Source organism: Squalius cephalus (genome assembly GCF_949319135.1).
Source record: "Squalius cephalus genome assembly, chromosome: 23".
Lineage (NCBI taxonomy): Eukaryota > Metazoa > Chordata > Actinopteri > Cypriniformes > Leuciscidae > Squalius > Squalius cephalus.
The window spans coordinates 20,026,121-20,087,558 of record NC_137144.1 but is presented as its reverse complement, the minus strand read 5'-3'; the positions used below and the strand labels follow the sequence as shown (position 1 = coordinate 20,087,558).

The 61,438-nt window shown below is 37.4% G+C and overlaps 1 protein-coding gene and 2 long non-coding RNA genes across 5 annotated transcripts; all 3 read right to left on the bottom strand.

Annotated features, from left to right (window-relative positions):
- Positions 1 to 3,563: 3,563 nt before the first annotated feature.
- septin15 (septin 15) lies at positions 3,564 to 38,259 on the bottom strand. Of its 3 annotated transcripts, none has more exons than XM_079859115.1 (13): positions 37,966 to 38,259; positions 33,777 to 33,873; positions 20,105 to 20,211; positions 15,636 to 15,736; positions 15,305 to 15,439; positions 12,809 to 12,926; positions 12,628 to 12,720; positions 11,644 to 11,740; positions 8,308 to 8,359; positions 8,035 to 8,160; positions 6,325 to 6,460; positions 6,092 to 6,237; positions 3,564 to 5,079 (listed from the first exon to the last, which is right to left on the bottom strand). In XM_079859115.1, exons 1-13 carry the CDS (start codon positions 38,002 to 38,004, stop codon positions 5,040 to 5,042), a joined length of 1,287 nt encoding a protein of 428 aa, XP_079715241.1. In that variant the 5' UTR covers positions 38,005 to 38,259; the 3' UTR covers positions 3,564 to 5,039. The 3 variants fall into 3 exon arrangements, with proteins under 3 accessions (XP_079715241.1, XP_079715240.1, XP_079715242.1); XM_079859114.1 differs by having other exon boundaries at positions 33,777 to 33,876; positions 37,966 to 38,255; XM_079859116.1 differs by lacking the exon at positions 37,966 to 38,259 and adding an exon at positions 34,230 to 34,418 and having other exon boundaries at positions 33,777 to 33,876.
- A 14,874-nt stretch (positions 38,260 to 53,133) lies between these two features.
- Positions 53,134 to 54,153, bottom strand: LOC307151572. The gene is made up of 3 exons (XR_013819905.1): positions 53,884 to 54,153; positions 53,619 to 53,742; positions 53,134 to 53,533 (listed from the first exon to the last, which is right to left on the bottom strand). It is a non-coding gene; the product is annotated as an uncharacterized lncRNA (long non-coding RNA).
- Positions 54,154 to 59,644: 5,491 nt separating this feature from the next.
- On the bottom strand, positions 59,645 to 60,512 carry LOC307151505. Its single transcript, XR_013819891.1, has 3 exons — positions 60,374 to 60,512; positions 60,070 to 60,190; positions 59,645 to 59,972 (listed from the first exon to the last, which is right to left on the bottom strand). It is a non-coding gene; the product is annotated as an uncharacterized lncRNA (long non-coding RNA).
- Positions 60,513 to 61,438: the final 926 nt, after the last annotated feature.

Sequence of the window (61,438 nt, the reverse complement as noted above, 5' to 3'; positions counted from 1 at the left end):
CGTGGTCCAGCGGGATTCCCATTCATGACATTTGTGCAGCGGCAGGCTGGGCCTCCCCCTCCACATTTGTTAGGTTTTATAACCTGGATGTTCCCGCCTTGCAGGCGAAAGTGTTATCAGTCTAAGTCTCGCGTATGCCAGCCCACTATCTGTGCGCGGGCTACGTTGTGTGATTTAGCTCTACTGGTTGAGCTGCACTATACAGGGAATTGTCAGTTCGGACCGGCCGTGCCGCTCCTAACCCCCTAGTGTGTGCTTATGTACGGCGCTAGCCCTCTGTGGGCCGCCCGGCTCTCTGCTATCACGTTCCCCGGGCTCTCCCTGGGACTCATTCAGTGGATGCTGGGCGCGCACGGCGTTGACAAGGGTGTTCCCGTAGCGTAGTAACTACGCAATACGAGAGAACCTCTCGTAAGAGAACGTTTCGGTTACTAACGTAACCTCTGTTCTCTCTAGAAGAGGGAACGAGTATTGCGTAGCCCGCCGTGCTCGCGCCACGAGCTCATTCGCTTCATGCGACAGAAACCAGAGAAGCCCTCCGAGCCCCGCTTTTATACGCTAAGCCACACCCCTTTTCGCGGGCTGTGACGCATTAAGCGCGCCAAGCACGCTCATTGGTCGTGACGTCACGCCAAGGGCTCAGCGGTAGGCTGCTGCAGTTGCCGCAGGGCAGCCAATGGGCACGCTAGTAAGCCTGCCCTAGGTCTGCAGGCTGCCGCACTGCGTTGACAAGATTATAAAAATTAAGGATAATTTTTGGCTTCAGTATCTCGAGAAAGAAAGGCTTTCCCGTAGCGTAGTAACTACGCAATACTCGTTCCCTCTTCTAGAGAGAACAGAGGTTACGTTAGTAACCGAAACGTTTTCTCACCAACAGCTCACGCTTCTCCAATCTCTGAAATATGCTGTTTCAGTTTTATAGACTTCCAAAATTCACACACCATAATTTTTTATGTTTCGTCACAGCAATTTAAACAAACATTTTCCCTTGGGTTTCAACATTTAGAGGCAACTTTTGTGTGAAGCCAGATGCGGCTAGGGAAAACAGAGAAATGTGAGGGTGGAATAGGCTAAGAACCTTTGGCCGATTCTAAAGATTTTATTGGTCATGTGAATCACAGCCTATTGCCTACACACCAAACAAACCTACCCGTCATTGTAACCTTAACCAATGAAATTAGCTGCAAGGCGGGATTTCCGCTTAACTGGTTTGCACCCAGTGGGATTTTTTTATTTTTTATAGAAATATTAAAAATACGGGAGAAGAAAATATTTCTCTACTTTAGGTAAAATTATTGACTACAGGGGGCTTTAAATGATAGAAAAATGTACAAAAAAATAAATAAAAATCCCCTCAGGGGTTATGATATTAAAATACATATTTTTATAACAGACGAGGCTTGGTTTTATTTGACTTCCTCTTCAATATTGCAAGATATTACTCATATATATATATAAGACTAAAACTGAACAGTAAAATCAGAATACTAAAACTGTTCTCATTTCACAGAAATCATACTGAATCCATGCTCAACAGTTGAAAATGTAAATGAATATCAAAATACACAGAGAATACCTGGGGCCTGTTTCAGAAAGGAGGTTAAGTGAAAACTCTGAGTATGTTAACCCTGAAATGAGGGAAACTCTGAGTTTTCTGTTTCAGAATGGGAGGTATGTTAAACCTGAGAAAGCAGAGTAAGTCAAGCCCGTTTCTGAAAGAGAGGTAACTTATACTCAGAGTCAGTTACCATGGTAACTTACTCTGTGAACCTAACCTGGTCGGGAGCAGGTTTTCTTCGGTAAACCCAGAGTTTCTATTGGTCTCCTCCCCTTTTTTTAAAGAGGAAGTAGTGTTTAAACACCTCATTCATTCTTTCAGTACATTTTTATTAATAAAATTAATCTTTTATTAATAAATAAAATATTGCTATTTTTACTGCAGTTTTTTTCTATTTTTTTTAATAAGATGAAGTCTATATAACTCCTTAACTGGCAACTGAAAATACAGTAGTAGATTAGAGTTACATAAACTGTGGCATTTACTGGAAATCACTGAACTGTGTTCATCTGTGCAACAGAAGTTGATGGACCCTCCTCCTGCTGTTCTTCCACACTCTGAGGGAGGGAGAGATAAGAATACCTGTTTATACTTAGATTTAAACTTAGATTATCCACATAAAAATGTGAAAAAATCTGAATATGTAGCTTGTTTGATGTGTACACACATAATATTAACCACTGTAGGCCTCTCTGTGGCAGCAGAAACTCTTTATCCCCATCGTCCTGTGAAGATGAGCATTTGGTCGAGTATAGCCTACACTTTATAACACTATTTGTCATAATGGTGTATTGAGTAGGCTACTTACAACTGCCTGGGGTTCTGTTGGGACAGGAGGCTCCAAAAGACAGATATTACCATCAGAATCTGTTGGGACCAACAAAAAAAGTAAACCCAAAAGTTTTACCCAAAGTAAAATAAATGGAAATATCAAAAATAGCCTATATAAAAAATAACACATGTAAACCTCTTACATTTTATGAAGGCCCTTAGATCTTTGGGACTGGCTCTGAAGTCCCTCCAGGAATTCCCTCAGCCAAAACTGCTGCTGCACTGCTAGACACTGGATGCTTTAGTTATTTAATATGTCAAATGTTTGTAAAGTCAGGTAGCCTACACCCATGATATGCTCAAGCCTTACTTGATTGAATTATGTTTTTATATTTAATTTTCAGCAGCTGCCATGTTCTTTTAATACCTGCAGGATTGCACCTACATGGAAATTAAAATTAGGTTTAATAACATACTGTTCTTCCAGTTTCACCTCAGATATTATAACAGTTGGGTAAGTTACTTGTATTACTAACTACAAATGACATCTTCAACAGTGTAATTAGATTAATGTAATAATGACAATCTTTAGAAAGTATTGGTTTACTTATTACTAAATCCCATGTCAACCTCAACCACTTGAACAGCACTTTTAATGCTTTCAAATAAACAATATACAATTGCATGAATTATTCTTGAATTGACCAAAGTGTGTAGAGGGAGAAGGTTACATTAAAAATATACCTTTTAAAAATGTATGTTAAATATTCAGAATTGTATAGTCTAATGCAATTACATCAGATTTTACTTTAAATTACAGAAGAATTAACAGTAATCCCTTTAATTAAATTACAGTATTAATGTTCTAATACTGTAAAATTACAGTAATAATGTTCGTACTGGTGAGAAATATGAAGACCTCTTTTTGTCTGGCGCTGTTGCCATGGTGACTCATAATATCTGCGCTCCATTGATAATGCCTTTTTATAGTTGTGGTGCAGGCGCTAAACTCAGAGTAGGTCAACTCAGGGTAAGTCAACTCAGTTGATTGAACTAACTCAATTCAGCTGTTCTGTAACCGAAAACTCAGAGTTTCCCATCTCAGGGTAAGTCAACTCAGATTTCAAGTTTTAACTCAGAGTTGGTTGAACCTCCTTTCTGAAACAGGCCCCTGGTGTCTCCACATTTTGTCATAACAAATAGTGATAAGATAAGAAAAGACAAGACAACCATCATCAGCATAACATCTCGAGTTTAATAATGTACAGTTAGGCAGAAAGAATAACAGACGAAGATAACAATTGGAGATTGAAAATCGTATACATGTACAAAAAATAATAAGAAAACAAACATGTCTAGAGCCATGTTCAGGTCTACTATTAAAAAAAGTGTAGAGTGGTTAAAGAAAAGAATTTTTCCTTTTTTCCAAAATACTGTTCAACTAAAAAACAAACATGTACTTCAGAGCGTCTGTGTGGCTTAGCGATCCACGACAGGAAGAACTGAGTGTTCGAACTTGCATAATGACAAACCTGCAAAATATATAGTAGTGTGTGAACACATGAGGCATACAGGGACTCTTTGCAATGGGTAGGTTGAGAGTTATGTGCACGTTGCGGTCTATACGCTGTTTGGCATGTGATAGAGCCAGCGTGCCGTCAATCTAAACTATCCAACGGAAACAAAGAGCGCTTAAATTCCCATCAACGTTTGGAATGTAAAGTGAGTTTATTATAAAGGGGTGTAAGTATGGCTAAAATAAGATATACTGAACTCATTTAGGTTAAAACTGACCACCAAGCCCTGATCCAGGACCAGCCCCAACAACTAAAAAGCCAAGTCCCAACTATTAAAATGAAACAAACTGGTCTCAGATCAGTTTAGGAATAGACTGAGGGACATCTGACATGATCACAATAAAAACAAAACATGAGCAGACAAATGCCGAAACAGTCTGCAATTTTAAGGCAGAACGTTCGAGCAACGTCCTAAAATATTATTGTAATTACTTTATATTCATCCATATCAAAACCGACTATTGTTTGTTATTAATGTTGGCAATCGTGCCATTTTGTATAACACCAACTATGGTAGGGACACAATTATCTATACGTACACAGCCAGCAAATGGTTTAAAAACATGGAAAACGGTTATCGTCATCATTTAGCTGTGCAATAATGTTTAAACAGGTTTGTCTATGACCCCAGAGAAACACACAACATCATGTGACGCACACCTGCAGGTCTCAAACACAAACACCATCAATTCATAGCTTTGCTTTTCAACACATACATGCTTAATTCTGTATTATCCCTTTGCACATGCTTCCATCCGTCTGTCTCACTCTCCATCACATCTTTACAAACCTACTGAGACCTTCTTAAGACTAAGGTGTGCGAATGATGACAGCAGAGTTGAAAATGTCTGAAAACAGCCTGTTCTGTTAGGAAATATTACAAACATAAAGTCTTGTTTGTAATAACCGTCATTTAACGTTTCAAGGGAATGTTGGTCAAGTAAGACATGCACTTGACAGACTGGGCATGTGGTGTGATGTGACAGTCAACCAGAAGATGGTGATAAACTCAATGGAGTGTGCAGTGATTGTGTACAGTAGCACTTGTGCACGTGTTTCTTATGGGGTCATAGAACATCAGAGCATCAAAAGAGATGCAAGGAGTTTCTGGTTTTAAGAGGAATGGAGCTTCTTTAAAAGATTTTCCCTTTTTTCTTGTTCTTTTCCATTGTCCTGAAAACAAAGAAAGACAGAAGAAATTAACCAACAGGAACCATTTCAAATATAAATTTAACAGGACAGAGTGAAATATTAACTATAGCTATTGTAACTTTATTGTAATTACTAATATTTTCCTATTTTAGTTGTTATAATTAATACTATTTTTTCCTTTTTCCTATTATCCCACTGCTTTTGTTTTGTGTATCGATGCTCTGGTAATAATATACACTGCCCTTCAAAACTCTAGAGGTAGTAAAGTTGTTTTTAAGAAATTGGAAACATTAAATTGATTAAAAAGTGACAGTAAAGACTTTAATAATGTTACAAAAAATTCTAAATCATCAAACATCCTGAATAAAATGTATTAAATCAACAATTGTTTCCAACATTTATGTTTCTTGAGCAGCAAATCAGCATATTAGAATGATCTCTGAGGGATCATGTGACACTGAAGACTGGAGTAATGATGCTGAAAATTCAGCTTTGATCACAGGAATAAATTACATTTTAAAATATATTCAAATAGAAAAAAGCTATTTTAAATTAAAATAATATTTCAAAATATATTACTGTTTTTATTGTATTTTTAATTAAATAAATGCAGCCTTGACATAAGCATTAAAAAATCTTAGCGACCCCAAATCTTAGTAGTGAATGTATAACAGTAATCAAGTATTTTGTATAAAGTATAAAGTGAGTTAAGAAAAGATATAAACCACAATATGCAGAATATCTTAGATTTGTCTTATACATTTTAAATAATACCTTTTGTTTAAAATGTATCAAATATAAATTTACTATAATTTTTTTTTAAATTAAAATAATGAAATTGTAAAAACAAAATTTCTTTTGGCAAATGTGACAGTCAGCCTGCTTGAATCTACTTCTATGCATGAGTGCAGTTTCTTATTAAAAACAATAACTGCATTATTTAGTGACTGAATAATGCAGAGTTACAGAAAGTCTTTTTTAAGAGAGAGAAAGCAGGGCACTGAGGAATTGAGATGAACAGAGAAAGTCTCACTTTGATGCATCAAGTTTCTGCTGCTCCAGGATGCGTTGCTGGGCCTCCCAGTTGACTTTTTCCTCCTCAAACTGGCGTCTCTTCTCATCAAGCTCTTTATATTGAGCTTCTAGATTCTTCTTCATCTGTTCGTGACGCCGTTCCAACTGCATCGAGGAAGCACAGGGATAAACTCAGTTAAGTGTTTGTGATACTCCATGTTAAATGTAACTAGAAACCGAACACATACACACCTCTGCCTCAGAGTCCTTCAGTTTTTGCTTCTTTTCTTTGACCTTCATCTCAAAGACTTGCTCCATCTCGGTCTCCATCTTCTTCATCTTCGTCACATGCTCCCTCCTCTCCTCCTCCATCTGGGCCAAGGGACTCCTACAAGAGTGACATTGCGACAAGGAACTTTCTTTAGATGTTCAGACTAGACGTGTTAACTTCGACATGAAACGGAAGTTGTGATAGTCTATAAATAAATAAAGCAATCGAGCTCAGAGTGGCAGTGCTGAAGCTTTGAGGCCACAGTGACAGCTTGTGGTGTGACCAAACAATACGCTAGAGGTTTGTGGACGTGACTTTATAGGTCAGCAGTTCAGCACTGCCACTCTGAGCTCGATTGCTATGTCTGAGGTAAAACACGCCCACCTCATTAGCATACAGAGCAATAAATGTATAAATAAATAAATGTGGAAATAAATAAATGTAGACATAAATACATATATACATAAATATATGAAGAAAATAAATAAAAGTGGAAATAAATAAATGCATAAATAAATGAAAAAAATAAATGAGAAAAAAATATAATTATACATAAATAAGGAAATAAAAGTATAAATAGTCATTTTATTTATTTATTTTTTTTTACATTTCTTCGCATATTTATTTATTTATTTTTAAGTCAGGTTTGGCATTCCATAGTTATTATCACATTTATTTATCTATTTATTAATTTATCTATTTATTTATTCATTTATTTATTACTTTATTCATTTTTAATTTCTGCAGGTTTGGTCCTCCATATATATCTAAGTTAAATGTTGGGCGGGACTTGATTTTGTCCATGGGGAATTGATTGGATCGTTGGATCATTGTGGTTGGCTACTGTTGTGATCTCATGTGAGTGACACGCCATCAGAGAAGAGTTACTTTGATTAAAGATAACAAGGTCACATGAATAAAAAACCTTATGTGGACAAATAAATCATTTATAATAAATACTGCAATATTGTATAAAAAAATAAGAATTGTCCATTTTTGATTTCATGGTGACTAAGAATTTGTAACCACTAGGCTACAGGTCTGAGATTACCATCAATGTCTTGAATTGCAAGAAATCCAGGATCTCAGTCACATACTCAATAGATAAGTTTCCATTTCCAAAGTTGAGAATGTAAATTACGCGCAAAATTGGAATATCGCAAAAACGTTTCCATCCCATGTGTTCAAGAGATCAAAATCCTCACTTCCTGGAAAATTGGTGCAAAATATCTGTAGTAAAATGAAAGTTGCTTAATCGGGGAATTTTTTCGTACATCATAAATTAGAGCATGCAGAAGAAACGCAATGAATGTTGTCATGCTATCTGTCATTCGGATGCCTGGTGTTCAGGAACGCAATCGAGAATTCTGTGAGGTTATTACACCCAACCATTTTGATGACAAACATTGGCTCAGGAGTTTCAGAATGACCAAACCAACATTTGAGATTCTGTGCAATAAAATTGTTCCACTGGCAATCACATCAGCATCGAGGGATTTATTCTGTAAATGTGTTTCCATTGTAGCTTATGCACATCATCGTAGTTTATGCGCATAGTATATTTGCATTTTATTAGAATTTACACATTTCCATCCAGCGATTTTTAATGAAATAACAAAAAAATAGGTGGATGGAAACAGCTTATGTTGTTTGGGACAAAAATTGAACTAAAAATAAAACTGTTCTCGTACTTTGTTAGCTGGCCCTTGTTCTTGGTGGCATCGACCCCGTTGCAGGTGACGGCTGCTAGTTTCTTGCTGCGGTAGTTTTCATAGTGAACATTATTGGTCACGTCCTTCAGGTCCTGCATGTGAGTCCTGGAACGGCAATGGACAGTTAGCTGATAGGCTAAAACTAATTAACAAAGAAATTTAACCTGCATTTTGTTAGAAACAGAAATGATCTGCATCCACAGTATTTTACTGTGGAAACCTGTCAGGACACAGTAAACGATCTCATCTCACCTGATGAGCATATTCCTCAGGACCGTGAAGTCACAGTGCTCACCGTTCTCCACTGAAACAAGACGAAACAGATGTTTTAGCCCAATAACATCATCAGAATGACTTCCAAACCCTTCTAAACTTTAGAATCCCTAAGAGATCATTTTTTAGATTTTACTTCAAATTTGAAAATACAAAGTTAAGCACTTAATATATATTTAAAAAAAAAAAGTAAGTAGGCTCAAATTGCATATTCATGTGCAGGACTACAACATATAATGTAGTAAAATTGTTAAGTGTAACAATAAAAGTGGACATGAAATGTATTATTTTTGTGGATGTACAGTATGCAGTTATGATGACCTATATTTTGATTAAAAACCCCAGTCAAAAACACATTTTTATAGGGATGCATGATATATCAATATCGTATCGGTTATAGGCCCTTTTTTTTAAATCAGTATCAGTCAATATTGGATATTTGATTGTGGATGCTCATTTCCAATATTTTTACATTTAGACAGTGTTTGCCATCTTTTAATCTTTAAAAACAATAATTTAATAACAGTGTTAAATGTAATATTTAATACATCTCAAAACTCATACTGTACAGTATAATTTTGTGATGCCTACATTCACTTGTAGCATTTATTTTAGTATTTAGGCAAAATAGTATAGAATTATATTACTAATCATTTATAATGAATTGACTACTCATATCAGCCAGAATTTTAATATCAGTGCATCCCTAATTATTAAAACATATAAAAACAGACATAATACAGTGACAAATTAAAACAGGATCAGAAACTGAGGTTGTTGATGGAACATCTGACAAATGAAAAATCAAAAAACAAGTCAGGTGGTTGTCTATTAAACGAAAACACAATTTAGTATTTAGATACCAAACTGAAAATGCTAAAAGGTTAAACAGTCACAAAAATAAACAAAAGGTTAGCAGTTCAGACCGCTGTTATGTGATCATACACGGGTATGTATGATCAAAAATCGCTGTCATCACATGGGATTCTGGAAAAGGACCAGAGACACTGGTTTCTGACAGATGGTTAAAGGATGAAACGTCTTCTGCATGTCTATAACAGTTATAGAGCCCTAAGATGCTTTACCAAGCGAGAACCTTACCTATACGGAGAACTCATTCTGATTGACTGCCCCACGTGTCAATCATCTGCTACAACCACCTACCTGTGAGAGAGCAGTTGGAGGGGCGGGACTAAAGTCTCTCCTGTAGGAACCCCCATTCAACCTGTGATTTATGGGCTACTAAGACTAAAAATGGTGTGTTGTGGGAAGGGTTACATGGCATAGCGATGACAAGCAGAGATACCAGCCAAATGGAGCTAGGGGGAGGGGCAGGAGGTGGAGTCATATGTCTAAAGGGATCATGGGATTTGTAATTTCTTTTTTGATGGGACAGCAACAGCAAACTCCTGATGCTGACAGGTATGGATGGGTGCCTCAAAAACACATCCCATTTATTGAATCATGTGTTAGAATAATGTTCATCAGAGGTTAGGATGGAAACATTAGCACTCAGTCAACCCGCATCAGAGTTCAGAGGCAAAAATGCTTATAAATGATGATGTCAAAAGTACTATAATAAAAAATGATATAACGGGGAAAAAAATTGACCCCAGACCCAAGGCGCATTTTGTACCCCTCAGTGTATTTAAATCCAAAATGGAAGTTGGAAATAAGTAATGGGAGGCATGCATGTCTGAATAAGGTCTTGTTTAAAAATAAGAGTAGGGCTGGATGATATCTCAAATATTTATGATGTATTCGCAATGATTTGGTTGGCAATATCAAATTAAGCAACAACATACATTTTCAGAGTTTTAATTTAGACAAGCTTTGTGTTCCCTCCTTGTCTATGATTCACAAAATATCTGCAAGTAAACTTTGCTTCTTATCACCACTGTCACATTAGCAATATAAAATAAACTTGCTAAAAAAAAATTCGGTAATTTTGTGGAGATATATATATATATAGTTAAAAAACTGAAATTTATAATATATAGGTTTTGATTAGTGCTGTCAAATCGATTAATCACATCATATATATATATATATATATATATATATATATGTGTGTGTGTGTATACAATATATATATACACACACACATACATACATACATATATACATATATATATATATATACATATACATATATATATATACATATATACATATACATATATATATATATATATATATATATATATACACTATATATATATATGTTAGATGTGATTAATCGATTTGACAGCACTAGTTATGTAACGTCAAATAAATGCTATTCTTTTGAATTCGAAGAATCCTTAAAAAATGAAATCACTAAAATATTAAGCACCACAACTGTTTTAAATATTGATAATAATAATAAATGTTTCTTGAGCCGTAAATCATTATATTAGATTGATTTCTGAAGAAGACTGGAGTAATGATGCTGAAAATGCAGCTTTGCATCACAGGAATAAATTATATATTTTTAAAATATTAATGTAGAAAACTGTTTTTTTTTATGTTATAATATTTAACAATATTACAGTTCTTCAGAATTTCAAACTATATTATTCAACAATATAATAATTTGAGTTTTTACTTTCATTTTCAAATTATAGTTTACTTTGATTTTTTTTTTTTTTTATAAATCAGAAAATTGCATCATCAAAAGGCTGTAATTGCTTTCTATATCGTCCAGCCCTACATAGAGAGTAATTAAGAACATATAAACATGTTAGAGAGCAGCGCTGCTCTATTTTCTATGGGGGCTGTAGCTTATAGGTTTCTCCATGACTATTTATAGAGCAAACATCTGACAACCAGCAAAGTTTCAGAGCAGCAAAAAGGTGGAAGAGGAAGGAGGGGGAGGCCTTAACAAAGAGAATATAAATGAAAAATGGTTTTCTTTACCAATAATGCCCTCTGTCAGTCATGGAAAAGAGCAGACAGAAAGAAAAAAAAAGAGAAAAGAAAGAATGACACGTAAACAACTGAGGAAAAAAGACACACTCACTCACCAACAACAACAATTCCAAATGAAAAAGTTTTGCAGGGAGGAGAGAGCTTTGTAAAGAAAGAAAGGCGGGGAAAGTAAAACCACAACAACAAGTCATTTGTGGGCCATGATGAAAAGAAGGGGTGACAGTCTTTCTCTCTGGAAAACCTTATACCTCGTCGTCATCCCTTTTCCAGAATCCCTCAGCTGGGAGGGAGATCATCCAGCAAGCTCATGCATTTGTTTTGTACGCACTGGAACACCCCTATTCCCTTAGAAATGGTGCAATCCTCATGACGAACACATATGGGTCATGCTGATGCAGGACGTACCTTCTGCCACACCCCAGGGGTACTGGCGACCTCTGACCTTCCTGCCATTCACTTCGATCACCACGTTGCTTCCGACCACGGCCAGAGGCATCTTCTCCTGTCGGTACAACGTAACATAATTACAGAGAGTCTGTATCGACCACACACTGGGAAAGTGAACGGATGCAGGGGGTCTGACGTAGGTTCGCATCGATCTTTAGATCCAGATCAGGCCGGATCAGACAACTAAATTAGTTCTGTAGTTCATCTCATCAATAATAACCTCAAGCTGACCTAGAGAAACAAACAACACTGTGGATGCTGTTTATAATGAAGACTTCAATGACGAAACCATTTACCTTTGTGAAATTCTAATTTCATAATTTAAGTAACATTGTGTATGTTAACATTCGTTAATGCTTCAAGATTCTCACTGAATGCGTTTCCATGACTTCTCCATAGTTAGACTTTTCCAGTTGTTCACGATTTTTATATAATTACATATCGTCACTGTCGGGCAGAAATCTCATATTTCCAAAACCACTAACATCAGGAAATGGAAAAAACACTTAATTAAACAACTGCGGCTGCATCCGAAAAAGAATACTTCCCTTCTCATTTAGTAGGGGAAAAACAGTACGCCAAAAGAGCAGTATGTCCGAAATAATTGTATCCGAAACATACCCGGATGACCAAGTACTTCCGCAGAAGGGCACATTTAATGGACACTTTACTATCCCATGAGGCCACGGGAGAGGATTTGTGAATGGCAATGAAGCGACGCAACAACAACATGGCGGTTGCAGTACATCCGAATTTCATTCATACTACCCATATTCATACAATATAGGACATACTTTTTTAACGATCATGAAGTAAGTTCAAATTCAAATGTAGTACCAACTTTATATATGCCCGGACGCTTGTATGTCATTATTATTAACGTTTTACCAAAATCAAGCTCAAAGTTAGTTAAAAGGCTTTTGACCTGGACTGACTCTTTACCTTTATCTTTCGGATCAGTTTACTGTCCTCATCATCCTCTGTGTCGGGAAACTCATAGATCTTGATTTTGTGCTCTTGGATCTCCTTCATAATCTTATGATGAGAGAATAGTAGCATACTTGAGAAAAATGGTGAAATGTAAATCATTAGCAGTAAAATGTGAAATCACACTAACACACACCTGTTTCTTGAAAAGCTGGCACTCTTCTGGCGTGAGAGTATCGGCCTTAGCGATGAGGGGAATGACATTGACTTTGTCATGCAGACGCTTCATGAACTCGATGTCAAGAGGCTTCAGTCTGAAAAAGATTCAGAATACAATTCAATTGCATCTAGATTTGTTTTATGAAGCTGCTTTGTGGTGCGAATACATTATTATTTAGATACTAAATAAATTATTGTATGCCATTGCCATATAATATACAATATACAAATATTTAAAGGGATAGTTCATTTTGAAATTAAATTTTGGTATGTTTTAGCTTACCTCAATGGCATCCAAGATGTAGGTGTCTTTGTTTCCGCAGTAGTTTCAATTTTGATATTTTTAGGTCAAACCGTTCTTGTCTGTCAGTCATATAATGCAGGTCTATGGTCACTATCTGAAAGAGCATGCACAGAGAAGTCCAAATTAAACAATTCCCCATCGTAAGTACACATTGATGGCCTAAGACATGAAACGAGCGGTTTGTGTGAGAAAACTAACAGTATTTATATCGTTTTTACCTCTTGTACACTTTCCGGCGCTTGCGCAGACTAAGCCAGAACGCGTGCACACGTCACACACCAGGAAGCGCGCGCGCCCTCAGATCACTTGGACGTGGTTGTGTAGAGGTAAAAACGATATAAATACTGTTCGTTTTCTCACACAAACCGCTCGTTTCGTGTCTTAGGCCATCAATGTGTACTTACGGTGTAGAATTGTTTAATTTGGACTCTGTGCATGCTCTTTCAGATAGTGACCATAGACCTGCATTATATGACTGACAGACAAGAACGGTTTGACCTAAAAATATCAAAATTGAAACTACTGCGGAAAAAAAGACACCTACATCTTGGATGCCCTTCAGGTAAGCTAAAACATACCAAAATTTAATTTCAAAGTGAACTATCCCTTTAATTTAAATTTTTTTTAAACTTTTTTAATGCTGATATCACTACAATACACTAAATGGTAAAATAAAATGAAACAAAATATATATGAATAAATAAATAAATAATTATTTGAATGAAATAAATAAATTGTGCCCATTACATTTTGTCTTCTAGGGGTATTGAATATAGAATAGAATTTTAAAGCATAGTATAGAGTAGTATATGATTTAATATAGCATAGCATAGGATATTGTATAGTGCATTATGGAAATCATTTTACAACCAAGTGTATGAATAATCCTGCAAAAGTCGTACAAGTAGAGAAACCACTACAACTTCATGAAACAATGGGGAAAAATATAAAACAATAAAAAGGTGCAGCTTTTTACATGGTTTTCCACAGTAACAGTAAGGTAAAGCAAAACATTAGATAAGTCTGCAAAGCTTCCACATAAACCAAATACATAAATGTCATTTTTGAAGTGATGCAATACAACTAAAAACAAGTCAGTGTCCAGAAACAGGCATGAATAAACAGATCAGAGCAGAAGGCCCACTGTCAGCACAGAGCCACCACACAGCACTGACCCTTTTCTCATCGTTTCCTTCCAAACCAGAAAAATTATGTCATGGAGGGAATGAGGGCCTTGCTCTGTCTCTCTTAGCATCACTTTCACTTGGGATTCCAGACAAAGAGGCTGTTCTTTACATGGAGCTGGGTTTGTGTGTGTTTGTGTGGTTTTGGGGCCAGCTGAGGGGCTGTTTATACATTTCAGGAATGTCGAGACTGAAGATGCAACACAAAGGTCACAGAGATATGAATGTTGCTTCATAGTGGCGTCTCTAAAAAGGGCACGCAAGAAAATGTGTGGGGCTGTTTGAACACATAGGACCGCGAGGTCACTGAATGTAAATAGAAAAGTAAACGGGGCTTTGTTTTTTCTATTCAGAGAGTGTAGATGATGAACTATACACTAAAGAATTATAGAGGATTTTCCCACATCAATGCCATTAAATCACACAACAATGGACAGATGAATTGAAAAAGATAAATAAAAAACATCCAAAAATGAATAAAAAATGAAATGTATGTTTCAAGGATCCTGCGATAAATATTCCCCAAAGCAAATAAAACATTCTTGCATCACAAAAAAATATGTCATATTTTATCACAAATCTTATTTCTGTCTTAACAAACGTTCCTTTCCTTAGTAAAACTAAGCTAAATAAGCTATTCATTTTCAAAAATAAACAAGGCGACGCCTATCATACGCCAGGCCGAGTTTAGTGGGCATTATGTAATGCTTTTGGATATGGGTGTGGGAAGTATGTATCTCCATCTGTGCTCACATGTCCTCTGTCTCTCCATTCCACTCGTTAATGCATTTAAATCAGTGCGCAGTCACATGTTCTGATGCCTTCATTGTACCACAGTTGTATAGTATTCATGTACAAAATTCCAACATCATCCCACTCCTGAGCAAAGTGCAAAATGTGTAAATCAGGACGTGTGTGTGTGGTGCTTCTATTTTAAGCTGGTTGATTCATGCCAGGCTTCATTTGTAGAAGGTGCAGTACCTACCCGTGACCAGAGGGGGCGATGAAGTACAAGCAGCAGTGCACCCTGTTGTCAGGCATCTGCCTCCTGTTGACACGGGATTCAGCATTCAGGAAGTCTTCAAACTTACTGTCGATGTAGTTGATGACTGGCTGCCAGCTGAAAAAAGGGGAGGAGGAGAGATGAAAGGCAAAGTCAGATGCAAGTTTGAGAAATCAGTGAATTATAATCTGTAATAAATAGGTTTAAAACCATCACATATAGCATTCTGCATATAAAATGATTTTGTCTTTTGACTATATGTCTCTGACAGGGTCTATCCAAGAGTCTGAAAGGCACTTGAAATTAAACTTACCAGTTGCTGTTGTCCACCGCATCTCCAAAGCCTGGTGTGTCGACGATGGTGAGCGTGAGCTGAACGCCCCCCTCCTTTATCAGCACTTTGGACTGTTCCACCTGAAAGAAGGCCCAGAATTGTTACAACAGGATATGTGACAAAGCCTGAGACAGCAGCCTTGCCTGTTTGCTCCAGATTCACGTTATTGATCAGACATGAATGCTAACTAACCCTTAACTACAAACATTCATGTGATTGGAGAGTACAGTTTTTGCATAAGAGTTGTACAAACCAAAAGTTTGCCCTACAAAGGTCATAGATGACTCTAGAACATAAACATTGATGAACAATATAGCCTTATAGCTCATACAAAAGAAGCTAATGACTAATATAGGCATTAACAAGGGATAAGCCATGATAGTCAACTAGTTGTCCAACAAATGGCTACATTGACTAGTTTATGAATCTTTAAATTCAATGCTGCTACAGACATACACATTCAAGTTTTAAAACAGGTCAAGCTAAAAATAGTCCAACTTTAAAACCAAAAGGAGTGAGTATTCAAAATCAACTAGTTGGTATCTTCCGATTAGTCAACTAGTAATTCAGGCAACCATGTGCATTAGTTGTGTTCTAGGGCAGGCCATGTGTGAGACACCGTGTTGAGATGAGACACTGAAATAGTCATCTCCGATGTCACTACGATTGAGCTTCATCTCCTGAAGTTATTTCAGCTGCTTTCAGTACAAACGCTTATTCTCACAGGCCTGGTTATTTTTGGCTGACCCTGTTTTTCTAAAACTGCACCCTCATTCACACATGCGCAACTTTCTCGCTAACAAAAAACAACCATAACCTCTCTTAGTTCTTCAAAAAGAGGAGACAGAGGGAGGGAGAAAAAGGAGAGACTTAAGGAGAAGAAAGTGTGAGAAAGAGAAAACGAGCGAAATGGAGGAGAGAAGCGGAGTAAACCTTAATAAAACTCTTCCATTCTCGCTCATGCTAGGATGTTTATGAGGCACGTCGGACCACTTCGGTTTGCAACAACATAGAGAAAGAAATAAATGAAAATGTAGAAACACAAAGCCACAAAAATGTCAAGACTTTCATTCGATGCAACCAGAGCGGCCCTTGTGTGGCTGCTATCACAAACACTGCAGATTGTTTTGGAATATAAATACTCTCACCGCTGTCTCCATGTCTTGCCTGAACTAACCACAGAGGACTAGACAGCCACACATCACAACATGGCCTTTGGCCAGGCTGACAAATTTATACCACGGGCATTCATGGTGGAACAGCTCAAGTGCATCACGCAAAGGCATCTCGCCACCCAGGAGAGTGCCAGAGTAGGTTAAATATCAAGAGGAAAGCATGGACATGAGAAACGTTAATATGTCAGAGAGATTTCATCTGTGAAAGCAATGATGTAGAGAATGTGAAGTCCAAGTAAGCCTATACTGCAAGTGACATGATGAAATCTAAAATCTCTCAAACTTAAGTTGTTTTAAAACAGAGAGGTGGTGCCTTGGGATGAATCTTCCATTGAATTCAAGTGGCAGCAAGCAAAGCCATTTTGGTTTTAGATCATCTATCCAAACGAGAATGGATTTGTTTAGATGTTGGGTGACAGATGCCACAGTTTCATTCAAACTGTAAGATGATGGGAAGGTTGTGTTTGGTCGGTTTCTGCACAGCGCTGAGAAAAGCAAATAACCCACATGAACACATACAGCACAAAGAGAACACAGGCTACTATGAGTGGAATGAAATCGACGTAGTTAATTCCCAAACTGCACACTAAATGTGTACTTGCGGTCTTGCAATATTAACGGTTCATGTGAAGTCTATGAGGCTATAGGATGTCCCATTTGTCATTTGAGGTTTCAGAAGGGTGCTCATGAGCCTTCACTAGGGATGCAACAATTATAGATTTTGTTGGTACGATTATAGTCTGAGGAATAATCATGGTTTCACGATTATCACGATCATTATGCATTCATTAATTTCACAACAATGAATAAAATCACATGAACACTCTTTAGTAGTAGAAATAGTACAGCACGAAATAATAATAAAGACAAGTTCATCTTTCACTTTGGAATTAAAGAAGGTTCTAAAAACATCCATGTCAGTATTATGGGAATAAACTGAACTGTTATTGTCACCAACTGTCATCCATACGTATTCATTTTAATAATCCTTTTAATAATTCATCTAATTTTACATGTGGGATGCAGCCTGAGAAAATCATGTCTATTATTTTGGTTTGTTTGTTTGAAGTTTTTTGAAGCAGGTTTTAACAACTAACACGGTCATTATAACGGTGTTTAAACGACACAACACATTCACTTCCACATATTTGACCATAAGAATATATCATATAATTCATGGTAGCCTATAGTTAACAAGTTTGTGAATATTTCGAATAAACAAGAAAATAACTAAAACACGATACGTGTGGCTGCATGACGCATCGGCATTTAAATAACACGTTCTAAAATAACGGTCGCCTTAAACTCACGCTGGGGGCTCAGCTATAATATAGACTGCCGACTTCAGGCATTTCTTTGGTGGAAATAAAGCTTCGTGGGTACAGTAGTAGCCTCTGTGTCTCTAATAAGCACGGCACTTTAAGCTGGTGTAACTTTGTTTTCGTTTTGCGCAAGTTACAACAGTTTAATTCCGTGTAACAGAAACACACGGTGTAGCAGAGCCTTTACGATTAATTAGCTGTGACGTTCTAAATTGCGGTTCCCTAGCCTTCACTGATGCTGTCTCCACAGCAGACTTCTACCCAACAGTCTATGTGGAATTACGTCACTGAAGTGTGGACTTGGAGAAGGACTTGAGGGATTTAGGAAGTCATTGGAGACAGGGTTTGACATAACGGCTGCAGGACACACGTGAATTTGACCACCCTAATTTGAGCAAAAAAAAAAGAAAAACGTCTGATACCAGTCAGATTTTATGTTTTTTGTTATTGCAGGGGTGCCCAATCCTGCTCCTGGAGGGCCAATGTCATGCAGAGTTTAGCTCTAACACACTTGCTGTGAAGTTTCTAGTAATCCTGAAGACCTTGATTAACTGGTTCAGGTGTGTTAATTAGGATTAGAAGTAAACTCGCCATATAGTGGCCCTCGGGAAGCAGAATTTGACATCCCTGTTTTATCGCAAAATAAGCATGGCAGACAAGTTCTTGAGATTTTGATTTTACCCATTCAAGTAGACTGGAGCTGTACTTGCATGATTGAGTAGCTTTTTTCAAGATTGCCACCAAGTAAATATACTTGCTTTAGAAAGGATTTGTCATGTCATCCAAACGCAACCAAGTTTCAAAACTACTTTGATCTGAATCGAAACCGTGAACTTAGTCTTGAGTGCAGCAAAGACACAGAGATTGTTTGTTCATCATAATAAAAGAGAAACAAGAGTGGCTGCACTTAAATAGCAGAAAGGGCTGGGACACCTCAGAACACGTCCCATTTCTAGGGTGGTGGGAAAGTCAATGCCGAGTGTTGGGTTTCGTGGGAAAATTCTTGACCTCCTACTGAACCCTACTAGCCTCCAGAGGAATCTAGACCCTTTCGTATTGCCCCTCCTATACTCTTTAAAAAACACTTCAATTGAGTCACTCCATCATATCACGAGCAGTGTATCCTCCCCCATTTCTGATGTTCCAGCCTCAGCATCTGTTCTCATCCTGTTTATCAAATCCATATAAGGTCAAAACTCTGCTGTCTCTTTCCTCTGGTGAGTCTGGGAGCATTTGCTCTGGCCTGGAACTCTCAAAAGGCAGCATCTGTTTGTGATTGCTTGAGCCTGATTGGTGCCCTGCACTCCAGCTGTCTGAACGCATTCAGGTGTTGGTTGACTAGGACTTAAAGAGGCAAAAAACAACATTGAGTGCATGAGTGTGATTAATGCGACAAGGCCCAAGGATCCATAGTCATGCAGGTAATCTAATGAACTGCATAAGAAGCTGAACTGGTCAGGTAGGTAGCACAGTTCCAGTCGAATGGCGAACTTTGATCATTAAAAAAAGGTTTACGATTCCTGGTCCAAGGTAAGGACAAGAAATCAGACCCTAGAAGCCTCCTTCATGGCTTCTCTACATCACATTTGGCTGCAAGGCAGTAGAGGTTAATGATGGCTGGAGATAAAGGGTCGAAGGTAGGGGAAGTAAGAGGGAGCAAGACTAATATAGAGTAGGAATGTCACGGTGAGAAAACTTTCAGAGCAGAGCATACGCTTTCAGTTTATAATTGTAGCGCCCGTTGTCCAACTGAACTATATGGTATTTATTTCTATAAAAAAGCAAAACGACAATGAGGGCAGTGCCATGGTGGGCAAGGAATGTAATCAGTGTATGGCCGAACACCGTGTAACACTGACTACTGCAGCAAGCCTAATATAGACAAAGGCAGAATTAAGCAAAGACCAGAGGATCAGTATCAGAAGTTAAAGGTCAGCTAAAGAGGCCATACCTGAACAGTCTTCTTGATCCTCTGAGATGGGCCAGGGTAGTCTTTGGAGTACAGGTCTGTCAGAAAGAGGGAATTGATGAGCGTGGATTTGCCCAGTCCAGACTCACCTAGAAAAGAGGCAAACAAAAATTTTAAGTTGCCATGCTCAACTGGTGCCATGAAATGCGCTAATATAAGCAAAAAGTGGGAGAGGGATGAAATGCCACATGCAAGAGACATCCATACTTAAAAACAGGAGGTGATGATTATGAGATTCTCCACAGATCCTCACAAGCTTTCTCACATTCATCCACCCACACAGAAACACACAATTAGTTTGTTGTTTTTGAGCCAACCAATGGCACATGTGGGACCCTGGCCAGAAATTCAATAGTTTCTTCTTGAGGACAGAAATCGAAAGACAGCGGATTTCATGGGTATATTGGGAAAATGTTGTGGACAAAAAGGAAGAGTGAGAGAGAGAGAAAGCTCTTTTATTCGGAAGGAATAAAACATTGCTTGCTCCATTCTTTCTAGACAATTCCACACTTCTCTTTACAACTGATGAGCAAGAGGCGGTGTCATTTTTGAACATCTCTTGAGTTGGGGGAAGGGAACACTCGGGCTCATCTGGCAGAGCAGACCACCAATGCATAACTGAAGTGTACACCATCTTCACCCACTCAAACACACATTCTCACTCAACATTTTTGACACAAGCTTGATCCTAGGCTTCAAGGGGGTGTTGAAATCTCCTTCTCTCAATAAACAATCTTCCCACAGACAGTCCTCAGCGCCTGAGCTTCCAATTCCTATCTTATTCATTTACCACATGGGAGAGCAAACAGGCCTGAAAATGCCAGTCTCATTGCTGATAATGTCACAAACATGGACTACACATTGCATTCACCTTCTGTAAGATGATTTATTTTTGACACAAAAATTTGACAATTCATACACTTTTTTTATGCTTCTACATAAATAACACTTTTGACAATTAGCTAATCACAGAAGCTTGATTGTATGCATTAAGAAATACTATTAATCATAATTTTGTTGTAAATTAATCGTATATTTGTTGTGTTTAAGCTTATGGTGTAATGCAATTTAGAAAATAACAAAATGCAGTTAAATTGGAAAATGAGACCCAGATGACCCAATGTCCTCATGATATCAGTTGATATCAGTGCCTAACCTTCAACCCTGACCCCCTCATTTGGACCCTCTCCCTCTTTTTGCCAAAGCAGGAGCAGTTCCCAGTGCGTCCTATGGAGCCGAAACATCTGCACAGACACACTTAAAGATTCTCTGTGCTATGCCAGAGATAACACACAGACACCAAACCCACCCTCTGTCTGTTAAGTAAATTTACTCCTCCATGCCCCAGGCTACGTGGACTTACCTAAACAAGACAAGAGTGACTGGACTGTGAGAGCATCTATATGTATGTGTTTGTGGGGGTGGGAGGACATCAGAGCCCAGTGGAAGAGAAGTAAAGGGGGAGGAGGAAAGACAGATAAAGAGAGACAGAGTGTTGTTTTATCGGTCTGCACTTACACTGGCATTTTAATGGAAGCCATGTACCAACACAAAAGAAAGACCAATGGGAAAAAGCATCCTCTCTTCTCATCTGCTAATATATGCAGTTAGATAAAGCCAAAAACAAAGACAAAAATATATTTTGAGACCATTTAGATCATAAAACAACTTTTCATAATAATAATAAGTTTTTTTTTAACTATTATTATTTTAATTATTGTAGTTTACTTTTGATTACATAACCACATAAAATGTGTGTGAAAACATACCAAAAATTTATTACAAATTGAATTGCTCTAACCATTTCCATGCTCTAACGGGTGAGAATGAGTAGATTAGCAAGCGTCTCCAGCTCCAGCTAGCTCTAAAGCCCTGTTTCTCCCTCTCTTTCCCTTTCACCCCCTCAGGGTAAAGCCAGAACCAATTAGCCTCATCCCCTCTTTTAATTAAATATCGGTCCACATGATCTCTGAAAATGAGACACTTCAGTCACACAGCAAGGATCCAGGTCTAGTTCACAGTTGGCTGACCTTTATCAGACCCATGGATGAATGGAGTGAACTCACCTCCCCTTCTCATTTTGGTCCCTCTATCATCTGACTTTTACTACTACAGCACATGTGCCTCTCCAGCAGGGACAAACAGAGACACTGGAAAAACCATTAAATGGAGGAAAAAGGTCTATAGTTGTGCTAATAGACTGGCACAACCACATGCGGATAAACAGACCCTATTTCCACTGGCTTTACATTGAACTAGACCCAGACAGGCTACCAGGGGAACAGACATTTCCGAATTAAAAGCGCATGCTAACATCACTTCCTGACCCAGTTTGACACGGTTAGCGCTTAGCTTAAAAAAGCGGGGCGAATGGTGTTCCAAAAGCATTTGAATAACTAGTGTTTTGTGCTAATAGCATGTCTAGCACCATCATAATGTTTCATTTTATTACAGATTTACATATCAAAAACATCATTAAACATCTTTTAGATAGTTTAGCTTGCAGTGCTAGTGGTGTCAAATTAGCATTACATGACAAACAGATTGCACCTTTTTAATGCAAAAAAATTACCTTTACATTTAAAAAGATTCACTCAAAAATAAAAAAGTTGTCATTTTCTACTCACCCTCATCTCATCTCATATCAAAAATGGCTTTCATCGATTGAAATAAAATATAATTAGATGAGAAATAACTAATATAACTAAAACTTAAATAGAAAAATTTAAAAAATAAAACTCATAAACAAAAGCAAATAAAATTACTAAAACTAAAATTAAAGGGACACTATGCAAGTCTGAGTGTTTTTTCTCTACGAGCTCCCCCTAGTGTCTGGTAGTATAATGCTTTCAAACACTCTGTCGTAAAAACGAACTGTTGTCCCTCCCCCCTTGCCACGAGCAACCCAGCTGATCAGCTGTCAACCTAGCTGAGCAGAGGAACCGGCTATTTCAAAACCAGTTATGTCTACCGAGGCAAGTAAAGCAATACTTTCTTTCCAACTGATGGCGATTTTTTTATTTATTGTGTTGTCATGCATACTAGTATTTTTACCGGGAACGAACGGTATGAACGAGGCGAACTACTGCTTTCGTGTTTGTTTGTTTGTTTGTTTTTGGGAGAGTGGGCATGAGCATAAAAAAATATATATATATCGGAGGCTAATATTTGTCTAAAGTTATATTAGCAAGGTCTATAAGTTCATCTGGTAGAATGATGGTTTACCTTTGCTTGTCTAAGAAAACATCAGAACGTTTTTTCTAGCTCGATCATGATATGTGCAACATTTTGCGCGTCTGATATTGCCTACTATCAGACGCGTTGACTTAGTGACATAAAATAAAAGTGTAAGTTACACAAATAAAACCGACAGAGGAACGGCCAAACAACTACAGAAATCAAACGTGTTTGCTATGACAATGCTAACATCAAAGTTATAGTATCTAGCGTACTAGTAAGCCCCTAACAGACAGCGATCATAATAAAAACCTTTACAGACAATAGCAAACATCCTGAGGTCACAATTACTTGAAATTTAAATATTAAACACAGTTTATTCCAAAGATACTTAACTTACAAGTGCAACAGCAGGATCAGCATCCGTTTTGCAGGCTTCTGTTTCTCTCAGTTCTCACCATTCTGAAAAAGCCGGTCCGATATATTTACTCGAGTCTGACTTCTTGCTCGGTCAGTCTCTTTTTTACAGGCTCAGCCTCAGCCATAACTCAATCTATCGTTGCCCTTTGCTTATAGCTAGCCCGCCGGTGCTTGAATAGGGGCGTGTACGTGTGCAGTCAGAGCCCGTCTACGGAGAGCCTTGGCACTTCCTATTAGCCCCATTGTATCGATCTTGGTTGCAGTTCCATTAGAATACCACTGGAGGTGATCGCGAGCGAGTGCAGACTGAATGGGAGTCTATGGGGCTAGACGGCTAAATGTGTCTCTTTCACCCGATTGCCGTTGAGAAATCTCAGATTTTATTGTAGGTTTTGCAAGTTCAACATGGGTTATAGGTCTAAAGTTGAATGAACGAGTACTTATTTCTTTTCGATTTCTTACAGGTTGAGTTGTTGTTGCCCAGAACACGCTAGCATTCTGCTAATGACGTCAGCATTCTGACGTCATTGACATTTTAAAAGACTTTTTAAAGCAAATAAGAGACTCTAAAAAATCTAACACCCAGCAATGTGTAATTTCTTTGCATCTCCTTTCGAATACAACATTCAAATTACTAGACAAAAAATGATATCCTGAGAAAAGTGGATTTTGAGGGTTTTTCGCCATAGACCTCCATTCATTCTGCACTCGCCTGCGAGCGCCCCCGCATGGACAGAGACGTGTTACTGCAGCCAGTCCAGAAACCGGAAGTAAGCAGAGAGTACCAATTCTCTTCCTATTAGACATTCCTATTAGACATTCTCTGGTGCAGTGCCGTCAAGCAATTCGTTACATCGCGCGATACTTCCTGACACCGACCCGCGTCCCAAAGTTGCAAGTGAGTTTTTTCCGCTCTCGGGCACCAGGGGGGTGCGAAACCACCACCATTCAACCCGAAATAAGTAATATAACCATTCCACTGACTCCGAAGCTGTTCAGTTAAGGTTAAAAAGTTACCTAGAGCACCTTTAAAGTTAAATTAAAATTATAATTAAATAAATAAGAAACATGACAAATAAAACAATTCCAATTATGAATAAATAATATAATAGTATATTAAAAAATACTAATGAACACAGTCAAAACTGTATTACTTTCTTCTGTGGAACATGAAATAAGGTATTTCGAGAAATGTGTTTTTTTGTTCATACAGTGGAAGTCAATGGGCTGCAATGTTGTTTGGATCCCATCGTTCTTCAAAATATCTTCTTTTGTGTTCAACAGAAAAAAGAAAGTCATACAGGTTTGGAGCAATATAATATAAGCTAATGATGACAGATTATTTATTTTAGGTTAACCTTTAAAAAGGACTTTTAAAAAATGTGTGATGATCCATCAATCAATCATAAACGGCCCTATTTTTTAAATGTATTTTCTACTTATTACTACTACCCTGAATGGATGGGTGGTTTGGAGGACTGGGACAAATGGACAAACTTTCTAGTAGATTCCACACATTCTTCTTGACTTTCATCTATTTACCTCTTCCTGTCATCATGCTATGGGCCAGAAAGCACCCCAGGGCCCATTACTGGGCTCAGATATCCTGACAATCCCCCACCTCCACCCCTTTTCCACTGCCCTGCCCCCATCTAATCCCAGCTATCCCTTTTCTTCCTCACTCTTTTTCCCCTCATAAAAGGGGCTCTAGTACCACTGCCATACAGTTGCTTAACTCTTTAACAAACAGATAGCTGACAGAGAGCGAAAGAGAGGCCCACTACCTCAACAGATAAACAGAGAACAATGGGCAAACTATGATAATTTAAACTAATTACAGCTTTGGAAAACACTCCGATCAAGTATTTACTACAGTTACTGATTTTAAAGGATGTGAGAATGCAAGTATGATAGTAAGTGTGTGTTTAACTGGTTTGCAGAGAGGGGCTCCTGTAGTGATAAGATCCATTGTTCGGCAACAAAGGTCAGAGTTCATCTCCGAACAGCCTGAGATAACAATCAGCAATGCTCTGTAAAAAACTCCCATGGACACACACACACACACACACACACACACAAACGTCACTTCAAATAGGAAAATCAATCTGTCCTACATAGAAAATAAGATCTATGAGGTGGCACGTGTGATGTTACACACTGCACGTGCGCAATCAACATACACACTCTATATCGTGTGTCAAACTCCTCTCCTGGAGGGCCAGCTCCAAAATATCTGCCTTGAAGTTCCCAGAAGACCTTGATTAGCTACTTCAAGTGTGTTTAATTAGGGTTGGAGCTAAACTCTGCAGGACAGTGGCCCTCTAGGAACTGAGTTTGAAACCTTTTTTTAATTATATGTCAGCAAAAACACACAACGCTAGACAGTTAGTGAATACATCTAGTTAACAATTATAACTAATATTTGGCTGAAATGTTGTAAGGATATGTAACAGAACAAAGGATTTAAACAGCATAAAAATAATATCAAAATGATATAGGTCCTGCCTGTTGTTGATTAATACCAGCGATAATGTTCTACAATGATGTACTGTACGTATAGTCATGTCGCAGGAAATTGAGTAATCACTGTCCCAATGTGTAGTGAACCAGGGTCCTTACCAGTGGATTCGTGTATAACCTGGGAACTATAGGGAGCTGATTAGCCGCTTTCCGACCGGAGGAACCTTTTCACAGTTCCTAGAACTATTGGCTAAAGTACCCGGATGTCGGCGTGTTCGCACCGCAGGAACTAGGAACGATTTTAGTTCTAGGAACTCCATTTGTAGGAACTAATTTAGGTCCTACTTCAGAGTAGGGTCTAAACCAGCACTATAGGAACTATCCAGACGCTGATTGACCGAACGCACGCGGGACACCAACACCCGCCATTTTTAAAACAGCTAGAATGTAAACACACAGATTATAGTCTATATTTACTCCATAAACTAACTATACAAACATGGAAAACAGTGATAGATGGGTCTCTAAACCTTTATGCTGAAGAGAAAACCCAACACAACTTTGAGGGGACCAAGCCAAACATGATTATGTTTATCTGCCCAGCTAGCAACACTGGACATCAACCACACGGCATAGGCTAATAACCTTTTTTTCATATACTGTCTACTTTCTATAACAGTTCTATCTAATAAGATATTAAACAGTACTGTTAGACAGATTGCTATCTAATGAACACAGAGAATGCGAGCATTGTTTGCTCTGGCGTTCTCAGCGCCGCCAAAATAAAGGTCTGTCGCGCCGTCAAAATAAAAGTCACCGTGCTTGCGTCACTCCCTTACCCCTCCTACCAGTTCCTATGGCCACTTGGCCAGTGCGAACGCAAACAGCAAAACCGAGTTTGGGGGAGAGTAGTTCTTAGAACTGTTTAGAAGTGGACAGTTCCTAGAACTAAGTTCCTAGAACTACTTGGTCGGAAAGTGGCTAAGACAACTGGTCCTGGTGCCCCTAATGTCTCCTTTATCAAAACTGATTCAGGTCATCAACTCATTAGTAGAAACTCCAAGACCTGAAATGGAACCAGGGTTGAGAACCACTGGTCTACATCCGGATAAATTTGAAAATGCATCCTTTTCTCTACCTTTTAGTTTTCAGTCTACACAGAGAAGGCATTCTTTTTACAGCGAAAATTGAGCTTTGAAGATGCTCTCCCAAGTGGATGAATTTTAAAACGCCATATTTGCATTGTAGTGTGGATTGTGAAAAAATAATTATTTGAAAATGAGGCATATTTAGTCATGTGACGTATATTGTGCCCATAGATATGTTTATATCGGCATGTGCCTGTGTTACATTTCTGCAAAGATGACAGAAAATTTACTCGCAATTGCTGTCCTGTGGCAAAACTTTGAGGCACATTGAGTTTGAGACCATACATGAAATGGTGATTGAGTGCGACCTGGACACACCAGTAAATTGTAGGAAATGTCTGGTCTCTTGGTATCATCTCAGTTATTATGTTTTATGCACAGACAGTACGTTTTTCTGAAGTTTCAGTGTAGACAAGAAACCTTTGGAAAAAGCTTAAACGCTATTGTGGATGAAAAGTGTTTTGAAACGAAAACAACAACATCAAATATATCCAGATTAATGAAGATGTAGCCTCATGCAGATATGGTGGAAGCGAGTTAGACGTTCCCCAACGGCAAAGTGAGATCCCCACACAGCTGGGGTTGCTTGCATTGCATCTTCTGCCTTAAGCTATGGACTATGTTTCTGAAATGTGCAGAAACTGTTCTGAACCTGTAATATTGCACACACAGCCTTAATAAAAGAGTAAGAACTGCGTCAACTGTTAGAATATAAGTTCTCCAAATGGCTTGTTCTCATTCATAGTCTTCACACAAATAAAAACGTTGAGTAAGATACACTTTCCACATGATATTAACAGGCTTGAGTCACAACTAAGCCTGTCTGATTCAACAACATTGTTTTGCAATGATTCAGAATGATTCATAAACATGATGAAGAGAACAGCAACTAAAGGGACCACTGGACAGACTGGGATACAGATTTGGCAGATTTTACAAATGAAAACTAAAAATCTAAAGTAAAAAACTAGTCAGCAAGGGCACATTAAATGTATTAAAAGTGACATTAATAATGTTACAAAAGATTTGGAATTCAAATAAATCCTGTCAAAGGATATATATATAGATATATTTAATACTCATAATAATTAGCAAAGAGGACTGCACTGGAAATAGAACAGCAAAATCTTAACCACTTATATCTTTTATACTGCCATGCCCAAATCCCTGATTGTATGTTACTAAAACCCCATCTAAACAAAAATCTGTCCAACACAATGAAACTCATCAATGGCTTCTGTAGAGTGAGGGAAGATCGGCATAATGGTGTTACTCTCCTTCATACACTCATAGCTTTTGAGGGTTAAGAACAAGTCTGATGAAAACAGAACAAACTCAAAATATTCCCATATTTGACTTGAATGAAACTTTAAAAGAAAGTTTGTTTGAAAACCCAAAGATATGCCAGTGTTTATTTGAACATTTGCGGAAGCATTAGCATGTGTTGGCTAAGACTGTCTGACAGGCTTAGCTCCATGACCAGGTTGTTAGATGACCTGTTGGCAGAGAGGGGAAGCTTTGGCTTCATAATCCAGGGATTAAATATCCTCCATGTGTGTGTCCGTATTTCAGCCAGGGACCTTTTAAACGGACCTACAGCATAGTAATGTACGAGAAAAGCAGCAGCTCCTAGCGGTAGCTAGCTATGCTAACGCAGCCACATTAGACAAATTGCTGCCGTGTTGTTGAAAATATCTGTGGATGACATGGAATTCAACAAGATGTCATGTCTGAAGACTTCAGCTACCGACTGGAAAAATCATCACTTTAAAACATCTCAAGTTTTGTCCAAACACAGCTGTCGGAGTTGTTGTTGTAAAGGAATGCAAACTGCGCAATTAACGAAAACGTGTGAAATTGTTACTATTTTTTTCTATTCGTTGCTTGTACAGGTGTGAATTCTCCTACACGGCTTGAAAATTGGCTATTAAAATAGACTTTGTACAAAGAAAACCATATTTTAAACAAGACTAGAAACTGCAAGGCCTGCTTTACCACCTCCAACACGCCTTAGATAACTCAATTTGAAAAACGAACCTCGACAACTCTTCACATTTTCCAACGCTTTCTCCCTGAAGAAACATTTTGCCAGCTGGTGTGAGAGAGAAAGCTCAAGAAAGGAAATGCTTGTGGAAAAAAACACAAGGGAGAGAGCGAGAGAAAAGACAGGAAACAGATTTTTTCCTCCCTGAAATTTTGGAGGGAAAATTGGAGTCCACAGCCAAAGCCCTGTAGTGTCTGTCAGGATGAGTGACAAGAGAACAAGACGACACTTTTGTTCTTTAAAAGGCCATTGGACGTCCCCAAGGACAGTTTTAAGAAAACCCAGCAAGCCCCTATTTCATGTCTTAGACACTGACAGCATTAAAGCAAATTTCAGCCCAGTCTGAGGAAGATGTATGTTATGGAGAGAATTTGTGGAGGTGGAATCTTGCTTCTGAGGTCAAATGTGGCGGGAGTGCATTTTAATATTAGTGAATGCACAACACTGTTAAAAGAAAGACAAATATTGATACTTACTGGATTTGCAGTGCTATTATTTAGTGTAAAATACACTACCATTCAAATGTTTTGAGTCAGTAACCTATTTATTTCAAAGAAATTAGGTAATACTTTTATTCAGAAAAGATTAATCAAATTAATCAAGTGACAGTAAAGACATTTACATGTTTCAAAAGATTTATATTTCAAATAACTGCTGTTTCTTTCCATAAATGCTGAACTTTCTATTTATCAAAGAATCCTGAAAAACAAAATGTATTACATTATACATTGAAATATCGCACAACTGTTTTTAAACATTGATAATAATAATAAATGTTTCTTGAGCAGCAAATCAGCATATTAGAATGATTTCTGAATGATCATGTGATCATACTGAAAATTCAGCTTTGCCATTATAGGAATAAATTAAATTTTTAAGCATATTAAAACAGAAAAAAAGTTACTTTAAAGTGTAATATTTTACAACATTACTTTTTTTTCCTGTATTTTTGATAAAATAAATGCAGCCATGGTTAGATTAATTTTAAAAACTTTAAAAAAATATTACCAACCACAAACTTTTCAATGGTACGTAAAAGATAAGACTAAACCCTATTCAGTGTGCAAATATATGTAAATATAAAGACCAATTGCAATTCCATATGCAAATATTGTTGGTCACAGAATTCTGAATATTCTATACATTTCTATACATACATTCTACACAATTCTATACATTTTCAAACTGTAATCTTAAATTAAATTTCTTAAAGCAAAAACACAATGTATAGCCCAATGGACCCTGAAATTGTCTACAAAAGAGTTTGAATAAAAGTTTAATACTATAGGTAAGGTGAGGTCCTGCTCGGCAAGATTTCATGGACAATTTCGTTTAAATTGGAACCAACATGTTCGGGAGCTTCGCGTAATGCTGGAAAAGGTTTTTTGCAGATTTTGCTTGTGTTCAAGTAGGTTATTTAAAGTTCCCCTGTAGTCAATCATTTTAAACTTTAATCTTTTAATAACCAAAATAACATATTTAAGCGTTTTTTACTTGCTCAAAATGTCTTCATGCCTTAAAATAGCTTGTGTAACTCTACACCCTTGCCTCATTTAGTATACGCGGTTCTATGAATATGCAAATTAGCCCCACCTCCACTTACTTGCATCAGCTCAGAGATCCACTCATTGATGATCACACGGTTGTGACGTCAGAAACACCAGCAATTTCAAACCGCATTTTTGAGACTCTCTTAAAGGGTACATAACATGCACAGTTTCACCTAATCTCATGTTAATCTTGAGTACCTATAGAGTAGTAGTGCATCCTTAATATCTCCAAAAAGTGTTTAGTTTTATTATAATTTTAAAAGAAAAAACAGCTTTCCGATTCTCTCCGGGAAAAGCCGAGGTCCTGGAGGCGGAGCTATAGAGTCAAGCGGTAGCGCTGATTTCCAGCAAAAGACAGAAATCTGATCCAGTTGTACTTACATGACTGGGGTCTTTTATCACTGGGACCGCTCCACGTTTTAATAGCAAACGATTTGCAAATCCAGCGTCGAGGCCTTGTTAATAAAACATTCGTCACTCAAATGACCAGAACACATAACCGCACTTCCTACACTCCGTTGCTGCCCCGGAAAAACAAACTGCATCCACTGTTCCTGTAACACTGGGTTCTTTGGAAAGCTGAACACGGTAAGCTTTCCCTCATATCCAAATACACACTTTTTTGGAGACATTCTTGAACAAATCCTATGCAGCGCTGGCGCCAATGATTTCCTGTTGAAGCGCGTTGATGTGCGCGGTCTCACTCTCCTCTAGTCGACGTGCTCGCGGGCGAGCTTTTCCGAGAGAAATGCTCATATAAGGAGTTCCACTCTGATCTACGTCATTAGATCCACGATCGAAAAAAAACCAGCCGAAACTTGCACCAACCCGGAAGTAAGATTTTCGGCACAGAAATTCTCCGTTATTCGTCCAAAATATTTTTTTTAAACTTTGCCCATGTTTAGCATGAGAATCCATCTCTTTAACAGTGTAAACAACTCTGAATACATGAAACACCATTGTACCCCCCCTTTAAGGAGAAAATACTCAACAATGGTGTTGACTTATGAATTTGCACATGGTTTGTCTTTAAGAATATTAAAAATACCACATAGACATATAAACAACATTGAATCTTTGATTTTCACCACAGGGGGACTTGGTCCTACCAGACTCTCGTACATTTCATTTGTACAGAGAGTCTGGCCACTCTCCATTGACAAGCGTTAACTTCCTTGAAGGCGGGTACTCTGTTGAATTTTAAAACTATTGGATCTGCCCAGAGCCACTCTGGATCTGCCATAACCAATCGCTAACGTTTGGTCGTGACGTAACCCTACAACTCAAACTAGCGCACAACCTCAACGTCATCGTTCTCAGCCACTCCCTCTGTTCGCTGATTGGACCGGTAAAAATTTGGCCGGAGAAAACCCACGAATATACCACAAACCCAGACGGAGTCCTGAAGGAAAATGATAATTGAGCGGAAGTACATAGGAGGGCGGAGCCAGGCTACTTTAAACTTGCTGTGCTAACCAACAGAAAGCTACTTGGTTTGAAAGTGACTGTAATTTGTAGTTTTAGCCAACCAATAAGAGGGCAACATTGAGGTAGCCCCGCCCACACTGAAATATTATTGGACTCCTAATACATATTAAAAAATAACAAAAATCACAAAGACAATTGTAAAAATCGAAAGAAAAACTATGAAAATATATGATTTCACAAGTAAACAGAAATTGCTTGCTGCTGGAAATTCACCAGAGTAAGGAATCTTTTGTTTTACAAATATATACAAAATATATTTAAAAATAAATATTCTTAATAGAGGCCACAAACAATAATGAAGGCAACACACCTAGTTCTCTACAAAGACCAGTGCGGCTTGTCTCCTGATACCAGTACAAGCATCTCAATTGGCCGGTTTACCAAACAGGAAACCCCAAACTAGCCTTTAAACAGAGGTAGGGAATGTGTGAGAGACAAAGACATAGAATGAGTAACAACTTGGAAAAGAGGAAGAGGGAACTGAAGAGATTATTTTGCACCAGAACTGGGAAGCAAACTGCAAGCGCTAACAGACACACACACCCGGTTACTATGGTGAGGCGCTCCACCACAGTTATGTCATCGAGATCCATATTTCCAATATAGCTTTAGTCACAGCATCCAAACCACAGAGAGAGCGTGTGATAATGACAATAGTATTGATCATCCAAACACTCGTCATCTATCTACTCTTTATGTGGGAATAAAGTCATTCGTTCATCAGCAAATAAATCTCTTTCATCCAAAGACAGATTATTCGCTTAAAGTAAAAAACAAAAAACAGAAAGCTTATTTTATGTCATTCTACAAAACAAGTGCCATTTGTGGTTCTCATGCATGCAAAATAAGAATATATATATATATATTATACTAATTTTACAACCTTAAACACAAGACTTGCAATGTCAAATTTCACTAAGCCTGTCAACCCTGTTAGTGTTTCCTGTACGACCGTTTCCTGAACATTTCCTAAATGTTTCCTGAAGGCATAATTACAGTAAACTATATTAATATAGCCGGAAATGCCGCAATGTTATGGAGTCCCGCACATGAAATGGACAAAAATATATATCGTGGGCATATTCGTTCACTCGTTTTAGTTAAATCGAGGCCATATCCAGATTCATTCCCTTGCATTGATTTAACTGAAGCAAGGGAATTAGTAAGTATTAGTAAGTCATGGGAACGAATTGTTAATTTGTGGACATATTTTTGGCTCCATACGATGCAATTGATTAACAAACTTTTTATCTGATATACTGTCTAAAATCGTACAAAAAAAAAAAAAATCACTTAATCAAACTGGGACAGGCACCCATTTCACAGAATGCAATCTCAAAGGTGAGCAAAAGAATTTTGCGACTTACCGACAACCATGAGTGTGAACTCAAATCCCCTCTTCACGGACTTCCTGTACACCTGGTTGGGGAGGTTGGCGAAGCCGACATAACCCTCCAGATTCCTCTGCTGGAAGAAAACACAGCTTTACTCCACATTCCACTGATTAAAGAGCAGAACGGCTCCTCCATTACTGTTATCCCTCTCAAAACAGAGCTCAACAAGACTTCAGAGGAAACATATTAAAGGCTATGCTAATATTAACATTAGTTACAGTGGATAATGCCTTAGCACAGTCAAACTCTTAAACTAACATGCAGGGATACCACAACAAAGGAGAACATGGAGTTTTGCTAATTTGAGGATGAGTAAACAGATCTGCGTTAGGCTTGCCTAAACACAACTTTTGGAAACCAAGAGGCTGGGGAAAGGATGGACACATGGGATCTCGTGACAAACGTCTGTTTCACATGCTCATTTACGTTTCGTATCAAATCCATCATGAACTCAATGTCGTCATGGAGGCAGTGAATTTCGCTCCAGATCACAGCCAGCGCCTTGTCCAGGTGCAAGTTCTCCTTCACAAGCTTCTCCATCCCTTTCTCTCCGTCGCTTTCCTTCTCTTGTAATCTCATGCTCTCGGAAGCACAGCGCTGAAGCACACGCTAGGCGAGGCAAACACAATTGATCGCTCTGCTTTGGCTCCGCTGAGCTTCTCATGCATGGTAGGCCAATGGAAAACTAACTAGTAGGGGCCATGCTGATCATTTAGGGAGAGGCAGATAGCTTGAACGGGGAGGGCGTCGATCACCAGTGAGAGTTAACTCTTTTTGGCCTGAATGAATGACCATGGCTACAAATTTATTTATCAGAACTAAGCCAATAGACTCTTTGGGAAACATGGTTCATGTAAAAAATGGAATGCTCAATCATTAAAAACGCTAATAAATTTAACACTGTTAAATACAGTATTCAGCAAAATATACATTTTTCAGTTTGTATATTATGATGTTGCAACGACAAAATTCACTTGTAGCATTTAAAAGGATTGATTTTAGATTTTCATTTAAACTAAATATATTATATGATTATATAAAAGAGCAGGTTGGCCAATGGCCAATATAAGGCTGATAAATATGACACTATTTAATTAAAATTACATGCATTACAAAAAATACAATGAAGATTTAATTTACATATTTACTAATTTAGAAATAATTAATTGTAAAATGAATGAATATAAAAAGTAAATCTATAAAATAAACAGATTTATGTTTTAGCAACATCTTGTATCTCTAACCCTATTATTGTATTTTTCACAAATTAAGAAATAGTTTAAAAACATGAATAAAATGGAAGTAAACACTGTAACCAATAGTGCACTCAGTAAACTGGTAAAATTGTGCGCACTGGGTATCATATTTTCTCACATAAAGATAAGGTAACAGTTATTTTATACAGTACACAGTGAATATGACATGGATATAGCACAGCATAGTTTGAATTTTGAAATCAAGGGCTGGGTCAAAAATCGCATTCGCTCGATTAGGTATAAGTAGCACTATTTTGAATAAGTATTTACTTCAAGACCGCTAAAAAAGTATGTTCTATATAGTATGAATGTGTGTAGTTTGAATGTAATCTGGACGCATTACATTCGCCATGCTGTCATTATCATGCATCGCTTCACTGCCATTCATAAATCCTCTCCCGTGGCCTCATGGGATAGTAAAGTGTCCTTCATATGTACACTTCAGAATCTCGCCTGAAGTAGTTGGTCATCCGGGTACTTTTTGACAACTCTTTTTTGAGTACTGTGCATTCGGACATACTTCTTTTTTGTCACATACTGTTTTATTCACCGACTATATAGTAGGGAAGTATGTGATTTCAGATGCAGCCTTAGATTTTAAAGATTACGCTCACATCGGCGTTCAGGTGATGGCGTTCTCAGTGCTGTCAAAATAAGAGTCCTGTCAATGTCAAAATAAAAGCTGCTTCTGATACTTTACAGCCAAACAGAAAAACGTATCAGTCGATGTCGATAATTAAAAAAATGCAAAATAACCATTATATTTTTACATAATTAAATAATAGAAAAATTGTAATAGCAATTTAGAGGTTATATAATTATCAGAAAATAATCAAACATGCATCAGTAAATAATCATCAGCCGTAATTTTAATATCGGTGAAAAATCACACAGCTTTGGAACAACATGCATAAATAAATGATGCCAGAATTGTTTTGTGTGAACTATCCCTTTAAAAGAGCAATGTATCAAAATGGATTTGATAGGAAACCTCTGACAGTTTATGGACACTCGCATCCCAAAACGCGACTGCATCTTCTTCAAATCTATATAATTCATACACCAGTCTATAAATAGCCATGCGCTGTGAACAGCTCAGGGCATTTTCCATGCTTTCGCTCTTGAAGCGCTCTTACGTAACTGTAAGATTGATGTCATGCCCCAACATGGCAAACAAAACAACATCTGACCAGAAGAGAGAATCAAATCATTGATTATTGAACCCCTATCCATGTTAGTATCCACAGATTGAAGGATGCATATCATTATTGAACCTCTATCCATGTTAGTATCCACATTAGATTGAAGGATGCATATAGTGTAGGTGGGAAAAAAGTGTGGGTGCTCACAAGCTTAATATTCAGAATAGGTTCATTTGTGCAATTCATTCATCCTTTGAAGGATGTATAACATGATATGAAGATCCTAAATATAGTGGGCCCACTTGGAGTATTAAAATGAATAAACGTCAAAGCATTAGATAACAAAATACCAAACATATCACCTGGCATCTGCAAACTAGGCCTTTTCTCATAACTAACTTCACTTTCCTGAGCACTTATTTTTACACAAATGGCCCCATGTTGATTTTAAGTAGATTTATGAAGTCAGTTTCCTTCAAGTTCACACAGAAAGGATCATGATATATGCTCAGTGACAGTTTTTGGCTGCTCTTCTCTCTCTCTATCCCTATTGAAATGCATCTCCACTCACTGCTCTCCACAAGGGAGCTGGGCATCACACTTAGAGCCTGTCATTCTCATTTGCTTCTCCAAACAGCTATTAACACACAGCAGCCCAACTATTTACTCAACAAAAAAAAACCCACATTTGTATGCATTTGGAATCACGTTTGTCTTGAGGTCAATGAACATTGGTATTCAACATATTCTAAGTATTATGTATGGTCTGACACAACAACAATTTAGGTTCACTTTTAAAATTGGTGATTCACAACTTCACAAATGCCTACATCATGGTATGGCAATATGGAAATTGTTTTTGACCTGATCATGTTATAAGATATTGTACCATGTACTGAAAATATAGATTCTGATGAGTTTATTTCTTAGTTCTTGCATGGTTTGGATGAAAGTACAATGTTTACATAATTTACTTTAACAATAATACACAAGAACCAGTGAGCTTTTGATCAAGGAAACCCAGATTATGGTAAGCTATTTTAACATTTAATTCTATATATATATATATCTATATATATATCTATATATATATATATCTATATATATATCTATATATATATATATATATATATATTTTTTTTTTTTTTTACATTAATAGTACTTATTTTTAATTAACTAAAAGTAATCTAATAGTGACTACAATTGTTTTCATAAACTAGAACTAGATATAATATCATTATTCCTTTACCTTATCAAATATTTGCCATTGAATTCTATGGGGATCTGTGGTAGACATCAACAATTCGCTGCCAACTAGTAAGTATTCCAACTGTTGTTGTGAAAAATCGCATTTTTACAAGTACTACTAATTGTTGATACATTAACCAAAAATCACCACAGATATGTTACCTATAACAAAGAAATTATTTGCCACTATTTGTATAGTGATAAACAGTAAGTGAATAAAATGTTGTATGTAATGATAGAGTTCTAGTTACTAATTGAATACTGGATAACATAGGCAAATGTATGAGTGTCCATTGAATAGTTATTGGTGAAATTAATTGTATCAAAAATAGATGCTAGTTAGTTTTAAGTAGCCTGATAAATGTGAATGCGGCTTGCCATAACAGATGATTAAGGGACAGTCACACTAGGAATCAATTGGCCCACCACCATGCAATTCCATGAATCAATGAAACAGATGTGGTTTAAATGTATTTTCTGGACAGATTTAGATAAATGTATGAATATTGTACTCACTGCAACGCTGGAAACAGCTGAGTCGGGTCTCTCGATCATCGTCCTGTGACAACACCCACTCTGAATCCCAATAGATCAGGCATAAAAAGATGAGTCGACTCAGAAATGGTCGAGTGCAGAAGCGATGATGAACCCTTACGGCTGCTTCTGAATTTGATTAAATAAATGGATTTTTATGGGAGGTAAACGTGCACTGGACAAAAACAAGCATGCGAGCATCGGCCGGGGGAAAATGTTACAATGCTGCGAGCATGAAAGGCGATTGTCCTCCTCCTAGAGAAATTCAACCCCTATTGGTCAGCGACTGGCCGCTTGTAGTGATGTCATAGAATTCCGCCCACTCTCGCATTTCATTGGCTCACTGGATTGTACAATGAATTGTGGTATTTGTAGTGGCAGGCACGTGGACGCAGGAAAAAGATGCGGCAGATGTATGCGCAATACTTCAAAACAAATTAAAATATTTTGAATAGAAATTATGTCACCATCGAGATCTCAGACAGGAAAAGGAAAAAATGGGAAATACTTTTAATTTTCTGCAGACATGGGAGAGCGTATTATGAGGCGTTTATGATCTGTAATGATGTAGGCTACATGTGCCCTCTAGTGAAATATTTTAATAGCCTAGTAGTTGTGATGTATACCAATTAATAATATTATTGATTAAAGGATATTATATTGCCTTTAGAAAATGAATGTTGAAATGTTTGATAACCTTTGTTCATAAAATAGACCTCATCAAATTAAAAGATATTTGCAGGATGCTTTTTAGGAAGTTTGCTTGGAGACAACACTGGCATCAATGGAAAGAAAGAAATCCAAGACTTTTTTACTCAAAATGTTTTTAATTAAACTGTTTGAAGCAAATATTAATTATAACTGCAACTTGATAAAACTGTGTTGTTTTACCTAAACTGTTAAGTAGGCCTATAGTAAAAAATAGGTACTGAAATAGACAAAAAAAAAAAAAAAAAAACTAATTAAATCTTAAATGACATAGGCATATATGCAATATTCTTTAATTTAATATTAGTAGTAGCCTAATAATAATAACAATAATACAGCTCATATAAAATTTACTTCGGACCAGTAAGGTTTATTATTGACAAATAATGAGATCAACACATTTGAATAACATTCATTACAATAATAACACTCTGAAATGTTACAATATCATTTTATTTTTTCTGTGTAGATGTAAAACATTTCTGTCACAGGTATGTTCACTTAGTTTCAGTTTTTCATTAGTCACATGTGTTCCTTTGTTTAGATTCCCGCCGCTGTTTAGTTTCTATGGTTACTGTGATTAGTTAGTTTGGTTAAGATGCGTTCACCTCATTATCTTTAGGAGCCTGTATAAGTTCATGTGTGTTCCCTTTGAGTTTGTCTGGTCACGTTAACAGTTCTGTGTGAGAATACTCTCTTGCCTGTTTGGAAATATTATTAGTAAACTTTGTGCTGGAACATTATTGATGTCTTCAGCTGTCTGCTTCCATACATGCCTTACAATTTCTTCCAAGTTTCATTTGGTTTGAAAGCAATTCTCTTGTATGTGGTTTATGTACTTGACCCATATCTCATTATCAAGTTTCACACAGTATTTCATTGTAACTGTTACAATCCTACAGCACATGAGAGACAAAAACATTAAAACAACATGAAAGTGAGTAAATACTAAATGTTAGCAATATAGGCTACATCTAAACCTATTGAGAGGATGAGGGGGAAACTCTTACTTGTCCAATAATATCCAGACTTAATCTGAAATGGGTTTCTTTAAAGCAGCAGGCTGTGGACTCAACTGTTGAGGACCTGAAAAACTGATGGGTTCATTATAGCAAAAATGTAATTCAACAAGTTTTTAGACATTATGTTTTTATTCTTCAGGTTTTGATATTGAGTAAAGACAGAGGTGGACAGTAACAAAGTACATTTACTTGAGTACTGTACACTTTTTGAGTATCTGTACTTTACTTGAGTATTATTTTTTCTGGAAACTTTTTCACTACATTTGAAAGACAAATGTTGTACTTTTTACTCCACTAAATTTCTGTCAAGGTCCTTGAGTGGAAATCAGTAATGTCAGTCAGGGGATGATTTTGGTTGCAGGGGTTGCATTTTGGTTGGAAATAAAAGTCGGATTGACATCAGAACTTGACGTCAGACTGACGTCAACATCCAACGTCGGAAAGACGTTGGATTTTGGTTGGAAATGAAAGTCGGGTTGATGTCAGAACCCTTTTGATCTTAGATGTTGATTTCTGATGTCAACCCGATTTTAATTTTCAACCACAATACAACGTCTGTCCAACGTTGGAGATTAACATCAATCTGATGTTGGACTAAAATCGCTTCTTTTGATACAATCACTAGTATCTTGTTGCATCGGTTGGAAAAGTTGTGGGTATTCAGGGTGTCACCTTGCAGTGGTTGGCCTCTTATCTCAAAGGCCTTGATTTTAGGCCCATCTAGGTCCTCATCTCTTTTTAATTTAGATTCCCCGTCAGTGTTCAACCTCATGTAAGGAATCTTGGTGTTACATTGGATTCGGCACTAAATTTTGAAAAACAAATCAGTTCAGTGGTAAAGGGTAGTTTCTTTCATTAGAGATGGATTGCGAGAGTAAAACAGTTTTTGTCTCCAAAAGACTTAAAGACTGTAATCCACGCCTTCATTACATCACGTCTGGACTACTATAATTCCCTCTACTGTGGCCTGCCTCAAACTACAATCTCTCGCCCCTCAAATTGTCCAAAATTCTGCAGCGAGACTTCCTACCGGTACAAAAAAGAGAGATCACATTTCTTCTATTTTAGCGATTTTACATTGGCTTCCTGTTAATTTCAGAATCGATTTTAAAATTGCTGTGTTTGTGTACAAGGCTCTATCTGGTGTTGCACCAAATTACATATGTGACCTTCTGATTCTGTACACTCCCCAAAGAACTCTTAGGTCTTGTAATCAGTTGCTTTTAACTGTCCCACGTTTTCATTGTACCACCAAGGGCCTTCTCTGCTGCAGCACCTATACTATAGAACAGTCTGCCCTTCGCTGTGTGGTCTGCTCCTTCATTAGCCAATTTTAAATCGTCTCTTAAATTAATTTTGTACATGAATATGAACACATCAAGTGAGTAATTTATTACATCAAACCAGGTAATCTCTGTGCATTTTAATATTAATTTGCATAGATAGAGCATGAAATGACAACAGGTTTAACATTCAGTATCTTGCAGTATTGATCAGGAGATGCAAAAAAATTCATTTAATAAGAAAGGCCAGTTGAATAAAGCAATAACAGTATTATTTTGTGTAGAGGTGTTGCATTTCCATTTCTGAAGCTGCTGCCCCATTACAGATACTTCTTTATCCAAGCCTCGTCTGCTTTCACACAGAATTCGGTTCTATGTGTTGTAACCCTGTAAAAAGTACAGATTCACTTTTTTTTTTGTTATTGCTAGCATATGCAAAATTATTTTTATAATTTGTCTACAATTTAAAATGAAAATATGACAGTTTTTTCTAAATTATAGCCTTTATTTTATAGTCTAATATACTTACACAACGCCTGCAACAGGACAATGTGAACTTGTCCTCATAGCACTCACAACTTTTTTGTCCGGTATTTGGAAGTCGACAAAATCGAAGCAACAGTTACCAGGTACTGATAAATGAGCTGTTGATGAGATACAAATGTATATCTTTAAGTAGGCTATATACTTGTTTTAGGAGAGAACTGGACAATATTCAAACCTCTTCAAAATACATTAAATATTAATGTGTTGATAAACGTCCTTCAAAATAAAGGTCCTTAGTATTTTTTTAGGTTAATTTTCAGAATCTTCAGATCAGCATATCCGTGTCTGCTTCCAGGGGCGATTTCTTCATTAGGGTGATTGGGCGACGCACCACCAAAGTGTGAAAGGGACTTTTTCAATCACATTCGCATTCAATCACAGAGTTACGCTAAAGGCCTATTTATACTTCTGCGTCGAACTCACGCCGTAGCTACATCGTAGGCTGTGTGTAGCGCGCGTACCCTTCGGCGTACCCTGACGTGCACCTCTCCAAAAATGTAACAACGCGTCAACTCTACGCGGACGCAAGCGCTGTGATTGGTCTGCTAGGACCGCTCCCTCGGGTTTCACATGCTCCCTCTGCAAGTGTAATTGCGTGCAACTCTGTGTTGCAATGTTCCAAAAAATCAGCTTGACCACATCAGAAAGCTTATTGCAGATTTTTGTGAAGTAAAAATCAGTGGAGAAATTTTAGAAAAACCCCATTATGATACCAAGTTCCACGCCATTGGCAACAAGGCAACATTTGAAGAGTTGTGCACAATTCAGAGCTATTTAAATAATTTGATATCTAAAGGCATTTCCTGAGGAGGGCTATCAGTGTCACTTTCCTGATGATTTTCCATCTAGACATGGTCATAAACAAATAAAACCTCCAGAGAATGAGAATCAGAAGAGATTAGAATAAATTTGGTGAATAATATTCGTATTTTGTTAGTTTGTGTGTACAGTATGCCATTTACGTAGGTCCTTTTACGTATTTTACGTATCGGAGTCTGTAATAAAGTTTGATGATAATAGACGCACATATTTAAGAGTAAAGAGAAGTAACAGATTTCGGCTTATCTTTGCAACAGATTCCAAGCTCACAGTAATGTGCACTTTAATGCTGTCATGACGCTGTAAGTCGACTAGTCGCTGATTATTCATGGCCTATTAGAGGGCGCAACAGCTAAGACATTTTTGAAGTCCACTTTTTTCTTTTTAAACCACTTATTGTACATGTAAGTTAATCGCTGTTCTAAATGGGCTGCTGCATTGTAACGCACACACATACACACAGACAGTAGCTCACACCTCACGCGCAGTTCACACACACAGAAACACTCAGTAGCACAGAAATGTATTGTCAACACGGTTCTGTGATTTATAAATAAAATAGTTTAGAATCAGTTGTGACTAAGTTAGTCCTTGTTTGTTTCGGATGCAGGCCTGGTCACAGGGACTGAAACAAAAACACACAATACAGAGCATACACGTAACAGATGCGAGATAGAAACTCAGATGTGTAGTTAGATCTTCTTCAAAGCCTACACAGATAATCACATGTGCTATATTGGCTTAATGCGTTTTGCAAGAAGAGATTGAGAGGTGATAAAATGCTTGTGACACATGTTTACATGATAGTTCACAGTACAGTTTTTTTTGCTGATTTCTATCTTCATACAGCATTCTCTGTCTTTGTGGGCATTATTGTCCGACTCTGGGTCGAAATGAACACCGCTACTGACCGTTTCTGTTTTGATAATAGGCTTGTTTGAGATGAGCAAAATCTGCGCAGAACCGATCACCGGTGATCAGCGCGAGATGCATGCCGGTTAGAAATGTGTCCGAGTGCGGTCCGCCTTGCTCTGATGTCATGCTGACGTATGTCAAAAATCTCTCGCGAGCGCAAGGCGCACCTGTCGGATTCTGCAGTCGAGCGCAGTTGTTCTCCACCGACTGCGCTGATCAAAAGCATGATGGGAAACGACTTGCTGACGACACAGCTTGATGTTCATTGGTTTAAACAACCGTGATGTATTGCTTTTATTTAAAATGTTTGATTTTAAAACTCTGATATCATGTTTTATGTGTACGTTATGTGGTAATATTCCCAAACTAACTCAGTGCGATCTCTATGGGTTATGCAATGTCATTTTTATTAAAAAAAAAAGAAAAGAAAAAAAAAAACACAAGAAAAAAGACTGATAAACATGTATTTGGAATGGAATTAAATAAGTATGCTACTTTGGGTGTCTTGTTCATTATATTTATTTTCATATAAAAGCAACAGAATTCCATCCAGTTTATTAGCAACACTGTGCACGAGCGTGAATCCGGTGAATCCCGCGATATTCGTCTTTGATCTCGCAGGTGTCAGATCCACTGCGAGAAGAGAGAACTGTCCGACTTGCCTGCGCTTTTTTCACTCCTCCTCTCACTGCAGCCGCCTACTCTCGCATACATTTCAGGCGAGGCGAGGCGCATCTCAAACAAGCCTATTATCAGATGAGATTGTCCTGACTGAGCGTCAGCTCGTGAGGCTCCGCCCTCTAGGCCGGCAGCAGCAGCTCATTTGCATTTAAAGGGATACACACTAAAACGGCATGTTTTTCTGAGCCCCAATAAGTGACAATTTAAACATGCTGTTAAATATTATCTGTTGGGTATTTTGAGCTAAAACTTCACATAAACACTCTGAGGACATCATAGACTTATTTTACATCTTGTGAAAAGGGGCATAATAGGTGCCCTTTAAAAGACATGAAAATTAAGTTACGATGCACTGCTGGCCCGATTGTACAGGTGAATATACCGTCATGTCCCGACTCCTAAACGCAAGAGTCTAGTATCGCCGCCTGCAGCGCTTGATGCTTGCTTTGTGCAAAACCATTTTGAGAGAGAGAGAGATGACGCAGCACCACTGAACACTCACGCTGTTTGTGCAGCCCTGGTGCACAAACTCACTGTGTTTGTGAATTTGCATCTCGCAGAAAGTTTTAAAATGATTGATTTGATTTTATAATCTGTGTGGATTAATTTACTCATACACTACATGCTAAAGTGAATCAATGTTTGTGGGAGAATTTCCCACATCATAAATGGGAGACCTGCGGGAATTATTAAAATTATACGCAATACCCACAATCCTGTGCCCAAATTCGAGCCCTGTTTGTGTTATGCCAAATCCGTGATACCTATTTCACCATTTAGAATTTTGTCATAAATCGTAATATCTTTTTAACGATTTGACATATTGGTACAAAATTTGGTAGGCATCATTATCAGCATGTCCTAAAAGTGACTGTGAAGTTTGAACTCTGCTGTACGCAGAATGGTCTGTCACTGACCGTGTTATTTTATTTATTTTTTAACAAGAGCGTTCTTTGAAAAAAAACGCAATTCCTGGTACACAAACGGTTAATAGAATTAAGCTCCTCCAAAACCAAGATGTGGTAAGTGAGGGAGAAATCAACAGTTCTGTGCTCGAAAATACGGTGAAAATCGCGTCACATATTGATTCAGGGACAGTGCAGTTTTTTCAATGACATTCGCCGGCTAAATGGCAAACCTGATCGTTAGTGTGTGTGTGTGTGTGTGTGTGTGTGTGTGTGAGTGTGTGTGTGTGTGTGTGTGTGTGTGGGCCTGGGACCACACTGTGGTCTTCCTGGTAAACCCTACGTAATGAGGACAAAATGTCCCCACAAAGATCCCCACAATATCCGAAATCCTTGTCCTTGTGGGGAAATTTTTCGGTCCAGATGAGGAAACTGTTTGATCAAGTTGAAAAGTTGAAAACCTTGTCAGGCTGCTTTTAATCACTCAGTCTCATCAGCTGAGGCTGAAAGAAGTTTCAGTGCTCTTAGGAGACTGAAAACATAATATGGCTCAGAACAATCATGGCACAAGTGAGACTTAACAGTATTGCTGTGTGCCATGTCCATCAGGACAAACTGGACAATATTGACAATATTGAATATGCCAACAATTAATTTCTGTTAATGACAGGCGTAGATATGTGTTTGGCTTATCCAAATAGCAAGGAACAAGACAGTAGACACATTTGCTGTATACGAAATCACCCCCTATGCCCTCATTCACTATTCCCTACATTAGGTGCTTTCGCACCGGAGGAACATTTTCATAGTTCCTAGAACTATTGGCGGAAGTACACGAATTTTGGCGTGTTTGCACCACAGGAACTAGGAATGATTTTAGTTCTAGGAACTCCTTTTGGAGGAACTAATGTAGCTCCTACTTCAGAGTAGGGTCTAAACCATCACCATAGGAACTATCCGTGACGTTGCACGCTGATTGGCCAAACGCACACGAAACACCAGCACCTGCCATTTTTAAAAAGGCTGTGTAAACACACAGATTATAGCCTACATATTTACCCAAGAAACTAACTCTACGAACATGGAAAACAGTGATAGATGGGCCTCTTAACCTTTACGCTGAGGAGAAAATCCAACACAACTTTGAGGGGATCAAGCGAAACATGATTAGCCTATGTATTTCTGCTCAGCTAGCAACAGTGGACATCTACCACATGGCACACGCTAATAACTTTTTATTACTGTCTACTTTCTATGTATAACAGTTCCATCTAATAACGTGTTAGATCGTAAACTAATTAACACGGAGATCCACTGTGTGTGGCTCTGTCTGGCGTTCTCAGCACCGTCAAAATAAAGGTCCGCCGCACCGTCAAAATAAAAGTCACAACAACAAGCATGGCTTAAGTCACTTGAGACTTCCTACTGGCAGTCTGAATGCAACCAGGAAAATGTTCCTAAGGGAACCCCCTGATGGCTAGTTCCTAGAACTAAGTTTCTATTACTCCACTAATATAGTCCACTTGAAGGAGCTGATGAAAACTCGTTGTACAAAACGGTTGCACACTCATTATTGCGGTGCATTGTGGGATTGAATGAGTCCACTCAATAACGTCCACTACGGTTTCGGACACCACTACAAATGGCTGTCCCCTCAAATAGTGCCCTATTTAAGGTTATAGGGCCATTTCGGACACAGCCATTGACTATTGCACTGCACTATGAACGGAGTAATGTTAAGTCTCTGTTAAACTGCCACCTTGTCATTATTAGTTACCTGTAACATTACAGAATTCATTAATTAACATATTGTTAATTAGCATGACATATTGTTAACATAAAGTCAATATAGACTAAGCCTTAATACATTATCCTATTCATTTCCTGAATCCTCAGCTTCTGGTGATGTCCCCACCAATTTCAAAATCAAACCTACGCCCGTGGTGGTGGATAGGTGGAGGTGCATCTCTCTTTGGCAGGATGGGAGGAAGCGCTGCTGAGATGATCTTGGATTTTGAGGGTTGAAATGTTGAGGTGGGCTGGAGATTGGTGGAGTGAGATGTCGGGATGGTATCTGGGAGCTGGGTAGGGGACAGTGAAGGTGGGTCGGTGTGGAGGGGTAAGAGCATGATTGTGGTGAGCGTTGCTTCTGTTGTCACCCCACCTCTGTTAATGAGGAGATAGGAAAAAATATCTTTAGTAAAAAAAAAGAGTGGTTTAGAAGTATAAACAGCCTAATTGTGGCTAAATATGTTGAATTTTCAGTGGCGAAGCTCACATTTTTCTTGTTATCCCTTTATCTGGTTTCACACAAAATTGGATTTTAGGGGTTGCGACCCTGAAAATCCAAAGCAAGCAGTTACAGAGAAAAAGTATATTGTAACAAAGTGAACAAATTTGACAATTACGTAAAAACGTATAGTAATGACAACTTACAGTAGTAAGGTGAATAACTTGTTTACTGTCTGCACTGCAAGTATAGTATTGTACTGAATATTGTATAATATTGAATATATTCAATCTGTAATTCAGCACCTGCATACTGTGAAAATATAGTAACCCCACTGCAAAAGCCAAAAAGGTAACAGTAAAAATCTCCAAATGTGCACGTTACTGTACACTCAGAAGAGTTTTGCAACTGCAAAATCAAGGTCAGTGAGAGAGATTTTATTCTGCTCCTGCTTCAGCATCATGTACATCATTTATGTACAGTTGGTTTGGCCACATCATTAGAAATAAGTGTAAACAATTTTGAGTCGTTGTGTGTAAACGATGACAACTGTGTAGCTGTGTTTAACTTTTGCCTGCCTGTGTTTAGCGTTTTGAAACACTAGTGCATCACAGTGTGAAAATGTGTTTAGCGTTTTGAAACACTAGTGCATCACAGTGTGAAATGTGTGAAAATGTGTTTGGACAAAAAGAGTGCATGAGATCTGCAAACAGTGTTTAACTACCTGAACTTGTTTAATGTTTTACAGAAAGAGTGATTGATTTGACAAATTGGTTTAGGCTATTGAGAATTTGGTTCAGAGAATGGGGTTTAGTGTTTTAGCAATTCAGAAAAACTGTAATTAACAACATGTACTTACTATATAATTAGTGCTAGGGTTAAGGTTTGGTTAGCTGCATGTAATTATGCATAATTTATTATTGCTACTACAGTAAGTATATGTAACATATGTAACAAAGGCAAGGTAAAATAAAGTGTTACCAAATTATGTTATGTGGGATTAGAAATTAAACAACACCTTTCAGAAACTGGAAGAGCTTGAGCTGTTGGCGAGATAACATGTTATATTAGTCTGAGCAGAATCCTTGAGAGATTATTCAATATACAAATACTCAAATACAAGACTAAATGGTACACTTTACAATACGAGTGCACTAATATGCATTAATTCATGCTTAACTAATGCACAGATAATAATGTGTTAATGTATGACTCATGAAGAACTAAACCATTAATTAATGATTACTGCATCAGTAACTAATAAAGATTCTAAATGATTAATAGATTAAGTAATATATGAATTGTTATGAATTAAATGTGTCATAATGTATTAATTCCTTAATAACTTATTTTATTAACTAAAAGTGTAAATGAATGTGTTAATTACCACAGTTGGTCAAAGCAAAGTACTTCAGCTTCCAGTTGTCTGCTTTAATTATTGATTAACTAATGATTTGCAAATGTATCATTATGTTATGACTTTACTTGTTGTTGAGGCACATGACTATTAACTAATTGTTAAGTAATATGCCATTTTGGTTTTGACATCCACACTAAGCCATGGATTTCAATTTCCAACCATGTACAAACAAGATTTCACTGAGTCCGATGAACCTTGTTGTTCATGGCACAGGAATATGTCTTGTGCTAGTTCTGTTACGAAGGACTAATGGACTTGCAATGGTCTGTCATGTCCAGTGTAGACAGCTGGTCTCATCCAGTTTAAACACAGTGTAGAGGGGCATAGCACAAGATCCCGGGCCCTATGCACAGGCAGTCCTGATGGGCCACATGTTCCTCAAATCCAAAGAGGAGGATGAAGGGTCTGTTGCTACACTCCCTGGTGTGACAGTTTCTGAAACTGAGGGCCATGTGTTTCACAATGTTAAGATCTGCTTCTACTAAATCTGACAAATATAATGTTGACATTGCTACCAATGAGCTACCTATGACACTGACTAGCCTATTATTGCTAATTTTAGATATTATAGCCTATTAATTTAAAATTAAACATGTTTCAAATTAGGCTATTATGGAGTGTTGTATGCAAATAGCATTGTTAGTGTACAGTTTATTTATTTAGCCTTTACCTCAGATTACATGTATAACCAAATTATCATCTGAAAGTGTATGTTCTGCTCTTTCAATGGGTTGTCTCAGTTCATTTTTAGCACTGACGATCGCGGAAATATTCAAGCAGTTTAGCACTATAAATTTCGTGGTCTAGTTTGTGCTCACCTTTCTTTGAAAATAAGTCAGTTACCAATTGTTTCCCCTCATTTTGTTTTCTTTCCTTTTGTCTTTCCTTTCTTTTTTGTGTCCTGATTTGGTTTTCTTTGAGAAAGACATTTCTACAGTTTGCGCTCCACCAGATGCTCAACTAACAAACAAAATGCGTGCAGATGGACTAAACCATTTAGCGCATTAGCAAGGGGTGGGACCATGAGACCTTAAATAGTCTTTACTTTTTTTGTATACGAAATGTAGTCAGTCAATCAACTATTCAGCCAATACACTAACTTTACATTTAATCAGACATTCATTACGACATTTAATAAGAAAATTAAAATATCCAGGTAAAATAAAATATATTCCAGACTTTTCAAGGGACCTCTCTCCCCTTGGGGCCCTGGTAATCAGTAGACCTACTGGTTTTACCCCCAGTCTGACGCCCCTGACACTGTAACAGCGGTCAGGTCAGGAGTTCAGATTCTGGTTTGCTGATATTTGTGTGCAGCCCAACTCACCCATCCTTCAAACACAATCTTTGACATTACATTCACTGCATGTGCAAACTGTCAAAACCCATAAATGGCATATTACTTAACAATTAGTTAATAGTCATGTGCCTCAACAAGTAAAGTCATAACATAATGATACATTTGCAAATCATTAGTTAATCAATAATTAAAGCAGACAACTGGAAGCTGAAGTACATTGCTTTGACCAACTGTGGTAATTAACACATTCATTTACACTTTTAGTTAATAAAATAAGTTATTAAGGAATTAATACATTATGACACATTTAATTCATAACAATTCATATATTACTTAATCTATTAATCATTTAGAATCTTTATTAGTTGCTGATGCAGTAATCATTAATTCATGGTTTAGTTCTTCATGAGTCATACATTAACACATGATTATCTGTGCATTAGTTAAGCATGAATTAATGCAGATTAGTGCACCCGTATTGTAAAGTGTTACAGACTAAACTATATCTGTGCAATATATTCTGTGGAACAACAGTTTCGGATTGTATCCGAGTGTTAAATATGTGTTAGATTCACCATATTTTGAAACATTATTTTTATTCCTCAGGTTTTAAATACAGAGTAAGTGATAGTTAACCAACATTTTCACAAAGAGCCAGCTAAAATATGTTTGTGATATTGAATATGGAGCCTGAAATGCTTTCCAGCCTAACATATGACAGAGACAGACACTCACCAGCTGAGGTAAGATGCAGAGCACAGCACAGTATCAGAAACATTAATAAAGTCTTCGCGAAGGTCTTCATTCTCCAGGTATGATACACCTCAACAGAAGAATATGTGGTGAATTGCCAGCAGAAATAGAGATGGTGAATTAGATTTTGAGTTGGAAGAACCTCCTTGTTGATTCTCTGGACCAATAACACAATCTTTTTCAATTCTTTAACAACAACTTGTCTCTGAACCCTCTTCCTCCTATTTTGGTATTGTTACAAAGTACTAAACTTCTTCAGTGCTGCTCAGTGCATTTCACACAGGAAATACCCTATTTCTGTCTCCTTCATAGGCGCCTTAAAATTGGCCTAGTGCTCTGCTGGCAAACCAGACTACAGTTCATTCCTTCGCGTCTGTTGATCATGCAAGTGAAAATATACGCTCTTGGTATTCCTTTTATCATAACTGAAACATTTGGCAACTCTATGAGAAACACTTTGGCTTGTGTGATAACCTATAAAAGTTATTTTCAGAACTGTGCGGGTATTTCCATTAAAAACCAGAAGAAAGTCTTTTATCCTTGATATAATATTATTTATGTCATCTAAAGCTCAGGAGCTGCTGGAAAAGGGTAGGGGGTGGACGTATGGAGTAAACGTTTTTCAGTTAGTTGCAGCCAATGAGAATGTGTGTGTCCTTGCAGCACCTCAGACTAAGACATCAGCCAAGTTAACAGGTGAAATTCAAAATAGAGTAGTACAGTATGGAGCATGGTGAATGTGATTTCACCAAGTAGAACAATATTCCAATCAACCAATCAGATTCGAGGGATAGGTTTAAAGTTAAGTTTAGGCTTACAACCAGGGTTAGGGCTTATACACCATTCTAATTCATCTATATCTTTTCCCTCTTATTTTAGAGATAAGTGATGGGTAGGGTTAGATTCATGCTGCCTTCACGTGCTATGGAAAAGATGATATTTTCCACTTGTGAACTGGTATTTACCAGTGTGTTGTGTTCAAGTGCTTTTGTTGTCGTAATGTAGTACCCGCAAGGTCTGTGTCAGTAGAGTATCTTTTTTATCTTTACAAAAAAAGCAAAAACAAAAAAAAAAAAACGTAAATGTGGTGCTTTCTGATGATTAAAACATAATTAATAATTAAAAAAAAAAAAACATGACATAAAATGATTAAATATGAACCAAGGAAATTGCGGCAAAGTTGAAAATTGAGTGTTAACGCATTATATTACAATCGTTAATGACACAACATTGTATAGGCTACAAAAACTATCCGCTAACAGTATTCACGACTCTTGCGTTGCTCTCCGCCATTTTGAAAAGGTCAAAGGTTATCTCATCTCGGCAACTCGTGCATCAAAATATTCTACGAGTTGCCCAGTGGAAAATACCACATGAGGGGGTGTTCATGTGCATTTTCCATGTCGGCTTTTGGTATTTACCATAATTACCATAGCACGTGAAGGCACCATTAGTCTCGTGTAGCCAGACCTTCAGACTGATGGCAGAAGGTCTGGACTCTTATCGCAGCTTTTCTTGGCCAAGGACCGCCCACATGTAACGCAACCAATCACAGTTCGTTTTGTTCTGCGTCATGTTTAGGGGCGTGACAGTATAATGTTGATGTCCCTACAATAACAGACCAGTGTGCATCTAATAAATTATTCATTCAAGAACGTTGTGCAAGTTTACTGCAATAATGGAGCCGTGAACTTCACATACTTTTGAAAAACCAGCGTTTAGTTGATCCTGATAAGCGCTCATTGTCACGGTTGTAAACACAACGGCTTTCTTCCGCAAAGGGGTTTTGGCGTCACCGCATTTGTTTCCAGGCGAACCGTTAAAGAACGCGACACACGTCTCCCGGACATCCTGTAGAATTCAACCAATCGGATTACGACTTTGAAACTCCTGAAGTGTTTCTAGAAAAGTGTGCCATATGCATCAGACGTTCAGCCAGCGGTCCGTCTGAGGCTGAGACTATAGGTTAGATTTAGGGGTAGGATAGAGATGGACTTTGTTTTTGGAGGAACTGAGTCCAGGGAGTGAATTTAAAGGGGAGATGGAGTTCCAGTTCAAAATGTCGATGATTTCCATGTTTTATCCATCTAATAGCCTCCAAACACTATGCAAATTTCATACATAAATATGGTGGGATTTTCTGCATCTATGGTTTAAAAATCTTAAATATGTCCCCAACTAGAGTTCCCCCAGTTAAAGGGATAGTTCACTTTGAAATTAAATTTTGGTATGTTTTAGCTTACATAGAACTATCCCTTTAATCTAGCCATTTCCACCACTGTATATATATAGAGGTATAGTAATTGAAATGATCTGATGTAGGCATACATGCGTCCTCTAGAGAAATATTCAAATAGTAGTTGTAATGTGCCCTATTTATAATAATTATAGGACATTCTATTGCCTTTAGAACGTGAATGTTAAAATGTTTGATATCCTTTTGTTCATAAAATAGACTTCATACATAAAATTTAAAAATTATATTTGCAGAATTATTTTTATTCTTTTTATGAATTTTACTTGAAGACAACACTGGCATCAATGAATAGAATTCAATCCAAGAATTTTAAAACATCGATATGTTTTTTATTGAAATATATGAAGTTAAATTGTCAAGTTATCTAAACTGTTGAGTACATAGTACATAAGTAAGTAAACAGTAAATAAAAAACAGATAATTTAATAATGGACAATAAAATGAAGAAAATCTTAACATTTGACAACTTCTGCAATATTCTCTATTAATATTAGTAATAATAATACAGCTCATTTAAAGTTCATATCAGTACATTTATTTTTGACTGATAATGAGATTAAAATTACAATAATAACAAAGATGAAAAAAAATTCTTTCAAGTTTCATTTAGGTGAATTTGAAGCCCTTTTCTTGTCTATGTGGTTGAAGTTCAACTTGGCCCAGTGATTTTCAGGGTTCATACAGAATTGCTTCTTCAGAACTGTTATGAACCTACAGGAGATTACAGACAAAAGCATTAAAACAACATGAACGTGAGGGAATTCTAAAGGTTAATAGATATTGAGATGATACTCACACAATGTGTCTAAGGGGGCAACTGCTACTTGTCCAGATATAAGACTCCAGCTGTTTCTTAGGAATTCTGACATTGGTTGCATTAAAGCAGCAGATACTATTTGCGACATCATCTGCAAGAGTACCTGAAAAAGTAAAGGGTTCAAAATGTGATTCAACAGATTTTTAAACAGAATGTTTTTACTCTCCAAACTTTACATCCTTTACAACTTTATCCCCAGTTTTCACTCTGAAAGAGAAAAAAGATGTCAGAAGCAGACACTCACCCGCTGAGGTAAGTTGCACAGCACAACACAGCAGCAGAAGCAGTAGCGAAGTCTTCAGGACTGTCATCATTCTCCAGGTATGAAAAACCGTACAAGAGAAAGCTAGAGTATCGTGAACTTTCAGCACTCCATTATATAGAGACGGTGAATTCGTTTCTGTGTTGAAAGAAATCCCCTATGCTGATTCTATGGACCAGTGACGCAGCCTTTTCTAAGTACAACACTGTCTCTGTACCCTCTTCCTCTTTACTTGAAGGTGTTGCTTTATGTGCTAAAAATACATATGTGCTGATACAACTTCACGTAAATACCCCACTTCAATTCAAATGACCTCCCATAGGCTCCTTAAAATAACTGCGCTTCTGAGATATACCACTTACAGTACAATAAAAGTTTCCTATATCTTTCAGCAGCTTTTAATAACATTCAACTGGATTTATCAGTGAGAAATAAAATTAATTTACAGCTAAATACTTATCTTATCCAACGTGTTTCTCATATAGAATACAGATAGTGAAGATAAATAATACATTTTCCTTTCCGAATTGTAACTAATGTAAGGATGCCTCAAGGTTGCTTTAGTTCTTCATTATGGTTTACGCTGACTAGCTTTCTGATTATATTTAGCTACATCCAGTGAAAATTCACAATGTGGGAATTGATCAAGCCTCATCCTAAAAGTATTTTAGTATAATGATCTGATCTGTCATGATCTCCTCACGTAGAATTTCTCAGTAAGAAGATAGAACAGCGCATTTATCTCCTTTGTTGGCTTAGATCTTTTGGAGCAAATAATCAGAGTGTTATTTACAACCTGGTGTAATAGCTTGTCTGTAACCCTAAATCTAATTTAATCAAATTTGCATTTGGTGTATGCGAAATTATTCATATTCATAATTATTCAACTTATTCTTTTGGTTAATGCCTTTTATTTTATTAATTATTACTTTGTATGAATCTTATTAATCACTTCTATTCCAGTCATTGATGGCTGTATTAATTTAATCATCATCTATCGTTATATTCCTTGTTGCATTATTATTGTACATGTTATTGATTTCTTTAATCATTTATATATTTTTTTTTTCAACTATATGCTCTGATATGTTTGATTATTTCCAAATGAAAGATCTTTGGTGTCTCTTCTTTGCTGTAAGATCGAGTGGGTGAATTCTCCCTTGATTAGGTGATGTACGTTTGTATCAAAATATAGATCCATTTCATACATGAAATCTGATATCTTCTCTTAAAGGTCCTAAACGTGTCAAAACTTTATCTATTTTCATCTCTTCGCAACTGTAGCATTTGACCAGTCACGCCAACCTAGCCATTACACCAAATATGACAACTGTTTGACATTTTCTTATCAGATCAAATCACAAGTTTAGGAAGATGTAAGTTTTCTGCATATCTATTCTTTGCTCTTATTTGTTCTTCACTTCTGCTTCTTTATATATAGCCTATAATTTTGTTGTGATATATATATATACATTGCCTGTCCTTTGGTTTGTATAATAGTAACTTATACAAATACATTTGGATTATTAAACTATGTTGAAATAAAGTGAATCTACAGAATTTTGCATTCAAAGGCATGTAAAGGGAACCATTGCCACAGAGAAGAAAGAGTTAAAACTCTTCACATGTGCTCGCGCATAAACATCTGAACACACAAACAACGATCAAATGCACATTGATGGATCTTCTTCTGTCTGTTCTCCAACATGTAATCAAAAGTATATTTCCTCAAGCGTGTTTCACGAGTTCACATCTACATAATTGATACAATGAGTTTATGCGTATTTGGCGCGCTGTCCGGGGGGAGGGCTCCGAGCTCAGAGTTAGGCCCGAACCCAAAGTACTCCCCCCAGTTGGTAAGTGTAGATGGAACTGGAAGTGTAGATGGAACTGGAAGTGAGGAGATGGGGTGGAGGAGGGATGCTCACAAACTTTCAATGAACAGAGATAGGTCTGCTGTGAATTTATACTCTGTCATTGAGTTGATTACTGATTAATCTCCAGCTGTGCATAATTTGGTTAATTATCTGAACCTGCTCCTCCCGAACTTTGTTAAATAAAACCTCATTTAAACAGACTAATTGTGTCTAAGGCAGGCAAAGGCATTCGTTTTCAAGAGTTTACACGCCACTGCTCAATACACACAAATTACCACGGGATGGCGGGTGTTCATTTCATAAACTGTGAACAATGGTAGCTTATTTTATTTATAAATTTAGGTATATGTCCAAAACTGGTAGGCCTAATGTCATACTTTGTAGTAGTGGTATTGTGGCGTAATAATCTGTTTGGTTGTAAAATGTATTTATTACATGAATGAAATTAAATCCAGAGCCGGACAGTAACGGAGTACATTTACTTGAGTACAGTACTTAAGTACAATTTTGAGGGATCTGTACTTTACTCGAGTATCATTTTTGGGGAGTACTCATGACTTTACTCAGCATTTGAGAGGCAAATATTGTACTCTTTACTCCACTACATTTCTATCCATAACCGTGAGTACCCGTTACTTCTAAAAAAAAATTAAAAAAAAGGAAAAAAGAAACATCTCGGAAACCCTCAATTTGTTGTTTCCCTTTCAAATGTGATTGGATTGTGCAGGCGCCACTGATTGGGACAGCCTATCAGCAATCACCTTCAGCTTTCCGCCAAAGTCAACTCCATGGTCAGATTTAGATAAGAGACGAAACCATGGACTAAACAATGGATGAAGACGCAGCAGGTCCATCCTGGGAGCGATATTTTTTTTCCCAGGATGGTAGGGGAAGACTGATGAATATCCATTAGGGAAGTCATCCCTGATTGGTCTTAACCCCAGTGCCGGGTAGGTTTAGGGGCGGGGTTAGGGAGGTCATAAGACCCCCAGTGACGGGTAGGTTTAGGGGTGAGGTTAGGGGTAGGTCATCAGACCAATCAGGGATGACTTCCCTAATGAATATTCATGAGTCTTCCCCTACCATCCTGGGGAAAAAAATATCACATCCCGGGAATGTGCCAACCCATGGCCCCACCTCGCCAGACTGTTTCAATTTTCTGAACAAGTTAATGATAGTTTTCGCTTCAAGTGTTTGCTGTGTTTACCAATGTAAGCACTGTGGCAGTAGAGATGCAATATTTAGAAAATGTACTCTTGTACTCTTGATACTCAAGTACTTTTAAAAAACTTACTTTTACTTAAGTAGACATCTGACTGTAGTACTTTTACTTGTAGGCTACTTGAGTAAAATTTAGCAAGGGGTATCTATACTTAATTTACTCAAGTAATGTGGCTGTGTACTCTGTCCGCCTCTGATTAAATCGAATGTATCGTCCTGTGGAATCATTCATTCACAGACAGAAGATGTTCAGATAATAAAGATCTTCATCGCTGGCTAACAAAATTATGCATTTGTAGATTTGCTTTCACTTGACTGTAGGTCCACGGCCACTTAAATCTTCCTGTTACGACTCCCGAGTCCGAGTGTGAAACCACTTCAGACGATTCAGTGTGAACAGGAAACTGAACCGCAAACGGTTCAACGAAAGCAAACCGATTTAGACAGTTCTGCCAACTTGTTTGATGAAGTCTTTGAACAGAATCGACTCAAAATAGTGATTAAATTGTGAATTGAGCATCGCTCATGCCCAGAAAAAAAAAGAAGATATAATACAACAGCTTGGAATAAACTAAGCATTTAACAACATATTGCATTAAAATAAAGTAACGAGAGGAACGTCGCCCAACGTAACGAAATAAAAGTACTTTTCTTCCATTAGAAATGTCCTCGAGTTAAAGTAAAGGTACCCACATTTAAATCTACTCTTAAAGTGTAAGTTGCAGGTTAACCACCACAGCCAATTAATGTGTAAATTAAAGTGCTCTATATGTATATATTTAATTATTTCTGTCTTAAAATGCGTTAAAATAACATTTATTGGGGTTTCTTCAACGGTAGCGTGTTTTTTCAGTTACTGGGTGATGACGTCACAAGAGGAACTCGCAACCCGTACTCCGCTAGATTCCCACTGTATTATGGCTATTTGGAGAACGACTGAGGATGTGGGAAACCATCAAATTCTTTATGGACCACAGCCCTACAATTTTTAACTGGTCAGGCGTGAGAGAGGGCAGCCATGGCACTCAAAGAGTTATTAATGCTTGGTGTGAGGAGAATTAGTGGAGGGTTGGCCAAGTGTCCTGGTGAGTAACGTTAGCTACGTTAGAGCTAGTCTAGCCTGGTGCAAACTTAACCCGGATAATATAACGGAACAAGCAAGTCTTTTCAAAATATTGCCGTCATGTAGAATAGCAAGGAGGGACAACGACTGAACTGAATACATTATTTACTTACAGTAAGTCAGTCCAAATCAGAGCTGTAACGTTAGAGATGCACACACTGCACAGGCATCAATCGCTAGTGTCATCGCCGCCTCAAACGTCATGTAATACCCTTCCTCAATCCACGCGTTATCAATTTCTCACGATTTAATTAGCGATGTTTATTGTCAGAAAAGAAAAAGAGAGATCGATGTCCCCATCACTGAGTTTGTGTGGGCTATCAGCAGTGGAGAGTATGTGCTGCCGTGAGGTGAACGCGTTGTGGAGTTTAGTGGAACAGCTCGACCTGCGACCGGCTGATCTGACGTGCCTGAACCCGTTTGTTTTGCGAATAGCTTATTCTCATTTCAGGCAGGATCACGGTCCCCTTGAAGTCAGCACACATGAGTATGTTTACAATGGAGTTACTTTATCCATAATTTTTTTTATCAAATAAAACATACAACCAACTTTTCTGCAGTTATGTAAGGCATCTATAGCTGCAAGCGTACGGTAACTCTACTAGTGAGTTCCTCATATGACGTCACGCCCCATCTAGTGGAAGGGAGCGGGAGCGGTTAAAACCACTGTTAAAAGTGCCAACTTTTCATATTATATCAGCATTTTGGTATAAAAAACAATGGTGGGCGGTTCTTATCTTTATGTTTAATAAACACATTGAATTATCTTCGTGAAAAATTTAACCTGCAACTTACACTTTAAAAGTACACATTTTCCCCAAAAAATACTCAAGTAAATGTAACGAAGTAAATGTAGCCTACTTCGTTACTACCATGGTAAGCCTACTACCCACCTCTGCACATTTGTGAGTAGCCTAATACAATTAGTCGTTACATTTTGCATGGCACGTACCTTTTTCAGCAGCACTTTATTTCTGCTACAAAAGAAGCAATATCGCCATCTACATGGCATTGAAGGTACTATGACTTGTGCGTTTTGACCTTATTCACCCAAGCTTGTCCACAGGGCTTTACACAAATGCACATTAGCGGGTAGTTCTTAGCTGAATCGCAGGTGTTTCATTTTCATTTTTCAGAGCTCTCCAGAAGGGAAGATCAGAGAGCCTTTCACCATACCATAATTAATCCGTTTCTGTGACATTTAGTATATTCAACCTTTTCCCAATGGTTATTGTCCCTTTTTATTGTGTTTCTGTGACCCTTATACACCCTGTTTGCTCCACAGTAAAATGCATATTTAATGGCCTGCTTTTGTTCATTGTTTTATATGGTGTGTAATTTGAAGAAACTTATAAAAGTATTATATTACTATGCCTTGTGTACATTTTTACCAGGACAGATCAAGTACTGTTTCTCTTGAAATTCTTGAAAAACCCAATACATTTAATAATTCTCAAAAAAAGCTGACTTCAGAAATAAATAGCACTATTGTGTATTATAATGAATGATCATAATCAGAAGACACCTTTAGAAATTCACTTTTATTATCATTTTAATGTCCACAAAACATTTCAATGCAGCTTCATATTTGTATAAATATAGAGAAAACGTTTATCATGCAGAGATGTACAATGGAATAATTTAAAAGAAATATTAATAATAAATTAATTATAATAGAACAATAAGTATGAAGATTTTTCTCCATTTAAATACTAAACAAGATTTAGACTGTAGTGCTCGGAGTCTTTGCTGTAGTTGTTCTGTGTCTGTTGTTCATTTTAGCAACATGGTCGCTCACCCAGGACGTCTTTGGATGTACACAGATCTCCCTTCCAATAACTGTCCGAAACCTGAGGACAAAAAAACCATCAAAACAACACTTAGGTAAAAGATTTGATCAGACTGAATCATTCCGTTTGGCTCTGTAAATCTTGAGAGGACACTTACACAACAGCTGGTGTGGGACAGCTGCTGCTGGTCCTGTAAAAAGACACCACTCGGGTCAGGGGGATTTTGATATCGGAGAACTGGAAACAACACGGTGATAGAACTTCAAGTGCTATAGGACCTGAAATAATTCAATGTGTTTATAACCTATGTCACTGAAAAACATTTCAAAAGGTTTCACCTTTAAACTGAATAAACATACAGTAAATGCAAATGCTGACGAAATAAAATGAACGGCATTATAATCCCCAAAATAAACTGCATTATAATAGCACAAATAACATGAACTACATAATGTACTCACTACTTGAAGTCAGCTGAATAGAGATGAAGAGCAGCAGAAACATCAGATTTCTCATTTTTCACGCGTTTCAGCCCTTACTGATCTATGAGTCTGGTCTGAGAGTGTGTAGTGAATGACCTGTTGGTGTCGCATTATATTGAGGGACATTGACGTTCATTGATGACATTCACAGAAATCTGTTTCAAAGTATATAGTGACTGAATGAGGATCCATATTTGTTCCCTTTTTGTCTGTTCCTTCTCTTGCACAAATTTCTGTTTTGGCTTTCCTGTATAAATACAATCTTGGTAGACATAAAATAAGAGGTTTGGTACATACAGAAAGTAGTGTTTACTCAATCATTTTTTATTGATTCAGTTGTATTGTTTATGTTCTTTATGTGCAATTTCTAGATTCTGCAAGTGCCTTATATTTAGAATCAATATCTCTGCACTCTTAAAAATAAAGGTTCCAAATTATTTTATTTTTTTTGCTTGCATGTAGAAGTACCATTTTTGGTTCCCCAAAGAACCTTTCAATTATCTTTTCTTAAAAGAAGCATAGTCTGAAGAACATTTTAATCTATAGAACCTTTTCCACTATAAAGAACCTTTTGTGCAATGGAAATGTTCCATTGATGTTTAAGGATCTTCATGGAACCACAAATGCCAATAAAGAACATTTATTTTGGTCAACTGATATTGTTTTTCAATGACATGATGTTTAGAGAATAAAAATGTAAATAACGCTGATTTAATATATAATTACATTTAATGACAAATAATTCAATAATATTATGATTAAATGTAAATTAGTTAATCTGACATACTACAATGAAAAGGAATAATTCACCCCAAACTAAAAATGCTGCCATCATTTACTCACTTACTCCAAACCTGTAGGCCTGATCTTTCTAATATGTGGTACACAAAAGATGATATTCTGAAGAATGTTTACATCTAATTTCCATCAAATGAAAGTGGATGGTGATCAGTGTCTGGTTGCTTAAACTGCTTAGACTAGTCTAATTAGTAATCTGTTCTTTTCTTATTTAAGAAGGGTTATAACATTTTTAATTCAGTTTCA

What these genes read in the sequence shown, in the direction of transcription:
- septin15 (XM_079859116.1), bottom strand. Translation starts at nt 34,382, where the DNA reads ATGAGATTACAAGAGAAGGAAAGCGACGGAGAGAAAGGGATGGAGAAG. An exon ending in AACAAGGGCCAGCTAACAAA is followed by an intron (nt 6,461 to 8,034) that starts GTACGAGAACAG and finishes TCACTCTTGTAG; the next exon opens with GAGTCCCTTGGCCCAGATGG. An exon ending in TGAAGGACTCTGAGGCAGAG is followed by an intron (nt 6,238 to 6,324) that starts GTGTGTATGTGT and finishes TCCTCGATGCAG; the next exon opens with TTGGAACGGCGTCACGAACA.